General features: G+C 45.0%; 3 protein-coding genes and 1 non-coding gene across 16 annotated transcripts in view; 2 read left to right on the top strand and 2 right to left on the bottom strand.

Annotated features, from left to right (window-relative positions):
- The window catches only part of Fam107a (family with sequence similarity 107 member A), a 20479-nt gene extending 6695 nt beyond the window's left edge, over positions 1-13784 (top strand). Inside the window, exons 1-4 of one of the 2 annotated variants that reach the window (XM_020186054.2) lie at positions 511-670; positions 8587-8761; positions 10734-10890; positions 11326-13784. In XM_020186054.2, coding sequence (XP_020041643.2) covers positions 8592-8761; positions 10734-10890; positions 11326-11433 — 435 coding nt within the window. In that variant the 5' untranslated portion in view covers positions 511-670; positions 8587-8591 and the 3' untranslated portion in view covers positions 11434-13784. Of the gene's footprint in view, positions 1-510; positions 671-8586; positions 8762-10733; positions 10891-11325 lie in introns of those variants that run through there. The other variant, XM_020186053.2, reaches the window with a different exon arrangement.
- Positions 13785-24620: 10836 nt separating this feature from the next.
- Positions 24621-55024, top strand: Acox2 (acyl-CoA oxidase 2). 6 transcript variants are annotated; one of them, XM_020180763.2, is made up of 16 exons: positions 26321-26478; positions 28264-28488; positions 29108-29270; positions 29484-29635; positions 29961-30068; positions 31123-31242; positions 31548-31663; positions 32240-32412; positions 33998-34160; positions 35803-35993; positions 37513-37692; positions 39623-39728; positions 43544-43761; positions 50445-50577; positions 53356-53423; positions 54474-55024. In XM_020180763.2, exons 2-15 carry the CDS (start codon positions 28329-28331, stop codon positions 53410-53412), a joined length of 2040 nt encoding a protein of 679 aa, XP_020036352.2. In that variant the 5' UTR covers positions 26321-26478; positions 28264-28328; the 3' UTR covers positions 53413-53423; positions 54474-55024. The 6 variants fall into 6 exon arrangements, 5 of the variants coding, with proteins under 5 accessions (XP_073900168.1, XP_020036352.2, XP_073900167.1 ...); XM_074044066.1 differs by having other exon boundaries at positions 53356-53452; XR_012436327.1 differs by having other exon boundaries at positions 26322-26478; positions 53356-53624.
- Positions 55025-55410: 386 nt separating this feature from the next.
- Kctd6 (potassium channel tetramerization domain containing 6) lies at positions 55411-69406 on the bottom strand. 7 transcript variants are annotated; one of them, XM_074044072.1, is made up of 3 exons: positions 69368-69406; positions 58286-58355; positions 55411-56779 (listed from the first exon to the last, which is right to left on the bottom strand). In XM_074044072.1, exons 2-3 carry the CDS (start codon positions 58310-58312, stop codon positions 56093-56095), a joined length of 714 nt encoding a protein of 237 aa, XP_073900173.1. In that variant the 5' UTR covers positions 58313-58355; positions 69368-69406; the 3' UTR covers positions 55411-56092. The 7 variants fall into 7 exon arrangements, with proteins under 7 accessions (XP_073900173.1, XP_073900175.1, XP_073900170.1 ...); XM_074044074.1 differs by lacking the exon at positions 69368-69406 and adding an exon at positions 65893-65911; XM_074044069.1 differs by lacking the exon at positions 69368-69406 and adding an exon at positions 65324-65435.
- Positions 67253-67312, bottom strand: LOC141413174 (U7 small nuclear RNA). Its single transcript, XR_012437985.1, has one exon. It is a non-coding gene; the product is annotated as a U7 small nuclear RNA (small nuclear RNA).
- Positions 69407-70700: the final 1294 nt, after the last annotated feature.

Raw genomic sequence — 70700 nt, 5'->3', positions numbered from 1 at the left:
CCTGCTGGCCCAGACCCTTGAGCTGCCACTCTCCCATGGTCTCTCTTGGGCCACACCCTGCTGCTGGCTCCTCTGTGACATTCAGAGACATCAATATCAAGTAACTGATGTGTATTAGAGGCTGACCAAGAACTGAGTCAATATCCATTAGCTCCTTCTGCTCCCCCAACCCCCTTGCACCTTAAGAGCTGTTTTCTCCTGAAGAATTCATCACTGTAACTGGATGCTTGACTTCCCTTCCCTGGGGAAGTTCTGGAATCCACTCTGGCCTAACCCTCCCATTAGAAACAGGGGAAATTCCTTCCCATGGGGGCGTCTTGCTGAAAACAAAGCTTGGCATGTTTCTTACTCCTCATCAATCTGACAAAATAGGTATTTATTTGTGCCTCTCCAACGGGTGGCTTGGACACGGTGTTCAACATCGTGGATGTGGCTGAGCACCAAGTGAAATAGCCGTCACTATAGTAACAGTTCCTTTTTATTGATACCAGAATAAACAGGAATGCAAAGCTGCCTCACTTGTGGGTACATTTCAGCTGCTTCCCATCCCAGGAGTTTAGGAACCGCCCTTTGGAGGCGGCCTTCCTTGCTAGTCTGGGACTTGCCTGGAGTGCACAGCCCCAGTCACACTGCTGTGACTTCCCTTCCAGAGGACCGGGACGAAAGAGAAGTAAGACCATGTCTGTTCTGTTTCATTTGCTGTCAGGCTGGATACTGTTCTGGGGGAGGGGGGTGGAGAGAAGGAGGGCAGCCTTGGAGCTACGCCCTTTGAGTTTAGCTACCTGGGCTCTGTCCCCATATGGATGAAATGATACAGAGATTCCTTCCAGCATTCTGGGTCTGGAAAAAGGATAGGAAACCAGGTGGCACCCAGTGCGCACCCAGAGACAGCCCTGACTTACTGTTGATGTTTTTGTTTAGGAATCTAAATTAATGCGTGATGTGGTCCTCTTCAAATCCATTACCACACAGCATGGTGGGGAGGGGATGTTGCTTAATAACTGATAGACAAAAGGACAGAGTGCCACAAAGTGGCAAAATGGAGAGAACACAGGTTCTGGTGCCAGAGCTCAGCTCAGATTCTAGTTCCTTCATCCACTGGCTGTGTGACCTGGGAAAATCAGATGATCTCTCTGAGCCTCAGTATCTTTGTCTATAAAATGGGGATATCCATGCACCTACCTCCTCGGACTGTTGTAAGAATTTCACAGGACACAACAGCTAGGCACATAGTGTGCTAGTCCCTGGCACACAGTGAGTACGGGTTAACAGTGTGGTAACGGTCACCTTTCTGGTGGATTTGGCTTTAGTGTATTGTAGTACAAAGCAAGTCTGTCATTGGGCCAAAAATCAGTCAATAAAGGACTGGGAGTGGCACTTTTTAAAACTGCTACCAAACCCAGGTGGTTTCTGACCTAGTGGAAGCCCCGGCACCTATGTCTCCGGGTGGCCTAGATCCTGAGTGGCCCTTTGTGGCTCTGTGAGTAGTGGTGCCTGCTGGAATCTCCCCCTGGAGACACCTGCCAGTGAGGTGGCTGGCATCAGGCCACTACCTACCCAGCAGCAGTACCTGGTCTATCGATGGGTTCTGTGCTTAGTCTTGCTATGGAACCCCCATGTCCAGCCCTAGACTCTGTGTGGAGTTGATTCAAACCCCCTCACACCTACCCAGGCTTTCTCCTCATGAAACAGGGAGTTACTGCAGAACAAGTCAAAGGGTCACAGAAATTTGTCTTGAGTCATTGCACCAAGGGGACAAGTGACTCTGATGGGGGCTTCCGGGAATTGGCAGCCAGGAGACTGGAGGTGGCTCTAGACCCTCTGTCTTTTGGTCACTAGCCAGTAAAACACAAATGAGCACCGCCTGTTGGGAGGAAGAAAGCAATAAGTCCGGGAGACACAGTGGCCATTCTTGTCACTTTTAGTGAATGGGTTTTTTTTTCCCTTGCCAGTTGTTATTTTTAAAGCCTCTCTTCTCTTCTGCTTGTCACCCTGTTAAATGGTGAACCAGAAAGGTCTCGAGTGAGGCAGCGGGAGGGAAGGTCACTAGTTGAGTCTTTCCTAACCGGAGATCAGCCTGTGGGCAGTCAGCCTGTGGCTTCTGGTTTAAGTCCAGAGCTGCTGGGGTGGACTAGTGCTCACCAGTGAGCATTTGTATTTCTTGTAGGTTACAAGACCTCCAATTAGCAGGCCTCTGTGTTCTTATCTATCAAGTGGGCTTGTACTGCCTCTTCATTGGGGTTTCTTTAGTACACAGAGAGAAGAAAGGGATGGAAACCTGCTTTGTCAAGGGGAAAACATGTTGCACCTGGAACACAGTAGCATGCGTGATAGAAAGAGCACTAAATTTGTAGCTCAAAGATCCTGGCTTTGCCATCCATTCATGTGTATCTTGGCCTCACTGGGCCTGGATTTTCTCATCTATAAAATGGGCTGCCTCCTGGGTCAAGTGTCCAATGCTCACCCACAAGGCTCCCCCAGGGCAGGAGGACCACAGTTTGCCTTCAGCAAGCATCACTCTGCCAGGTACAGGGAGATGCTCGTTCAGTACATCATTATGTCATTCCACCTTCCATATGACCCCACAGTAGGTATTGCCGTGATCCCCACTGGTCAGAGGCTCAAAGAGGTTAAGCTATTTGCCCAAGGTCACAGAAATAGGAGGGGGGGTACCACCGTGATCTAAACCCAATCTGTCTCCTCTGAAACATCTGCTTTAACCACTTTCCTGGATCATGGACAATTTGTTATCACTGATGCCACCAAAGACACAACCAGAACCACCAAGCAGTACAAAGCCAGATGGAGGAGACATTGGGAACTTAGACAGGTCCAGGCATGGTGATGCACACGTGCTCGGGAGATGGAGGTAGAAGGGTTGCTGTCAAAGGTCACCCAAGCAAAAACTTGACACAACTATGTAAAACAAACTAAAAGTAAAAGGGCTAGAGGCATGGCTCAAGTGGTAGAGAACTGACCTAGCAAGCAAGAGGCCCTGAGTTCAATCCTCAATTCCATACACTCACACACACACACACACACAAAAGACCTTAGACAGCCTGGAGTCTATTTGCAGGATGAGTCCTGGCACCTTGTCACTGTAATTGCCTATCTGTCACTTTATTTCCTATGTTGGGTTTCCAAGCTGCCACACCTAGCACAAGCCCAGTGAGCTCACCCTGGGAGTCTAGGGATTCCATGGAGCCTCCAGGGAGGAGCTGTGGGACATCCAGGGTCACCAGAATCAGACAAGAACCAAGCAAGGGGTTCCCACCATCTCTCTGCCTCCTATTACCCCCACACCTTGAAAGAAGTTGGCCCCAGACTCAAACTGAGTGGGAAAGGAAAGGATTTGCCCATCCTATGGTCACATAAGACTCCAAGATTAGCTGCCACCTGCCAGCTCCTTCAACCCATGCTCAGCACTGACTCCATCAATATTCATGCCATGATTCTCCAGAAGAGGGTCCTCAGAGGTTAAAGACCAACCTGAGGTCACACAGCTGCAAAGAACTGTGTCCTTCATCAGACCTGCTCACAGTAACCAGGCCACCACAGTCAGCTGGACTCACTCAGGCCCAAGCAAAGGAACTTGGTTGTTTTGCTTTTTTTTTTTTATAAACTCCAAGGTTTACAAAGATGTCTGACTATTGGAGTCTCCTAGAGAGTTCGTAAAAGCCTCAAAGGCCAAGTTGCACCCCCAAACTAATTAATCAGAATCCCTGAGGTCAACTCGGATATTAGTATTTTCAAATGTCCAGTGACACCAACACGCAACCAAAGTTAGGATTGCTGATCTAACCACTGTTTTTAAAGAGAATGAAAGAACTCAATCCAGTACCAGGAATGGGATTTATTAATAGCAATTGTTGAGAGCAGATAACAGGGCAGTCGCACCGTGTGCTTCCAGGGCACCATTCAGTTTCACCTATGGGAGCTGAAGCCTTAGATTTGTGCAGTGCACAGCCTACCTTGCTGTGTGTGGCAGAGCTGGTACTGAACACTCAGCTTTGCACTAGGCATTTGCAAGGCACTTTGCTAGTATCAACTTTTATTATTCAAGAGCCCCGAGCAGAAGAGTTCTGTGGCACTACCCATTTCCAAAAGAGAAAACACCAGACCCAAAGCAGCTGTCCTGCCTACTCAACTCTGCTGCTCTTGCCGGAAAGCAGCCATAGACAATAAGGAACAAGTGGGCGTGGCTAGGTTCCAAGTCTGTGGGATCTGGGCCCAAGGCAGTAGTTTTCAGACTCAATAGCTAAGATTCAAATTCAGGCCTGAATGGCTCCAAATTCCATATTCCTTCCATACATACACTTCTGCATATCTTTAAAGGGAATTAATCACATGTAATGTTCTTTTTCTTTGTTTTCTTTTGCGGGGGTGGGCACAGCATACTGGAGACTGAACTCAGGGTCTCATATTCTACCACTTGAGCCTTGCTCCCAGATTTTTGCTTTTTGTTTGTTTTTCAGATAGGGTTTCACTCTAACTTTGCTGGGGCTGCAGATCTTCCTACCCTTACCTCCAGAGAAGCTGGGATTCCAGATATGTGCCACCACATCCAGCCTATTTTCCCCTTCCTGACCTTCTTGATAAATGCCTTTAGGCATTTATCTTTTTCTTTTCAGAGATAACCTGTCTAATGCCCACCTCACCTGTTTGCCCAGTGAAGGCCATTTCCCCAATGGTGTTGGATTTCTCAGAGCACAGCAGCTCAGGAATAACCCAAGACCCCTGCCTGAGGAGGCCTAGCTGAGGCCCAGGACAGCCTAGATTTTCTTGTGCTTTGGAGTTGGGCAGTGCTTGGAAAATGTTTAGTATAGCCTTGAGGGTTGGGTACTGGTTACTACAGCTGCCCATACAGCAAGCATCTTTTGAGCAGCTCCTTTTGTGACAGGACCTGTGTACCACTCTTCCTTACTTAAATTAAAAGAGAGGAGGCTCTTTGCAGTTCTAAAGCCCTCCCCTCCCTACCCTATTCCATCCTGACACACTGGATCTCACACATACTATTTGCTAGAGTTTGGCCCCTAGAGGGGTTAAGGGTAGCAGTTTTCCCAGCTACAGCTCTGGGCTGAAGAACCAGCCTCATCTTTGGAATTCCAGCCTCACCTATCACACCAGGTGTCCTCTCCCATACATCACTGATTTAATTTGAAAGGAGGATTTGGAGTGGAGCGAGCCACTGCTGGTCACTGATTAGACACGAGGTACAGGGCTACATCACTTGCAGGCCCCAGTGCAAAAAGAAATGCAGGATCACATGTTCAAAATGTATCAGGAATTTCAAGACAGAGACAACAGAAGGTTAAACCAAACAGGGACCCTCTTTCAAGGGCCACCCTGTAGATGAGTCCTCCTGAAGGACTGACCCCATGGCAGTCAACCCATGGGCTGCTGGTGACCTGTGGTCCTCAGTCAGGCCAATTAAAGGGGTTTTCTCCTCTGGAATTTAATGGGAGACAGGCAAGCAGAGACTGCCCAGTGGGAGTGAAGGAAACCAGTCCTAAAACATTCCCTAACCCTACTGACGGTTTTCCCAATACAGCAGCCAGAATGACCTTTAAAGACTGAATCAGACGTGCCCTTTCCTGCACTTAAACCCACCCGTCCACCCTCACTCCCAGCACTGCTGGCTCTCTCATGCCATACCAGGCACACTGTGCCTTTGTGTTCAAATGAACAGATCCAGCTTGTTCAAGGTACATGAGTCACACATGCTGGTCCCTCAGCTCCAAGCTGCCTCACCCTTCAATCTCAACAGTCAGATATTAAATGTCACCTCCCCCCAGAGCAGCCCTTCCCCTGCACCTGGCTGAAGGTGGGCCCTTCATTAAACTCTGTCAAAGCTACCTATTTCTGTTCATGGAACTCATCTTCATTTGTAATTGTTTGATTTTATTGATTTGTATGTGTGGTTACTGTCTGCCTCCCTCCTAGAGTGCTGGCTCTTTAAGAACAGGGACCTTCTTTTTTAGGTCCCCTCTCTGTGTGTGTCCTGTGTCCACCACAGTACCTGACAAATTAGTGGAACCCAAACATTTGTGGAATGCTTTTTTTTTTTTTTTTTTGTGGTACCCGGGTTTGAACTCAGGGCTTCATGCTTGCTAGGCAGACGCTCTGCCACTTGAGCTCCACCAAACCCTTTTTTGTGTTAGGTATTTTTGAGATAGAGTCTTATGAACTATTTGCCCAGACTGGCTTCAGAGCTCAATCCTCCTGATCTCTGCCTCATAAGTAGCTACGATTATAGGCAGGAGCTACCAGCACCTGGCTCTATCTTTTATTATTAAATACTTTCTCAATGGCCATTCCTGTTATGGAAGGGCTTTTGATTTTGTGTACTTGTTTTGCATCTGGTCAGATTACTGAATTCTCTCTCCCAATGTTTTGCTGGATACATTGCTACACCTTTTTCAATATTCATTCCACCATCTCCTTTCCTAAAGTTATACAGTTTATTTCTGTTTCCTGTCCTGTCACTTTAGCAACATACAATTAGTTTTTTAAAGGTGGTGTCAGTGATGAAACGTGCAGCTCTGGGACGTTTGGGACACAAAGAGACTAAGGTAGAGTGAACGGCTAAGGAATCACAGTAATTATTAAAGTGTGGTGTAACAAAGACCTGAATAGGATGAGAATTGAGCACATGGGAAGGAAAGAGTGAAGCTGAGAATTACTCAGCTAAAGGATGGGTATAAATAGGCATCAAAAGGTTGGGAGTCTTCAATTTGAATGAGGATGTTCCAATACACTGACTCCCAGACAAGTTGGTCCCAAGGACTTAGAAAATAACTGTGGAAAAAGGAGCCAGGGAACAGACATAGCCAACTGTTTATCAAGTGCCCATTTTAAAGTAACTACAAAATGCTATTACAACCATTTTTTAAGAATCAAACAATTAGAACAAATATAACCTGAAAACAGCCTTATGAAAAAGAAAAGGAAACTAATTAGAATTCTCATTTTAGAAATAGTTCTAAGAATACTAATTCAAGAAAAAAATTGCAGATATGTTTCTACACCTCACACTTAATCTGGCTACATCCAAAGTGTCTTAATAATAATTAATACCTTTTCCAGTTTCCACAACACTTTTACTTAAGTAGTCTTACTATTGCCCCTAACAGCAGCCTGTAATGGTAATAACAGGAATGCCACATGTCTGGCATGCCACTCCTGCAAAGCACTGTCTCTTCCATTTGGTGCCTCCATTCCCTAGCTGTGTCACCTTGCAATTTCCACCCCACTAAACCCCCTCTGCATTTCTGACCCCAACAAGCTGCTAGCCACATCCAGGTTTTACACAGACCACATCCCCAGCAGCAGACTGGAGAGCTCCCGTCCAGTCCATCCATTCATGCAAGCTCAGGCCAGCCAGGGATTCCAGGCTCTTCCCACTTGGCCACTTGGTCTCCAGAGGGAACTGAGACCCAGTGTGTGAGATGGGGATACCTCCTTCACTTCCCACATGTCCTGGGGTACTAGTTCTCCAAGACCAAAACCTCAAATGTTTTACTTCCAGTTACCAATACCAGACCAGACTTGGCATGCAGAACGGACTCAACCTCAGAAAAGCTGGATTCATGGAGGAGTTCATGTTCTAAATGTTTTCTGCAATTACTATAAGCAGCTGCTGGCCATGCAGTGGCTAGTTTCTCTCTCTCTCTCTCTGTCTCTCTCTCTCTCTCTCTCTCTCTCTCTCTCTCTCTAGCACTTCCAAGCATTTCAAGAATAAGGAGCCACTTTGTAGCCAAGGGAGCCCTTCTGCCTGACTCTCAAGTATACTGACAGGTTTCAAGCTGCTCTGGTAGAAGGGAGGTAACACCAGCCAGACATTTACTTACAAGTGCCGACATCCCTTAATTAGGGACAAACAGTCCCTGCCTTTCCCACTCTGCTTTCTGATGTGGAGACAGTGAAAAGCCGAACTCCTCCACAAGCAAATTTGGAACTATGGATAGGGAATTGGACAAAAAGAGGTGACATTTTCCTTCTGTCAGTGCATTTATCTAAACTATCTTCAACACATACATATTACTCCTTTTTAACACTTTTTCTTTTTTCTGCTACAAGCTTGTGGAAAAATAGAAACTCAAACATAATCCCTTTTGTTGCTGCAGGGTGGGGGAGATTGTTTTTTTTGCAAAGTCAGGCCAAAAATGTATACTAGCATTAACCCATATTTTGTGACCCAGTACTACTTTTTTTTCATTAGTTGTTTTTCAGATAATGTCTTGAGGTTTTGCCAGGGCCAGCCTCGAACTAAGATCCTCCTATCTACACCTCCCATGTAACTGAAATTACAGGCCTGACTGAGATTACTATGCTTGACCAGCACCACTTTCCTTGCCTATCCCAGACACTTCACAGATATCACTTCCAACACTGCGAATAGGTTCAATTATTACTTCATTTTATAGATGAGGAAACCAAGGCTCAGAAAGTCAGGTGGCTTGCCCAGGGTTACACAGGTTGCCAAAGTACAACTGACACCAAAACCCTGCACCTTTACCTGTGCCCCACCAGGGAAGAAAGGTGTTTTGGGCCCGCTCTGAACAACTCCTCCATCCTTCTTGACAGCCTCCATGTACTCAGAGATCCAGAGGGAGCGGGCAGACATCGGGGGCCTCATGGCCCGGCCAGAGTACCGAGAATGGAACCCAGAGCTCATCAAGCCCAAGAAGCTGCTGAACCCAGTGAAAGCCTCCCGGAGTCACCAGGAGCTGCACCGAGAGCTGCTCATGAACCACAGAAGGTGGGATGGTGCTGGCTTCCTAGGCCCAGAAGGCATTCTGCAGGCCTCTGGGGCTTGGAGAGTCCCCTCATGGCAGACAGGCAGCCAGGCAGGCCTGGCCACCCTCCAGGAGATGGGACAGAGAAGGGTGGATGTCCCACAAGGTCACCAGCAGAAACTGTGAAGGTCCCTTAGAACCAAAGCCCCATTTTCCCTCCCAGCTACCCACTTCATGCCTTCACTCCAGGTACATTTACTGAGCACCTACTGTGTGCTACAGTGTGCCCAGACCTAGGGTACAAGAAAGAAGGGGACCCAGCTCCTGCCTCCAGGGAGGGAGAGGGACACCTAAACAAGAGTAAAATGGCTGCCTTGCTGAGGGCATAAATGGGCCTGGATCCCAGAGGAGGGACATGGGATCCTCCTACTACTTCACAGAAGAGGTGACACCCTTAACTGAGGCCTGAAGGGAGACAAGAGTCATCCAGGCAGGAAGGTGGGCCTTGCATGCTGAGGGGACAGCACGTGCAAATGGGCAGGAAACACAAGTAGCTTGGTGTGACTGGTGCGAGATTGTGAGATACCACCCAGAGGAGGAGGATGGACTGGGGAGGACCTCAATAGAAGAGGCACATAGACCAGGCACAGTGGCCCACATGGCAATCAAAAAGCCACTCCAGAGGCAGAGATTTGGAGGATCACCATCTGAGGCCAGCTCAGGAAAAAGGTTCACAAGACCCCATCTCAACAAGTAAGTCAGGTGCAAGGCCTTAAGTTCAATCCCCAGTACCGCCAAAAAGACATTTTTAAAGGAGGGGCACAAAGTCTCAGTGCTCCAAAAAGGCCCCTATGTCTAACATGGGGCTCATAGTGGTAGAAGAGGGGACTAGCAATGTTACAAAAAGGCTCAGGTGGCTCTTCCACTGCAATGTACCAGATGCAATGAGTGAGGCTCCTCTCTGATGCCTGGGAAATAGGGACCAGCTCTCCAGTGCCAGGATGAAGGTGGAGGTGGTTCCATAGCTCCCTCTGCTGACCAGCTCTAGTATTGGAGCTGGGTGCAATTATTCTGGTTTTCAGCTGTGTAACACCACCATTCTAGTAATTATCCTTTTGTACACTGGCCTGTTTTCAATTTTATTTTCACTTAGTTTTATAACAAGACCATTTTCTCTGCTTGCCTTTTAGAATTATCATCCTTTTTAATATCCAAAGACATACCACGGGCTGGAGACATGGCTCAAGCAGTAGAGCCATGTGCCTGCCAAGTTCAAAGCCCTGAGTTCAAACCCCAGCACTGCCAAAAAAAAAAAAAAAAAAAAAAAAGACACAAAAACATCACCACAATCAAAAAACAGCAGCTAAAAGACAAACCAGGGGCAATATCTGTAATATAAATAAATGATATTGAAAATAAATATATACACATAAAAATTCTAATATATTCAGTTATCTTAATCTGTAAGGAAAAGATAAGAGTAGGCACAGTCAATTCATAAAAGAAGAAATGCAAATGGCTGATAAACATGTCACAAGCTGTTCTGTGTGACTAATAATCAAGGAAAGAAATGAAAACTGATAACATTTCTTGCCTGCAAGGTTCTAAACATAGAAAGATTGGTTGGTGATGACAGGGAGATTGCCCACTGTTGATAGCAATATATTGGATAACCTTTCTAAGGGGCAAACGGAAATATGTACTCACAATCTTTTAAAAGATCCTGGCCCAGAAATTCCACCTTTAGAACCTCATCCTAAGAAAATACACAGAAATTAAGTAAAATCTGATCTCTGTGGTTAGACAGTCTGAGTTCAAATCCTCCACCTGCCCTGTTATAGCAGTGACTTGCGCTGTGTCTTGAGATCTGGCAGCTCTTCTCTGTAAAATGGGAAATGATGGTTCCATCTCCCAGGACTTCCCAGTATTGCAGGAAACAAGGGTGAGATTGACTGGGGGGGAGGGAAGGGTCTCCTGACAGCTCCCCCACTCCAGGGGCCTTGGTGTGGACAGCAAGCCAGAGCTGCAGCGTGTCCTGGAGCACCGTCGCAGGAACCAGCTCATCAAGAAGAAGAAGGAGGAGCTGGAGGCCAAGCGGCTGCAGTGTCCTTTTGAGCAGGAGCTGCTGAGGCGCCAGCAGAGGCTCAACCAGGTGGGTGAGGACACCCGGGCCCAGCCTGAGCTTCCATGGCTATGTCCTGGCCCTGGGAGAAGTATGGGCACAAGGGACATGGGATCAAGAATCCACCACTGGTCTACAGTGTGACTTGGGGCCAGTGACTTCCCTTCTCTGCCGCTCAGTTCCCTCATTGATCCAATGTCCTGCAAGCTACTTCTGCCCTGTGAACAAGTGCCATTCCCATCTTAGAGGTGGGAATCCCAGCCCAGAGGAAGTGATTTAAACCAGGCTTTGCAAGGGTAACTCAGACTCACGCTCTGTCCCTTACTTACCAGATTAGTGGCAAAACCCATCCCTAGTTTGATTCTGCTTTCCTCCTGAGAGGACCCTTGGTCCAATCCCAGGACTTCAGAGGATAGGACTCCCCCAGCCCCACCCACTTCATAGCTCCACTTCTCCCTCCTTCAGCTGGAAAAACCCCCAGAAAAGGAAGAGGACCACGCCCCTGAGTTTATCAAAGTCCGGGAAAATCTGCGCAGAATCACTACTCTGACCAGTGAAGAGAGAGCACTGTAGAGCTGGCTGTCTGCTGACCCAAGCCCCTCCTCCACCCTCCATACCTGGCAGCATTGGGGGCCATCTGCGTTGTTCACACCTGCTCCAGTAGAAATGTATTTACCCTCCCTGGGAAGCTGGGAAGACCCTCAAGCTCCAGACAGGGAAAGCTGTGGGCCCCTTCTAGAAATTTCCTTCTGAGCACCCACTCCTCTTGCCCCAAAAGGAATCCACTGCCAGGAAAGCCTTCTCCAAGGCCCATTCCTGACTCGGAGCCCTCAAAGGAGATTTTCCTGACAGAGAAGGAGGGTCAGGAGCCCCTCTGGCCTACCCTGTTCTGCTCCTACCTTCCCACCAGGAACCTCCAATGCAACAATTCCACCTGTGGTTGTACCTGAGGACAGGTGTGGGGCAGCTAAGCAAGCATCAGCGACACTGCCTTGAAAGCCACCGAAGGGAGAAAGGCTAAGCTGTCTGTGCAGAGGTAGGGCAGAGCAGCCCATAGGAGGCTGCTTCACCAGGCCGAAAGAGTACTAAGGCAGTTTTGTTAGGCTTGCCAGGCTTTGCCCCTGTGCTTGTGCTTTTATTTCTCCCATCCACAGTTGTCACTGTCTGGACTGGGTAAACACACCTCACCAGGGCTATGGTGTTCCTGCTCACAGTTAAAAAGAGTGCTTTATTGTGCGTATGAACCAGTAGGGATTCTGTTAGGACACAGCTTCCTGCTCAATAGACCTGGGGTAGGAGGTAAGGTTGCACAGCTAACAAGCTTCCAGCAGAGGCCGGGGCTGCTGGCTGAGGGTCACACTTTGAACATCCAGAGCATCCAGGTGAATGTGAATCAGAAACACATCTACCTCTCACTGACCTCTGCCCTGGGGGTTCCCAACACCACCTGCAGCCCCAAGGACACTTCATTCCTTATCCACCCCACCCCAGGAACTCCTGACCCTGGAGGACCTGCCCAGCAAATTGTACTGCTTATGTGATCGTCCCTGTTTTCACCAGAGTTATATGTAATTGCCAATCTGCATTTCTTACTGGTGTGACCACGCCATTAGGCAATGCTAGCCAAAAAGAAAAAGAAGAAATTTTAACTTTTCTATAGCGTTTTAGAAAGTAAATATGCATGGTTTCCAATAGGGCTTCTGAAAATGTAATCAGTAGTTTGAAAATCCCACTGCACACCCATGGACTCGCCTCTTAGTTTCTGATTTCCAGCCTCTGTCACCTGAGACCTCCCCCCGCCCTTCCAACCTGGACCAGCTCCAGTGAATCCACCAATCTTCTTCCTCAAAAAATCCCTTCCTGTCAAGACTCAAATATTTTAACCTTTTGCCCCTATGCCATTTTTAGAGATTTGCAGAATAAACCAGGCCTGAATCATTTCTCCTAAAGAATAAAATCCTCACCTCCGGTGAGGATTGAAGATGCTGGAGCAGTGCTGGAATAGCACTTCCTTTCCCTCCCCAGAACTATGGGAAAAGCTGGCCCTAGGAGGATCTGATTCCTGGAAGCACCAGAGGGACCTACAGGAAGACAGGGATCATCCTAGTCTCATACCTGCTCTTACTGGGTGGCTCAAGAGTGATTGAAAATGTCCTTTTCCTGTGCATGGTGCCAGTATATCAGTGTAAATATAGACGTGCTGCCTGTGTGTATGTGTATAAGTCAGGCTCTAAAGGCCCCTGATGTGACTGTCTTGGTGAGAATGTGGCATAGCTATTTTAAGGATCTGCCAGGTAAGGATTATGCTGAAAAGGCACAATTCCTAAGTAAAGTCCACCAGCTCCCCAAAGGAGTCTTCCTCAGCGGTCTTGTGCTGTTCAGACTTTGGAAGAGACACGAGACTATGTCCTGGATGGAGTAGGACCACACAAGGGAATGCTTGAGGTTCCCCTCAGTGGTCCCCAGAGGTGCTCCTTGGAGATGGCAAGTTGTGGAGATGAAATCCCAGGCGTAGAAGGGACCTCAAGCATCATGTCACCTGGGAGCCATGCAGACACCATGTGCACTCCCTAGTGGCCAGCGCAGTGCTATCTCTCCCACTAGAGAGGCTATAAATCCAGATTCTCTTGTTCCAGCCTCCTTCACAGCTTGGGGTGAGCATGTGACTGGGCATGGCCAATGAAATGGAAGCAGAAGTCCGCTTATGCTTTTCTGACAAAAAGAGGCATGGCTCATGCTTTCCCCTTACCTCTCTCTTCTTCCTGACTTGATTAAGAATATGATCCCTAGAACTATAGCAGCCACTTTGCTACACAAGAAAAAGGCCAAGACAATCATAGAGCCCTATCATTTGACCAAGCCAATGCCAGCTGCTGTCCTTCTCCAGAATTCTTGTAAATAAAACTAAATCCCTGTTTAAGCCATTGTTAGTCAGTCTCTGTTACTTGCAACTAAAAGCATTCCTGATACAAAAGGCCACTCCTGCCTGCCTGGAAATACCTGCAGACCATGTTAAAAATTCAAATTCCTCTTTCCCACCAGAAACCTGTTGGATCGGGATGCCAGCTTCAGTGCCTGGGTTCTCTTTTCCTGTACCTGGCCCCAGTCTAAGAACTGGAGCTAGGGTATGACTAGTTCAATTCCCCCGTGCCAGGAAGCATGCCGCGTGCTGGGGGCCCAGTGGTGGACACAGTGTGCCTACCCTTCATATGTAACATGGCAGAGGCCTCCTCCTAACTGGTTCTAACTGGTCTCCATGCTGGTCTCCTTAACCCTACAACCTGTCTTCATCAGAGCAGCCAGAATGACCCTGGCCTTACCCTGCAGGTCTTGCCACCTTGCACAGAGCCCTCCTCTGGCTCCCAGGGGAGTCCATCTTACAATATCCAAGGTCCTAAGTGTCCAGCTCCCTCATCACCTCTGACTTCCTTCCCACCAGTCTCCCAAGTCCCCAGCCAGCCTGGCTTCCTCACATGCTGGCCAGGAGCACCCTTCCCTTGGGGACCCACCCAGCCCATTCCTTGCTTTCTTCAGGCCTTATTCCATGTTCCTCCTAAATTAGGAGGCCCCATCTAAAATGTCAACATGTATACACTCCCTATGGCAGGAGTTAAGGACATGCCATCTCAAAACAATTCAAATCAGTGTGTTGATTATTTCCAGATGGAATCACTCGAGGAATTGTAGCTTCAAAAAGGCCATTTGGTTCATCTTTTCCTATAGCAACAAGCCATAAAGATTCTATCAGGGAGGAGGGGGAGTCTTCCCCACATGAGGCAGGCCACCAGAGACTGGTAAATTGGGGCTGCAGTGAACCTGAATAAATAATTTCCCTTCCAGTGGAGCTCACATGCCCCTATATATCTGTTAGAGACATTCTAGAATTTACTACCCTCATCCAGTGGCCCATTTGTCCTGTCATTCCTTTACAAATTTATTATTCTTTGTCTAGAAAGTATAAAAGCATCATGCTTTGGTCATTTCTTCAGGCTTCACTCTCTTGTGCAGATCCCCATGTACATGTAAACTTAATAAAACTTGTTGTTCTCTTCTCCATCAGCTTTGTAGTAATTCAGTTCCTAGATCCAGTCAGAGTCCACATAAGAACTAAGGCTTGGTGGAAAAGATATCACTCTTCACACCATCCCTGCCTTATTTTTCCTTGTTACCATTTACTACCTTCGAACCTATTGCATGTTTTACTTTTTCATCATGTGCCTCTCCTAATGATAATGTCAGCTCCACAGGGCAGAGATTTCTGTCTGCCGTGTTTCTGCTGACACCCCCGTGCACAAGGCACACAGAAGGGGCTTAAGAAACGTTTAGTGGATGAGAAGTTCTGTCTCCCCCTCTGCTGCAACATACCCAGCCCTCTCCCAGGTTCATCCCACAGCAGCCCGGAAGGCCCTTCCTGACCCAGAGATGAAACCCTCCTCTGTTCTCCAGGCTTTCGGGGATGCAGTGTGCTATACCCATAGGATCCTCATCAGAGTTTTGTGGCTCCTGCCACATCAGATCCAGCATCAGATTGTATTTTAGGACCAAGGTCACCCAGCCCTGAAGTCACTGGAGAAAGAAAAGACGGCTGCTCCGCTCTGACTTCAGGCCCTGCCCTAAATAAGGAGCCAAGAAGCAACCCCTGGAAAAAAGAACCCTCCTACACTGCTGGTGGAAATGTAAACTAGTATAACCACTCTGGAAAAAAATTTGGAAGCTCCTTAAAAAGCTAAACTTTGATCTACAATTTGATCCAGCAATACCACTCTTGGGGATATACCCAAAAGAATGTGACACAGCTTACTCCAGAGGCACCTGCACACCCATGTTTATTACAGCACTATTCACAATAGCCAAGTTATGGAAACAGCCAAGATGCCCCACTACTGAAGAATTGATCAAGAAAATGTGGTATCTATACACAATGGAATTTTATGCAGCCATGAAGAAGAATGAAATGTTATCATTTGCTGGTAAATGGATGGAATTGGAGAACATCATTCTGAGTGAGGTTAGCCTGGCCCAAAAGACTAAAAATCGTATGTTCTCCCTCCTATGTGGACATTAGATCAAGGGCAAACACAACAAGGGTATTGGACTTTGAACATATGATAAGAGCGAGAGCACACAAGGGAGGGGTGAGGATAGGTAAGACACCTAAAAAATTAGTTAGCATTTGTTGCCCTTAACACAGAGAAACTAAAGCAGATACCTTAAAAGCAACTGAGGCCAATAGGAGAAGGGGGCTAGGAACTAGAAAAAAGGTTAGATCAAAAAGAATTAACCTAGAAGGTAACACCCACGCACAGGAAATTAATGCGAGTCAACTCCCTGTATAGCTATCCTTATCTCAACCAGCAAAACCCCTTGTTCCTTCCTATTATTGCTTATACTCTCTCTACAACAAAATTAGAGATAAGGGCAAAATAGTTTCTGCTGGGTATGGGGGGGGGAAGGGGGTTGAAATGACCCAAACATTGTATGCACATATGAATAAAATTTAAATATATATATATATATATTTAAAAAAAAAAAAAGAAGCAACCCCTGTTCTCACTGAGGTCGCACTCTATCACATACCACCAGCCTACCAGTCCTGGTTTGGGTTTGGAGGACACCCACAGCAGAGACCAGCGCTGAACACAGAGCCCAGAGAGAGCAAACTTTAGAAGTAAGGGACTTTCCCTCCCTGGTTCTGCCACGTGGGCAGCAGGGGAGTCCTCCAAACTCAGTAGCTTGAGCAGGGAAGCCTTACCACACTGTAGGTTACAATAACACCAAGTCCCTGGAGGACCGGGGCCTCACTATTATCTCCGGTTCCACCCCAAATCCTGCAAACTGAGGACGTTAGTTGTGATCACAGCATTTGTGGAGGACGAGCAATGTGACCACCGTAACAATCAGGTCATCCTGCTCACTGTGTAGATGAAGAAATCAAGGCCTTGGTAAGTTAGGGGACTTGCCAGAAGGCACAAAGCAACTCCCAGGGAGAAATGAGATTCACACCAGAGCCATCTGTCTGCAAAGTCTGTTCTTTCCATTATAGCCAGGACTTGCTCCTAGAAAAGGCTCACAGAGGCCCCTGCACCACCAGCCTGAATGTTTGCCTTGGGATTCAGGGACCTCCTTTACCCTCCATTCGTCCATCTGGACTTGAGAGATTTAGCTTCCACCTCAGACCAACATAGACCTATCTTGATCCTGGGAAAAAGAATGTCTACACCCTGATGTGGTCCAGACCGCAGCTATTCATCACCCCCAAACCCAACCAGTCTCTGGGGTCAACCAACAGGTCAGGATCTACCACCATGGGGTAATTCCAGCCCCTTGCAGTTCTGATTTTTCAGTGCCCTTAAACCCTCATCCCCCAACTACCTTGCTCCTCCCAGGACCTCACCTTACTATGTCCTCTACTGCTGAACCTTCCAAAAACAGTGCTCTCATCCTCCAAGTAGTTAACTGCCTTGATCTCAGCCTGCTGGGTTGTCTTACTCTACTCAGGCTGCCCATAACAGAATACCATAGACCAAGCAGCTTAAACAGCATTGGTTAATTTCTTTACAGTTACAGAGGCTAGAAATCCTAGACCAAGGTGCCAACGTGGTAAGTTTCTGGTGAGATCTCTCTTGACCGCCACCTTCTTGCTCTGTTCTCACAGGAGGGTAAGGAGAGAAGACAGAGCAAGCTTTCTGATGTCTCTTCTTGGAAAGTCACCCTTATGACCTCATTTACTTTAATTCCTCCCAGAGACCCCCATCTCCAAAAACCATCACATTGGAAATTAGGGCTTTGACGTGTGGATTTTAGGAGGACACAAAATTCAGTCCACAGTGCAGAATTATTCAAGTTGATGACTGGCCAGTACTCATTCAGAGAGAACATGGGCTGGGCTTATTGTCCAAAGCTAGCCTTCTCATAAGTGAGCTCATCTACTTCCAGAAAAGACTTTGTAGACAGATGGTAAACAGAACTGCCCAGTGCAGGACCCTAGCAATGCTCCTGGGGTTGCCTGGCAATAGCTAAGTGAGCCAGGACCTCACCCCCCAAGGAAGGCCTTCCCACAGGACCAGGGAATCTAAGCTCATCACCTTCAGTGTCTGACCTAAAATGCTCATTTCACCTGTACAGCTAACTTCAGGCTTGCCCTGTAAGGAGGGTGAGCTATGGGATCAGAGTCCCTCTGCTAGGGTACAGCCAGGGTAGCATATTCAAGATGCAGAGAACAACCCGCAACACCAGCCAGCCCTCTATCCCCAGGTCAAGTTTCTTTGTTAGTCCCAAGCCTTGGGACAATGAAAATTCAGAGTGTTGGTTCTGTTTTCCAGGAGAAAGAAAGGCTTTGTAATGGGGAGATGGGGAAGAGAGAATAATTCCAGAATGCAAGCTGGAACAATTCTGGAATAATTCCAGAATGCAACTTCACAGTTGAGTGTAAGAAGGAAACTGTGAGCTTCCCAGAAGCTAAGGCAGAAAGGAACATTCAAACCTTACCTAAAACATAGAAACAGTGAGAGAAAGTACAGAACGATCAAGTGATTTCCAAATTGTGCTTCAAGGATGAAGGGAAGATGGAGCTAAATTGTTCACAATTTCCTTGCCCTATCACCACCTTTCCCAACTTTAGCTATGGCAACTCAGGGCTTATGCTTCCATTAAAATAGATATTCCGCAAACAAAAAACAAACAACAGAAAAATTCTAAAACCTCACTTCAAATTCTGACTCCACCACCTAATAGTTATAACTTTAAGGAAAACTGAGCCTCTGTTTTACAATCTGTAAAATAGGTGTCAAAGTACTCCACAGGGTTTGTTTGTTTGTTTTTCAGTGTAAAATGAGACTTGTATGTAAAGCATTTATACAAGGCCTGGCTTTTAGTAAGAACTCAAGCAATGATAGCTGTTGAAGAATATGTTACCCCAAAACATGCCTCTTTGACATAAAAATTATTTTTGAGCTGGGTATGGTGGTGCACACCTGTAATTCCAGTACTTGTAAAGCTGTGGCAGGAAGACAGTAAATTCCAGGCCAGCCTGGGCTAAATAGAGATCCTGTCTCAAAAAAAATTTTTTTTAAATAATTTTTGTGTTGAATACAAACAAGAAACAGCAAATAGAAGAAGGGCTCTCTCTATCTTTTCCTTTTTCTGCCTAAAGGCAGAATTTAATTTTTTTTTTTTTTTTTGGCAGTACTGAGAATCAAACTCAGGGCCTTGAGCAAGCACCCTTCCACTTGAACCATGCCCCCAGTTATACATTCTTCTTTATGGAGAAACCCTTCACTCTTAGCAACCCAGAGACCACACCAGAGAACTCTACAAACTGTACTCCATCATTTCCCCCACATATTTACCTTCCCCCAGTTTCCCCCTTACTACCCTAAACCCTTTCTTTGGTCCTGTCAGTTCTTCATGAATGGACTGTTCTCTGCTGATGATGCTATACAAACCAGAGCTCTAAGACCCTGCTCTGAGTCACCTTTCCTTGTGGTCTCTTGTGTTTGGTTGGGTTGGCAGAGTGGCTCAAATGGTAGAGCACCTGCCTGGCAAGCATGAGGCAGGTGCTGAGTTCAAACTCCAGTACCATAAAAAAAAAAAGAAAAATTGTGTTTGGTTACAGGACTCTAGCCCAACTAAGAATTCATGATTTCTGGGGATATAGCTCAGTAGTAAAGTGCTTGCCTAATATATACAAGGACCTGTTTTCAACCTTCAACACATGAAGGAAGGGAGGGAGGGAGGATGGATTAGGGGTGGGGGGCTGTGGCTCAGTAGTAGTGTTCTTAGAGATGTTGGCTTCATGACAATTAAGGAAAAAGTTATTTCCCTCCCCTACAGTGTTATTAGCAATCATGCTAACTTGCCAAAAAAGAAAAATTCTTTTTAACACAAAATGCAAAGATGATTCAGAAATGCCTAAGAAGAAGCATTAATTACATGTCTATATTCACAACAGTATTTGAATGGAAAGACAGCTGTGCTCCTCTTGAGTACCCCAGGTGAACTGCTCAGCCATGGTCATTCAGGGCCTGAGGGAGTAGGTGATAATTCTGTGATTCTAACCTGGACACAAGCCCCAACTCTGCCACTTATTATTTGTCACAAGCTTGGTCAACTTATTGGACCTTATTTTCCATTTTCTACATCTGTGACAAGGGTAACAAGAGAGCCATACTGATTGAACACCTAGTATCTGTGCCAGGGATTACTCAACATTTTCCATGAATTATCTCATGTAAACCCCCCACCAAAAGTGTCTTTACTCCCGTTTTTTCTGGACCCATGTCTGCCTGACTTTTATCTTGGCAACACTTGCTGGTAGGAGCTACCAGAGGATGTTTTACAAAGCACCCACATTCAAGCTTTCCCATCTGTCACCAGAAACATTCTGTGATGAGGCCTAATGGTCTTCCTCCCGCCCTGACAGCAGGTGGCCCAGCCCACGCCAATCTGACACAGGAGAGCCCGGGAACAAGAGTCCCAGGTCCATTCCACTGACAGATTTCATAAAAGGACAGTGGCCAAATAGAACACAGGGGTCCACATCCCTGCCCTCAGCCCAGGAAGCTCAGAGAAAGAGTAGGAGAGATAGAAGTATGTATTGAACGCCTGCTTTGTACCTCCAAGTCCTAAAAGAACAGACAGAAAGAACCTAACCCCGAGCCCAGCACTATTTCAAAGGATGGAATTTCCTGCTCCCTTCCATTCTCCCCTTTCAGGAGGTCTTGATGGGTGGCAGGCACAGCCGTTGAAGGGCCCAGGCTCCAGGTTCTGAAGCCAAATGAACTTCAGTTCAGTTCAGTTGGGTGACCGTGGGCAAGTTACTTAATAACTCAGGTCCCCTTCTCTCAAATGGAGTTTCCAATAATATCTGCCCCATGGGTATTTGAGAGGGCTGAGTTAGCACACATAAAGTGTTTGGCAATCACTAGGTACATTTTAACCCAATAAATGTTAATTATTATCATCTTCCCTCTTTCCAGCAGTTCCATTCCCTGACATGTCATGCTGGCCGTCCAAGTCCCATTTCATCATTTATTTCCCTCAGTACCTGAGCTTACGGGGCATCCATTCCACCCCCATGGCTGGCCCACCTCAAGACAGCCTTCTCCTGGTCCTCGCTTTTTCTGTAGGTATCACCCCAGACCTTCTCACATGAGCTTCAAGTGTTCCCATATTATCTAATCATTTTTACTCCTATTTGAAAATAACTCTTGAGAATCTTGCTTCTGCTTTAATTTACTTAACCTAAAACCCAAGGAAGTCAAGAGTGTGGCTGTGACATGGCTTACCCACTCTGGGTCTTCTCTCCTCCCTAGACAGTTAGAAGACTGTTTTCAAGCCCCTGCAGCCTCAGGTAGAATCCTCTGGCTAACTGTGGTGATAAGGACCACTTCGGGGATCAGGCAATGAGACTCCCCAGTGGAATGCTCAAATCTTTCTCTTTCTGTTGGTGGCGAGTGCAGAGGCTTAGAGTTAAGATGGAGGATCCACAAAACCAAAGCAGCCTGGCTCGGTAACAGAACAGATGTCCTAGATTATTGTCATACCAGCAATGGACTTAGCATGTGGGAGAAGTAAACTTGTGTTTAGCTTCTTATATTGGAGAATGGGGCAGTTGTTATTAGCCTATTCTGCCTAATGCAGAGGTACAAGATAAAATCACAAAAATCTGTGGAATTCCTATCTTAGGGTACACAGCTAAAAGAGGGTAAAATTCAATATAAGGTTTTAAACAAGTAAGTAAATGACATGATGTTAATTTAACTCAAAATATGACATTTGTTTAAAGAAAAATTATTAAAATGCTAATAGGAATAAAGGGCATAATAGAAAAAATGTAGAAACAAAGGTGCTTTCTGGATTGGAAAGATGAACTGATATTGTAAAGTCAGTCCAGTCTACAGAGATCTTAAGGCCCCAGAAGATCTACATAAATTTTGACAAACAATGAAATTGTATTAGTCAAGACACTTTTTTTGGTAGTAAATAAAAACAACTCAAGCAGATTATAAAAACAAAGCTTACTTAAAAAAAGAATGACAGAAAACTTCTCAAATCTGGATAAAGATATCAATATGCAGGTACCAGAATCTTGAAGTTCTCCAATAAAGTTCAATTTGAACAAGACTATACCAAAACAAATTATAATCAAACTGTCAAAAATCAAAAACAAAGAGAGGATCCTGAAGCAGCTAAAGAAAAGAAGCATATCACATACAAGAGAACTTTAATTCATTTATCAGCAGATTTCTCAGCAGAAACCTTACAGACCAAGAGACCGTGATATGAAACATTCAAAGTACTGAAGGAAAAAAAACAGCCAACCTAGAGTATTTCACCTGGTAAAACTGCCTTAAAGTGAAGGAAAGATAATGACCTTCTGAGATAAACAAAAGATGAGAAAGCTTATCACCACCAGACCTCCCCTTTAAAAAATGCTAGGGGAGTTCTTCATGCTGAAAGACAAGCATGGTAATTAGTAACAGGAAAACAAATTTGAAATACTCTAATTCTGTGATGAGGGTATGTAAATCACTTATGTTTCAGTAAGAAAGTAAAAAGACAAAAGTATCAAAAGGAATTATAACTATAATAACTTTGGGGTGGGGGTTGGACTGGGGTTTGAACTCAGCGCTTCATTCTTGCAAAGCAGGTGCTTCTACCAATTGAACCACACCTCCAGTCCATTTTGCTCTGCTTATTTTGGAGATGGGGTCTTGCAAACTGTTTGCTCAGGCTAGCCTTGAACTGTGATCCTCCTGATCTCAGGCCTTCGAAGTAGCTAGGATTATAGGTATATGTCACCAGTGCCTGGCTATAACTATAAAAACTTGTTAAGGAACACAATACAGACAGTTTTATAATGATTTAACTTGTAATTTTGAACTTTACAATGGTGAAAAGGCAAAATGCATTCAAGTAGAAACTATACTTCAAAATTTGAATTTTGAATCAGGTGCCGGTGGCTCATGCCTGTAATCCTAGCTACTCAGAAAGCAGAGATCAGGAGGATTGAGATTCCAAGCCAGCACAGGCAAACAGTTTGCCTATCCCTATCTTGAAAATACTCAACACAAAAAAGGGGTGGTGGAGTAATTCAACTGCTAGAGTGCCTGCCTAGCAAGCATGAAGCCCTCAGTTCAAATCCCAGTACCACCAAAAAAATTTTTTTTTAATTTGATCTTTTCCCAAACTAGCAATATGTGGTACAATACTCTCTAGTGATGTTGAGCAGTGCTAAAAAGCCACAGAACTCAGTCAGCTATGTACTTATTAGGGTAAACAATACTCAATAGCATACTATGTTGCTAAACTGTTATGCTCAGTAGATTAGTTGTAACCAATTATTTTCAACTCGCAATATTTTTAACCTATGATGGGTTTATTGCTCAATAACTCCATTGTAAGTTGAGGAGCATCTGTACAAAAAGATATAAATTGTGACATCAAAATCATAAAATGTTGAAGTCAGAGTTCTTTTATACAATCAGAGTTAAGTTGTTACCAGTTTAAAATAGTTTCTTATAGCTATAAGATACTTTATGTAGCCCCATAGTAACCACAAACATTAGCTATAGCAAATACACAAAAGATAAAAAGGAATCAAAACATACCACTACAGAAAATCTTCTAATTATAAAAGGAGACAGAAATAGAGGAATAACAATCTACAAAACAACCAGAAAACCATGGCAAAATGGCAGTTAAGTCCTTACCTATCAATAATTATCTTGAATGTATGTTGATTTAATTTCCAATCAAAAGACATAGTTAAATATTTTTAAAGTACAAAAGTAGGAAGAACACAAAACAACATTTTAATCCTTCCTATGAAAAATTAAATTTCTATCGAAATAGGATGTCATCAGTGAGAAGAGGGATTCATTTGAATAGACAAAAATAAAAACTGTGTATACATGGCATGTGGTAAAGCAAGTATTAAAATAGAATACCAAGATCTTGATCTCAATCTAATCATGAGAAACACAACAAACAAATCCAAACTGAGACATTTATAAACATCTGACCAGTACTCTTCAAAGTATCAAGGTCACAGCAGGACATAGTGGCAAATTCCTGTAATCTCAACACTCGAGAGGCAGGAGGATCTTGAGTTCAAGGACAGCAGGTTACGTAGTGAGACCCTGTCTCAAATATATCTATACCTATATCTATCTATGTCTATATCTATAGCTAGGTCATAAAACAAACAGAAAGACTGTTTGTCCTGTAAAGACAGGACAACTAAATGCAATGTAGGAGCATGGCTCAGATCCTGAACAGGAAAAAAGGCAATAGTTGGGAAGCCGGCAAAACTCAGTGTGCAATAAAGATTTAACTCAAACATATTTCAAACCAACCACATGCTAGAGAAGGGACTGACCCTTGGTGGCTCCTGAGAGACAAGCTCTTCGCTCTTGGGGCACCCTACCTGAAGAGGGTGACTTTGGGGCCATGAGCTGGCCAGCCATACAGTTTATACTCCACAGTGTGATTTGTAGGAGGTCCACACTCCATCAGTTTAACATCCTGAGGGGCTGGAGCCTGAACAGCTAAGGTCAGCCACCCCAGCATCCCATGCCTCTGTGACTGGTCACAATTACTATGGAAGTCAAACCCAGGGGCGCTTCCCAGGTTGTCAACACTTTTCTGTGTGTAGTCACAAATCACTGCTTGAGAATTAAACTCTGTCCTCCTTCAGCTCCACTAGAAGAGGACAACTGAAAGTCATGCCTGCTCGCTCCTGGACTCTGCACCATGCACCTTTTGCCCCTGCTGACTTTAATCTGTTTTCTCTCACTAAAATAAAACCATATCCATGAGTCTAGGAGTTTCTGAGTTCTGTCTTTCTAACACATCCTTGATGCTCGGATTGGTCTTGGGAAGCCTCTGACACACTCAGGTGAGTTGTAAAGATTGGTTAGTGGTATTGTATTAGTGTTAATGTCTTGCTTTCTTAATTATACCATGGTTTTGTAAGATGTTTGCATTAAAGGAAGCTGCATGGAGCATAAAGAACTTTGTACTATCTTTTGCAACTTTTTGAAAAATCTAAAGTTATTTCTAAAGAAAAAGTTTAAAACAGAGAAAAAGGAGACATAAGAGCATTATTAAGGCTGAGTATTAGATAAATGTGGGTTCAATACATCGTTCTATTTTTCTACAGGTTTTAAATTTTCATAATGAAGGAAAAAAACTTTTCACCGTACCAATTCAATAGTTTGGTGCAATGACTCAAAGCGATCACATCCAAAACATACATAGCCCCGGGCCAGCTCCAAAGTTAATAAAGAAAAAATTTAAAAGCCCGTGGTTTATTGAGATGTGAAAACCATGACACAGACAAATTAAGTAATTGCCCATGATCAAGGATTGCACAAATCCTTAGCAGAAGTCAGGACTTTTAGATCCAAACAGTGGGATCAAGGCCACTGTTAGGTCTGCATTGGTGACCTGAAGCCACCAACACATGTAGCCACTGCCAACTGCAATCAATTGGGGCTGCCAGGGGTCCAGGCCCCACAGTCCAGTAGGGTGAATTAGGTGGTAAGTCTGATATCTTGGGTTATAGGACCTGCCTCTTCCTGCAGACACAAGCTAGACTCTAGCTTAGGGATCTGGTGTGGTGCTGTGAATTCCTTAGTGCACAAACACCCCATACCACAGATGGGGAGGCTGAGGCCCAGGAGAGAAGGAAACAAGGAGAGGCCAGGAGAGAAGGCCCAGGAGAGAAGGCCACCTTCCCAGAGCTATCAAACCTCAGAAGTCCTGCCAGAACAGTAGTCCTGCTCTCTTGATTTCCTTCCCAGTCTTACACAATGTCTTTAAGAGCTAATCTTCACGTCATCTGAGACCTGGTTGAAATTCCAGCTCTGTAATTTGCTTATGGTGCAATCCGGACCACGTGATGTTTCTTGTGTGAACTTGTTTCCTTACAATGTGGGGACCAGCATCCCGCTCCCCACGGTTACCAAGGGTATAGGTGAGGAAGCCTCTCAGCCTCGGAGACCTGGGTGCCCTCTGGTTGCCACTCAACACACAGTTGCTTCATAAGTATTTTACCTAGGAAATGTGGGGAGGGCATGTGAACACTAATGATGGGCTCAAGACAAGCCAAATTTGAGAGCAGAAACGAAGTGCAAAGAATGTTGTTCACCTTACAGCACAATCTTTTCACACTAACAGGGAGCCTGTGAAACTTGTGTCCCTGAAGGCAGGCTCCCTTGACACATAGGGAGCAGACCAGGGATTTCCCTTTGAAACACAGCTGCCATATACAACTTTTGATACAAGTAGTCTCGAAGGGATCCCCAGTTTTGAGACTGCAGAGCTGCATCCTCACAGCGAAGCTCCTCAGGCAGACCAGCATCTGGCCCAGCACAACACACCTGCTGTGGGGAGGTTGGGGGCGGGGGTAGGGAAGACATATGCCAACAGGGAGAAAGGACAGAAACTCACAGTGGAGCAGGCCAGCAGCCAGTCAGCAGGCGGTGCTCCCTGGCTGGCTCCTTGTCCCAACCCCTCTGAGGGAGGAGAATGGGGCTGACCCACCTTCCAGAGACTCAGGCCTGCAGTCCGGGAGAGGCTGGCCTCTCTGTACAGTGCTGGCACAGGACAGAGGTAAGTAAGGGAGCCAGGCCAGGCCTGGTGGGACTGGGAGATCCCTGAGGAGGGGGCAGTCCAGTAAGGAGCCTGGGCAGCTTCTCGTGGCTCTGAGCACTGCCCTCTTTCCTTCACACCTATCTACCAGGCACCTCCTCAGGCAGGCCTTGTACCAAGTGTCACAGAATGGACTTGACAAGGGTCCCTGTCCTCTTGCAGCTTCATTTTGATAGGGTGCAGCAGTAGGGTTGGGGGGAGGAGGTATGGCAATAATCAAAAATGTAATGAGTGAGTTACCTTGCATGTTAGAGTATGGTAAAATGTCGAGCAGGAATGAGGACTGGAGACACAGAGCAGGGACATGGAGGTGAGCTACACAGAGTCATGGTGACATCTGAGGAAAGGGTGTCTGGACAGAGGCGTGGCCCTGACAAAAGCTGGTGGGGGTGGGGGAGGGGAGAAGCCTAGAGAGTTTGGAACCTGGAGCGAGGCAGCAAGGGGCAGAGAAGCAGCAGGAAGGAAGAAGGGAGAAGACTAAGTGGCCACGCAGGAACCCAATTTGCCTAGGGGGCTCCTTGCACAGGCCAGGCCTCTTGTCAGCACCACACAGCCCTGCTTCGGAAGCCTGGGCATGAATCCCTTTGGCTACCTTTGGCTACAACCTCACAAAATCCCTCCATTACCCGCATCCCTGCCCACTCTACAAAATGGTAGTAACAGTAACACTTCTAGGGCTGAGGTGAGGAAGAAAAGAAAGTGTGGCAGCTGTGCAAAAGGTTTACCGCGAGGCTCTCGGGACCCAGGCAAATGCAGTGCCGCATAACAGGTGCTCACTGCCTTGGCAGAAGGGCACCAAAGGGGTGCCCAGTCCTCCCACAGATGCCACTGTCAGGAGAACTTCATAGTTTCTGGAACACTAGGTAGCTGGCCTTGGCCAGAGGGAACAGTTGGTACAAAATACAAGAAGACAAAGGTGAGCCAAACAGGAGGTGGCATGTGGACAAGGCAAGGACTCCATAAATAGTGAGCACTAAGGAGACAATTCCAAGCATGAGAGAAAAACAATGTGACTTGTACTTTAAAAGTTCACCCTAGAACAAGAGAGACCTGGATGCCACGTGAGAGGTGACAGTGGCTGAATGGTAACCAATTTGATGGCAAGGAGTGGACACATTTGAGAGGCTCAGGAAGTAGGATACACTGCACCTGGAGGTTGCCTTGCTATGGAGGAATGGGAGCTTCTAAGAGGCCAAGGGTTTGGCATGGAGACAGGGCCCTTCCTAGCTACGGGGGACACACAGCAGAGAAGCTGCCAAACCCTGAGCTCCACAGCACTCCTCGGGGCTCACAGAAATGGGGCTGAGTGAGCCGAGAATCTGGGAGCAGATAAATGAGACCTCAAGACCCCTGTAGTGTGCCCCACACTAAGGGGTAATGTGGGTAAAACATGCACTGTGTGGCTAGGGGCCACTAGCTTAACATCTCTAAGGTTATTTCCATCTCCTGTGGCCTTCACTGACTTTTCATGGGGGTTTCCCCCAGGCAATGGTTGTGACACTTGCAGAGGATAGAGCATAAACTTTACGGTCAGACCCTGTCCCAACCTTGGCTAACACATATTGAACAAACACACACTAAGCGAAGACTGCAGACAATGCCTGGACAGGGTGTGGCACAAAGGCAGTGCCACAGGAAGGGGGCAGGGTAGAGTGGCCCTCAGATATTTGAGGAAGGCTGCTCCCTTCCACCAGGCAGCCCCTGGCTGACACCCAGCTCTGGATAACCCCTCTCTCCCAAATGCAGATTCTCGGCTCTGCCCAACACACTCAGAGCAGACCCTTGAAGCAGCCAGGCAGATCCTGGGCAGGATGGGTAGTCCAGTGCACCGGGTGTCAATGGGAGACCCCTGTAGCAGGCAAGTGCACCCTGACATAGAGAGCGAGAGGTCTGTGCAGTCCTTCGATGTGGAACGACTCACTAACATCCTTGACAGAGGCGCCCAGAACACAGCGCTCAGAAGGAAAGTTGGTAAGTGGAGGCTGGGGAGGGAAAGTCTACCTTGTACCCACATGCTTTTCTTGAAAGGAGAATTTTTCCCTAGTAGTACCTCCTTCAAATATCGAAGTTGTCCTTAAAATGACAATGTTAGAGACTCACTTCTTTGGACTGTGAGGGTTCCATGCCAATATCCCCTAAGTGACAGAAGAATCCTCAGCCAGGGCAAAATGTTTGCAAGACCCAATCTCAACCAGAGGTTGGGTATGATAGTGCATGCCTGTCATCCCCACTATGCAGAGAAGCACAGATAGGAGGATGGCAGTCCAGGCCAGGCAAGATCCTATCACCAAAATAAGCAACCTAAAAATGCCTGGCAGAGTGGCTCATGTAGTAGAATGCCAATCACCAGGCCCTGAGTTCACTCCCAATACTGCCCCACCCCAAAAAAATTCCTCAACTACAGAGGGCCTAGATGCTGCTCCTAATTCTATCACTGCACAGCTTTGTAGCCCTGGACATTTCCCACCTTGAAGTCTCATCTGTGAAATGACAGTAATGACTTCCTTTGCAGGCCCAAGTGGGTGGGAAGATCTGAAGGTGCCAGAAACCTCACTCAGGTCCCTAAGCCTCTGCTCTCCATCCCCTGCAGAAAGCATCATCCACAGCGACCCCGTGTTTAACCTCACAGACAATTATTTCATGGCACAGAAAGAGCTTTATGAGGCGGCCATGCAGAAGAGATTCCACATGCAGATGCTAGCGCAGCGCCTAGGCTGGCAAGAAGATGGTTGTGAACTGGAGTACGCCTGCAGGTGCTTACTACGAGGGCAGCCCCACCAGGGAAGACTCCACCTGGGATCACCTGCAAAACCCCTAGCCCCAGGAGCCATTTTTCCCAACAAAGGTGGGACTAACAGGAAACCATGTTATCAGGTGCCCCTTCTCTCCTGCCTCCTGCCCAGGCTGGGGGTCATGGGACCTTATCTTCAATAGACAAGTCAACCACAGCATTTCTGCCCCCACAGGGCGCTTTCCGGAAGTGTGGGCTTAGGCTTACGAACTGTCTTCATGAATGCCCTCAGGAGCCTGGGCTCAGAGGAGCAGATTGCTAAATGGAGCCCACTCTGCAGAAACTTCCAGATCATCACAACATACGCCCAGACAGAACTGGGACACGGTGAGCCAGGGCTGCTACAGGGAGATTTGTGCGTTTAATTTGAAAAGAGCCCAGCAGGTGGCAGTCAAGGGTCTTTAAGGAAGGGGTGTCTTTTTCTAATTTGCACAAATGTATTTTATAAGTTACCAGAGGGCAAGTCATTCCTTTTGGAAGCATCAGCATGCATCCCCGTGCTCCCACATAGCCCACAGAGGAAAAGACAGCAGGGCGCTGTCCTCTACTCCATACTGAGCTAGGGTCTAAAAGTCCAGGCCCACCTAGAAGCTGCTATTCAAGTGAAAGCTCCATCTTGGCCCAATGTCTAACTCCTCTCCTTGATCCCAAGGGACATACCTTCAAGGCTTAGAGACTGAAGCCACCTACGACACAGCCACCCAGGACTTTGTGATACACAGCCCCACAATGACTGCCACCAAGTGGTGGCCTGGGGACCGTGAGTAGCCATCCCTTCATCCCCCTTCCTTGCCCCTCCCCATGGAAAATAATGTTGGGAAGGGGGGCACAGAGTAGCACTGGCCTTGACTTTCAACAGATGTCAAGTTGACATCTCTTGGTTCTCTGCTGGTTATTGTGGACAAGTCAACTCACCTCCCTAAAATGGGTGGGAGATTAAGAATTTCATCAGTGAGTGACTGAGGGATCCCCAAGGGAAACTTGAAGTAGATGAGGACACCAACTCATCCTTTTGGGGAAATAAGAGACAAGGCTGCACAGGCACACACTGCTCCCACACAAATGTGTGTATGAACACAGCACGTACACACCTGGCCTGGCTCCAGGTACTCCGCACAACCCCAGGTGCTCTCACCTTTGAAGTTAATGATTGAGTTGCCCCAACCAGAGCACAGACCCTATGGTCACAGTGAGTGAGGAAAATGCCCCCCTACTCCTGTCCCCTACCCCTGACACTCAAAAAGGCTTCTACTACCACCACCTCCAATTGGATGGCCACCAGGTGGCGGTCATGCCAAGCATCTCTGGACTCAGTGACTTGCTTAGCTCTGAGAAGGGTTCCACCGAGGCGCCTTTTCTTGGCTTGAGAATTCAACTCTGTGGTCACATCTGTAGCACCTGGGGATCAATCAGTGAAGGCCTAGTATGAAAAACATATGAAGAAGGAAAGTGACAGAACGGTGAGAGAGACGATCTGGGAGAGAAAAAGAGAGTAGGGAGGGAAGAAAAGGATGAGGGGAATGAATATGAATGAATGACCATTATCAAAACTACAAAGGGTTCAAATCCCAACTCTGCTCCTTCCAGGCCAGCGACCTTCAGCATGTCATTCTACTTTCTGAGCCTCAGTTTCCTTATCTGGAAAATGAGACTAGTTTTGTTTGGTCCTTTGGGGCCAATTCATCCTTTTTGTCATCACTTTACTTTTTGAGACCCCAAAAGTTCCCAACAGCAACTCCAACTTCAGAAGGGTGATTGGGGGACAGTGATACACAGGTCTTCCTGTGATGGGCCTCTCACCTTTCTGCCCTCAGTGGGACAGTCGGCCACCCACGCACTGGTCCTGGCCCAGCTGATCTGCTCGGGAGTCCGGCGGGGCATGCATGCCTTTATTGTGCCCATCCGGAGCCTCCAGGACCACACCCCACTGCCAGGTAAGCCCAGTGGCTCCCTCATGGACCCCTTCCTAGAGGTGGTCACACCAAGATTCCCCATCCTGAGGCCCCAGGAGATCCATGGGAAAAACTGGGACATGTCTTCCTTGGTCCAGGAGGCATCTGGTTGGACAGACCTGGTGCCAACCAGCTGGGTGACTTTGCTTAGCGCTCAGAATCTGCCTGACCCCAACACAGGTGCAGTGACACCAGAGTCACAGGGCGCTGTGAGCTGGAATGTATGTGGTACACGCACACAGGCAAGCACTCAACTGATGGGTGTTCTCGTGTCCATCTCCTTCTAGGAATCACCATTGGGAACATTGGGCCCAAGATGGCCTTGAATAATGTAGACAACGGCTTCCTGCGACTGCACCACGTTCGAGTCCCCAGGGAAAACATGCTGAGTCGCTTTGCACAGGTCAGGGGTCTGAGGAGGCTGCAGACTTGAACTGCCTAGAAAGGGGACCTGCACTTTGTGGCTGCCACCAGATCTGGGTCTACCTCCACACAGCTGAGTTTAGGTCACAACCCCAACAGGAGGTCCTGGTGACCTACAGACTAGGGTGAAAACCCAGCTTAGAAGCAGTACGATGTTGGGCTTCAGACTTGTGTATAAATGCTCGCTACATGGATGGCAGAGCAATTGTGGGGTAGGGGAACGGGGCAGTGCCAGGAAAGGGATCAGGCATGGAAACCACAAGTCAGTCACTGGTCAGACACCGACCAGAGTATGGTCAGAGCTGGAACCCCCCCATTTTGCCAGTCTTTACCTCTTGAATAGTGGATCATGGGAAGTCTGGGGCATCCCAGGAGAGAAGGCTCTGAACCAGGGCATTTGAGGAAGTGGCCAATGAGCCAACAAGCAGGGAAGTGTTTCTGTATGCTAGTGATCACTGTGGCTGCACCAGCGGCCTGCACAGTACCCACAGGGAGCAGAGGACCATGGCTGTAGGGTGTGTAGGCTCTGACCCAGACCTGTCTTTGCTTCACACAGGTCTTGCCAGATGGTACCTACATGAGGTTCGGGACAGCACAGAGCAACTATTTTGCCATGGTAGTGACACGGGTGCAACTGGTAGCGAAAGAGATCCTACCCAACCTGCAGAAGGCTTGTGTCATTGCGATGCGCTACTCAGTCATCCGACGCCAATCCCGGCTCCGGCCCAGGCAAGGCACCCACAGGCTGACCAAGGCAGACATAGCTGCCTGTTCCCTGACACCACCTCTCTGCCAGAGCCAGGGTGCTGGGAACAAGACACACACTCAATCTGCCCAGACCTTGGTCAACCTGGCCATATCAGTGGGGCCTCTCTGGCTCCCTCCAACCCCACCTGACCAGCTGGCCTAAGCTGTTTCCACCAGTGTCCCGATGGCCTCATTGGCTGTGTGTGACCATGTGTCTTTGGCCCTATATCACCTGAGCTGACTCAGACTGAGTCTGTCTGAGTCCCACTGTGTTGTAAGGCTGTGAATGGCTAGTGAGTCTAGGTTACAGTTGTCAAGCTACCACTGACCATGGCTGGTGTTCTGTCAGGTTGTGTCTCGCAAAGCCCAAATGTCTTGTCAGAATATGTGACTGAACACATTCTGTCTGGCTGTGAGTCAGTCTCTACCTGTGGTATACCTCTCGTCACGCCTGGTTGCATGAGACTACCATTCCATGTACTCTATGGTATAGAATGGCAAGAGCTGTTCTATATCATCTGTTTCAACCTATGGACACACACACACACACACACACACACACACGTGTTTCCAGGTAGAAGACACCCAATTAAGCTGGAATTTCAGGTAAACAACAAATAACTTTTTTGGGGGGCAGTACTGGGGAACTTTGAACTCAGGGCCTCACACTTGCTAGGCAAGCACTCCACCACTTGAGCCACTCCACCAGCTTTGTTTTGTATTGAGTATTTTCAAGGTAGGGTCTCAAGAACTATTTGGCAGTGCTGACTGAAACTCAATCCTCCCGATCTCTACCTCCTGAGTAGCTAGGATTACTGAGCTATCATCACCCAGCAACAAACTACTTTTTAGAATATGTCCCAATGGATGCCACCCCTAGGAAGAGAGGGTAGAGTTGGTGACAGCATAACTGAGTCTGTGGTTCTGGGGATGGCTTCAATCTGACAGTCTTCATACCAGCTTGGCTGACAGACACTGAGCCTGACCAGGCCCTCCTAGCCTTGTTTTCTAGCTAGATTAGGGTGAGACCACCAGGACTGGAATTACCAGTCATGGGCTGAAAGATTCAGAATAATTTGACCCAAAATGACTGAGGAGTAGAAGCCAGGGAAACCTGGGTGTTTTACACCTCTTTCTCCCTCGGCTTCCATACCCACAAAATAGGGAGTCAGTGGTAGTATTTCAGAGCAGTGCTGAGGATGAAATGCACAAAGGTGTGCCAGGCCCTTGGTTCTGGAGTTTAGAACTTTTCAGATTTTAGAATAATATGGTCAGGGTGTGTGTGTGGGGTGTGTGTGGGTGTGTGTGTGTGTGTGTGTGTGTATGCTGTAATTCTGTAAACCTCCCCTCAAGAGGCAGTACCTCCAACCAAGCAAATCTGTCAGTATTTTTGCAGCAGCATGTGATGTTCATGTAAGATTAAACTTTGGACAATTATGAATAGCCTCATGTCAGTCTTGCAGTGACTTATAAGGAACTGTCGGTTTTTAGGGCTTTTATGGTAGAACATGGGAAAGTGGACAGGGTACTTAATGATCTTCCAAATCTTCTACTCTGTTCCCCTCAGTGACCCAGAGGTAAAAATCCTGGACTACCAGACTCAGCAGCAGAAGCTCTTTCCTCAGCTGGCCATGAGTTATGCCTTCCATTTCCTGGCAGTCAGCCTCTCAGAATTCTTTGAGCTCTCCTATGATAGCATTCTGAACAAAGATTTCAGCCTCCTGCCTGAGGTATCTGCTATCTGCTGGGGAGCAGCTGCTGGTGGGTGACTAAGACTGTTCTGACTACTGGGAGGTGGTCACAGCCCTACTCCTCAGGTCCCCCCATCTCCCCCAGCCTTCCCACATTCCAGGGCCTTGGGGTATACCATATCCTGATGTAGTACTTCACCCCACCTGCCCCACAGAGCTCAGGAAATTTTACAGGAAATACACTCCCATAGTATAGCAAACACATATCCAAAATCTTTGATGTGCATTAGAAACCCAAAAAGCACAGTGTACTGGGGCCCATGCCTATAATCCTAGCTACTTGGAAAGCTGAGATCAGGAAGTTCACAGTTGGAGGCCAACCTGGGCAAATAGTCCACAAGACCCCCAGCTCTAGAATAACCATAGCAAAATAGACTGGAGGTATGGCCCAAGCAGTAGAGTGCCTGGTTTGCAAGTGCAAAGCCCTGAGTTCAAACTCCAGTCCCACCAAAAAAAAAAAAAAAAAGTCATCTGGAACTCATTTGGTGGCATAGTTGGACCTGAACTGAACCTGATTTATTCCACCAAGTAAGAGTACCATAGAAATATTAACATGATCACCCCCAAAACCCACTGTGGGTATTATATACAATATGCCCTGCTTTACCTTTCTAAAATCCAAAACTTAATTCTAATTCCAAAACACAGCAGACCCAGGGGCTCAGATAAAGCACTATGGACATGCACACCTAAGAGTGAGTTGGTCATGGCACCATGTTTCGTCATCTTTGCTTCATTCATCCTTCCGTGTGCATCTTCCATTTACGCCCTCGATTTACAGATGAGAAAACCAAAACACAGAAAAGTCTTGGGCCTTCCTCCCAAGGACTAGAAAGTTTGAAATGCCCATATGGGCTTTCAAGAAACCAAAAAGTCAAACCAGGCTTGCTGCTTGGCATTCCCTTTGTCTTAGTCTGCTTAGTAGTTAGAACAAAAAGATCATAAACTCTGCAACAGAAATTTATTTCCTTTGGTTTAGGAGACTCCCCAGATTCTTTACCATCCAGTAAGGGCCTTCTTGCTGCATCATGGGCAACGTGGTAAAGGGCATCATGCAGCAAGTGATCCCATGAAAGAACACTCAGAGAGAGCTCACTCTTGTAACATTCATGAGGGTGGAGCTCTCCTGACCTGCCTCTTAAAGGTCCATCTCTTAATACTGTGGAAATGGAAACAGCTTGGGAGGGGACACTAAAACCATAGCAACCACTAATCCTATCTCAAAGGCCCTACCTCCTAATATCCTTGGAGGTTAGGATTTCATCATTTGAATTTGGGCAGATACAACAAACCCTCCTATAACTCAGGCAGTGGGTAGATAGTGGACACTCATCCTCACAGACCAACTTTCCAAAACCTCTGCTGGCAAATGCCATAACTCTTGGAGGACAGTGGGCCCAATCCAGGCAGCGCCCTCTTCTGAACATCCTGAAGAAACTGGCCTTCTTGTGGTCCCCATAGCTATTCTGCCTAATTGTGTGACTTTGGATGAGTCTTGCTGAGCCTCGGCCTCCTACCTCAGAGTTGTGCTCGGCAAGCAGGACACACTCAACAAGTGGTAGGTAGGGTTGTAATTGCAGGGCCCCCCTTATACCATCTGACTCCTCTTCCATTCTTACAGCTCCATGCACTGAGTACAGGTGCAAAGGCCATGACAGCAGACTTCTGCACCCAGGGGGCCGAGCAATGTCGCAGGGCCTGTGGAGGACATGGCTACTCAGAGCTGAGTGGTCTGCCTTCGCTGGTCACTAAAGTGACAGCCTCCTGCACCTATGAGGGTGAGAATACAGTGCTCTACCTGCAGGTGGCCAGGTAAGGTCCAGACTGATGTAGGCCTCTGTCTAAACCCTAGTGGACCACCCAACTTTCTGCTCAGGCTGATACCCAGAGGGAGCAGGCTTGGGAAGCACTATTTGGGGCTGTCCAGATCCCATAGGAGGTCCCCAATCCATCCACATCCCATAGGAGGTCCCCAATCCATCCACATCCCATAGGAGGTCCCCGATCCATCCACCACCCCCCAGGTCCACTCATATCCAGACCACCACTCTCTCTCACCAAACAAAGAATCAGTCTTCTCCCTGCTCTCCTGCTTCTACCCTGTCCCACTTCTCCATAGGCAGCCAGAGGGATTTTCAAAGCCTAGAGAAGATTACATCTATCTCTTGCTTAAAAGTGGCCTCCCACTGCTTGAAGGAAAATGCCACACTCTATACCGTGGCCTACAAGGTCATTAGAACCTTTCTAATCACTCCACTCTCATATCTCCTGCCTCTTCCCACTTCTACCAGCCACACACTTCTTTCCACAGGACCTTTACACTTGCTTCCCTGACACCCAACATTGCCTGTTCCTTTGGAACAGTTATCACAATCTCTAATTGTCTATATGGTTTTTATTTATCTTCTTAGCTCTGCTCCCCAGCTAAACCAGGAGTTCCTTGAGGGCAGGGACTGTACCTACCTTGCTCACTGCAGTTTCCCAGGCTTAGCTTATACAAGAGAGGTTCCAACCTGAGAGGTCAAGTCAGCCTCCTCCAAACAAGCAGTTTCTTGTCAACCGTCTTAGAGCCTGGCAAAGCCTCTCACATACTCACTTATTGTCAGATCACCAATCAGGGCAATTATTTCTGTATGCAGAGAGTGAGGTATTCACTGTCAAATGGGATACATGACATTTAGTGAGGTTTTTTTCAAATGACAAAAGGAAAACAGCAGCATGTTTTAGGCACTTTGAGCCTAGCTCATTCCTTTTTCACAACTCCCCATCAGGAGAGGGTTACTATCCCCATCCAGAGATGGAGAAAGCAAGGCTTAGGGAGGTAAAGCCCATTCAGTGGAGCTGCAGAGGGGCCCAGGGTTGTCTGAGCACAGGACCACTGGTTTGTCCCACAGAAGCAGCTCAGAGTCACCAAGTAATCCTCCCTGTTTTCTCAGCAGACAGAATTTACTTTCCGAAGTTACTGTACAAGTCATCATAAATCACCAGATCAGGAGATTCTGGCAAAAGGTTCTGTTTCTACAGACCTCAAAAGCTTTTATGTTTGCGATCTAAGAGTGTTTGCCCCAACTCCGCTGCCATTTCATTGCGGAAGAAACTGGAGCCCAGGTGGGCGGGGCTCACTGAGGGCTCCATGAAGAACAGCATGAAGGGGCTATGGAGTAGGGAGTAACCACCAAGAGTGAGGTTGGGCCACAGCCTGCAGCCCCTGGCTCTCTCAGGGGCTTGCTGGAGCCCAGCATAAACATGCATGTCTCTGAAAGTGAATACTTGTCTCTGGATGTCCCATGGAGCCTCCCACTGCCTTACCTGTCTCCACCCTTACCCCCAGGTTTCTGGCAAAAAGCTACCTGCAGGCTCAGATGTCCCCAGGCTCCACACAGCAGAAATCTCTCCCTCAGTCTGTCGCATATCTCGCCAAGCCTGACCTGTCCAGGTGTCCAGCCCAGATGGCAGCTGACTTCCTCTGCCCAGAGCTCTATACTACAGCCTGGGCACACGCAGCAGCCAGGTGAGTCTGTGCAAACAAGTTAGCATTCCACCTGTCAGTAATCTATCCACATTAAGGCCTTTGGGATTGGTTGGGTGACATTCATGGATACACTTCTAAAAACTACTCCCATCCCTAGGTCCCCAGCCCTTTGAGCTTCTAGTGTCATGAGTGGAGAACAGGGGAAGTCCCACCCATCAGCCATCAACAGTTCCTCATCCTGGTCACAATGATAGAAGGATATCACTTCTCTGGCCAGTGAGAGGAATTTTTAAATCTTTAGGTTCCTATGGTGATTTTCAATAAACAAATATATCCATATGTAAATACTATAAATATATTGACATGAAAACTAATACCAAGAAGGAAGGAAGTATTCATTACTTCCTATGGTACTTTGAAATATACCATAATCTAAACATAATTTTTAAAAATGTGACTATACTTCAGGATAGGATTGGTTTATTTTCAGAGTCTAGTAGGCTCCAGGAAATATAGCCCAAACCAAGGACTAGCCAGGCACTGGTGGCTCACACCTGTAATCCTAACTACCCAGGAGGCAGAGATTAGGAAAATCATGGTTTGAAACCAGTCCAGGCAAATAGTATGTGAGACCATATCTCAAAATACCCCATCACAAAAAAGGGCTGGTGGAGTGGCTCAAAGAATAGGCCCTGAGTTCAAATCCCAGTACCAAAAAAAAAAAAAAAGGACTCGTTCATTCTGTAATCCAACAAAAGTTCATGTACCTACTATGTATCAGAGTGACCAAACATGTTGGGAAAAAGTGTTGGGAATACAGAGAGGTCCTAACCAAACACAAAGGAAGAACTTAACCACCTAAAAAGGAACCTTCTAAACCCTGCCCCAAACTGAAATGTGAAAACAAACTGCAAAAAAAAATGTTCAGTATATAATAAAAAGTCTTACAAACCAACCTACAGTCCCAGAAAAAATTAATAGTTATTTTAAGATCATAGGCATAATTGGGGAATAGATAGATGGAGTATATGTGATAAAGCGAGCAACTTGGGAATTCATTTGTTTATTCCACAAATATTTTTAAGTGCCTACAATATGCCAACCACTGTTCTAAGAAGGAGGGATCTCTCAGTAAGCCAGTCTGATAAAAACCCCAGGTCTCACAGAGCTGACATTTTACTTGGGGGAAGTTGGGGAAGGAAAAATAAGATTTCTGGGGAATTAAAACGCCATTATACTTCTCCTTGCTTGGAACACAATGTGACATCTGCTTATCTACTCCCTGACAAAGCAAAATAAATATTGATAATAAACAGTTTTCTTTCCACACAATTTCCAAGGATCATGGCTGTGCATGCAGGGAATAGAAAAGGGTTGAAAGACAACGTAATAGTAAATGACTAATTTGGTGGCTTAGAGGACATGAGGCACTTCTCTGTCTTTGTTTTTAGGTCTCTTAGGTAGAACATGCAGCAGTCTGTGTGACCAGCCCGACTCATTAGCCTTTAAAAGAAAAAACATTCTCCTTCCTTGTGCTCTAGGAAGCCAGTCAACAGAATGACTAAAACTGCTGGTATTCAGATGGAATGTCCATTAAAAAGAGGTGTCAGCTCCTGGCCTAATGCTCTGAGGCCTTAAAACATGGTGGTTAAGAACAAATCCAAATCCTGGCTCCAGTCCTTGCTGTACAAGAGCCTATCCAGAGCCTGCTATACAGGCTCCAGTCCTGAGTGATACTGGACAAGTTAGTTAACCTCTCTGGGATTCAGTTTTCCCTATTGTAACTTGGAATGCCTGCCCTTTAAAAGATAGTGTTTATCAAGCATCTCTCTTTATGATACATAAGAGGTCAATGTAAAGGAATTGCTTCTATAGCTGAGGAATTTACACACACGCGCACACACACAGAGCCACCTATCAGTTCTCCTTCCTGCTCAGTTAGGAAGCTGAACTTTTCTTTGGCTTTCAGGCTCATTAAGGATGCAGTGCACCATGTACGGACCCTCGAGCAATCTGGGGTGGAACAGCATGAGGCTTGGAACCAGACCACTGTCATACAACTCCAGGCTGCTAAGGTAAGCAGCCTGGTGGCTGATGCTGGGAGGGACTCAGTCTGTTCCCCAGGCAGGCTACCCTGCTGGGAACACCCGAGCTCACCATTATTCCCCCGTTCCGCTCCACAGTGGCTGCCCTCATTTCACAGCCAGGGCTTTAGTCCAGGGTATTTTAATTAAAGGACTTAACTCCAAAGCAATCTCCCTGGCAGCTCTAAGGGGAAAAGGTAATGAAGCAGTGTTATTGGATTTGCTTCAGGTTGTTCAAATATTTCCTCCCAGATAGAAAAGCAGGTCAAGGCTCCCCTTAGCCCCATCGGCAATCCTTGGATGTCTGATTCAATTTCCACTATGTTTTGTGTTTGTGCATAATTCACAGTTGGTTGGCAAATATTTGAGCACCCACTCTGCCCCAGCACTGGCTGGGTGCTCAACAATGCAGATGTCAGGACAGGATGGGGAGATGCTGGCTGCTTTGAGACCCTGGGGCAGTCCAATGGGACCCTGTGGCGGGCCTAGCGCTATTCACCCTGATAGGTCAAAGGGCTCCCCAGAGGAAAGGGCACACAGGCTAACACATCAAGGACAGCTGAAATTAGGCAGCTGAGGTATGTGTGTAGGAAGGCAGAGGGGGAGGCCTGGGAGGAGAGAAAGAGAGGCAAAAAGAGAAAGAGAGGCAAAAAGAGAGAGAGAGGCCTGGGATCTTCTATGAGACACTTAGGTCTTCTCATTGCAATGGGAAGTCTTTCCCAAGTTTGTATCAGGGAGCGAAATGATCACAGCTTCATTGGAGAAGAATCATACAAGCTGCAGGGGACAAAATGGGCTGGAGGCCAATTATAAGGAACCAGCAACAGTCTGGGGCCAGGCCTTAAGGTAGTCCTGCCATGAGCGTAGCATGGACAGAAGTGGGGAGATGCAGAGAGCAGAGATGTTATGGGGGATTAAAGAAAGGGCCAGGCCTTGGAGAGTCATGAGAAAGGAAAAAGGTAGGAATGCCCCCTGAGCTTAGGCAGCTGCATCCAGGCCTCCCAACAACTGGAAAACTCACGCCCCAATCCTCAGGCTTGGAAAGTGGCACCCTTAGGAGAGGCCTGAAGGTCTGCAGAGGGCTTCTTAGGGCAGGACTGGTCAAGAAGACCACCATTATCACATGGTGACCCAACACTTCCACCACACCTGCAGGGATGGCAAGGACTTTGTTCCGGGGCATCTCTGCTCTGTTCAGTCCACCACAGGGTGCCCCCTGCTGGGCTCAAAGCCCTATGCACCCACAGGGTTAACCAAGGCTGCCTGCCCACTTTCATCAGATGACAAAAAAGGAGCCATAGTCACCCATTATTCACTTGTCTATTTTCAAAATCTATGTCCTGCCTTCAAATGATGAAGAAGGACATTACTTGCCAGACAGAGGTCCTTCATTTAGAATGCACAAGCCTGTCAGGGAGACTGGCAGAATCTCATTTCTAAGGGGGAGGACAGAGAACTCAAGGAGCCCCATAGGCAGGAAATGGCTGAGACAAGACACCTTCCTTTCCCACAAGCCACAGTTCTCAGTGTAATGGGTGACCAAGGTGAGCCTCCAGCCTGGGGGACAAGAGCAAGACCACACCACCTTCCTGAGGATTTGGTCTCCCAGGTCGTAGTGGGTGGGGCATTCTGTACTTTCTGTGCTTTGTGAGGTCAGCTACTGTACAAAAAGCTCAGCACTAGGGGTCCATCTGGAAGGCATGAAAATATCACTGTAACTTCAGGAGGGGCAACATTAGCAAGGCAAAAAGCCATGGGCTGAATTCTAACTCAGGTTCTGTGTGACATGCCATCTAACCTCAAGCACTCCACACTGGGTAGAACAAAGGGGTAAGGAAGAACCCTGAAGGCTCTGGTCCTCGAGTCCCATACTCTGTACAGGAGAGATGTCAGTCCCCAGGACCACTAGAGCAAAGGCTAGTGCTTCCAGCTTCAGTCCCTGATGGCTTTGGTCACAGAGGTAGTGGTTAAGAGGATAGCCCCAATTTGGATCTCACTGCCACCAGTTACAAGCCACATGATCATGGACAAGGAACTTAGTCTCTCAGAGCCTCAGCCTCTTCATCTGTAGAATGGAGCAGAACCAGCTCTGTAGGAATATTAGGAAGTCTGAGTTAACACATGTAAAACCTAAGAGAGGCACCTAGCAATAAGAGCTAACTTACCCTTTTCCCAGGGCATAGAAGCTACCTTCTCTCTATGATTCTCATCCTGCTTTCCATCACTCCTCAGCCAAAACCTTGAGAATCTGCAGAGGTGGCACAGCTTAGGGAAAAGGAAGGTAGGGCCCCCGTGACAGAAGTATGGGTCTCCAGTTCTGCCAACCTGGACCCAGTTAGAGTACTAAAGGCTGTTTGGACCAGCAGGGGCTGCACTGTCAGCTGTTCATCTTCCACATTCAAATGCTAGAAACCCAGCGTGCCTGATAGGCACCAGGGCTAGCTGCAAAGCAGAGTTGTTAGCACCTGTGCGGGGCCTCCCTGGGAAAGGCGGGTTCTTTCCAAATGAGAAACCTGGCCACTCACTGCCCTGCTGCTGAAGACTATGACGACTCACTGACCCCCAAAGAATAAAGTGCTGGCTATGTCACTCAGAGTCCTTCACTGACCTAGGCCCCAGGAACGGGTCCATTCAATCTTGTACAGTTCCCTGTTACTGCTTTGTTATACCCCAGTGTTTCACCCTCATGAAATTGCCTTCAGCTTCCTGAAAGTACAGCCTTTGCACATAAAGTACCCCCTGCCTTTAATGAACTTTCCCTTCCCTCATCCCCTAGGTGAACTGTTTTGAACCCCCAAAACACTCTAAAGGCTTGCTCAATCCTGGCCAACAGCACAGGCCCTAACCATAGAATCTGCATCCCAAGATGCCCAGGTGACCTGCATGAACATAAAAATTTGAGAAGCAGTGCTTTGTATCTCTCCACATATATCCTACTTAATAATTATGTGCATCTGTCCTGGGTAGAGGAAGGGATATTCAAAATATTTAACAACCGATAAGGCAGGAGAATCATAAGGCAGGAGAATCATGGTCCTGAGGCCTCCTGCTGGGTCAGGCATTAACCCTTCTTGGGGAGAAGGGGCCCCAGGGAAGGCGCCCATCTGGCAAAGGGTGCTCTCACTAGATTGGTAGCAGTGATCACTTGCCAACCAGAACTAAATAATTATTTTAACAACGGACAGAGCTGGGCTGTTGTGAATGGGCTAGAAAATAGTACTGCTTTCCTCCAAGAGCTTAAATTCTGGTTAGGATAAACTTCATGCATATCTTGAACCTGATTTTGGCATCCTACAGTACACATGTGCACACACACCACTGCCTTGACACGGCAGACAATAAATAGCTGCTTTCTTGAGAAAAGTGGGACTGCCCTCCACAACCCCAGGGCCAGCCTCCAATTCTCCTGTGTGCTTCCTCTCCACTTTCAAACCCACTTGAAAACCTCCCCAAACAAAACGAGGAAAGAAAGGGCCCACTTTCAGAGCCAACCAGCCTCCAGCACATACACACATATACACATGACCAAAAAGGTTCAGACTGACCTCGAGAGAACTAGAATTAAATGGTTACTTGTGAGCCTGCTGGGAAACACACAGCCACAGTAAGTTCTCTCCAATCTTTTTTTTTTTTTTTTTTTTTTTGGTGGTACTGGGGTTTGAACTCAGGGCCTTGTGCTCGTTAAGAAGGTGCTCTTGCCGCTTGAGCCGCTCCTCCAGCCCCACTCCAGCAATCTTGCCAAGCCTCCAGGATGACTTGGAGATAGAACTTGGAAATCAGTGGCTCATGCATCTCTGTCTTTGTAGGCACACTGCTACTACATCACCGTGAAGAGTTTTAAGGAAGCTCTGGAGAAACTAGACAATGAACCAGCGATTCAGCAGGTGCTCAAACGCCTCTGTGACCTCTGTGCCTTACACGGTATCTTGACTCACTCAGGCGACTTTCTCCATGATGGCTTCCTGTCTGGGGCCCAAGTAGACATGGCGAGAACAGCCTACCTGGACCTGCTCTCCTTGATCCGGTGAGTGTGTAGGCCTTCAAACCATCTCTACCTTTGGAGATTAATCCTAGAGCCTGGCCACAAGTCATTTCAAACTCCAAGACCTTGTAAACGTGAGGGTCTGACCAAAGCAGCAGTACTCCTGGACAGGTTTAGACACTAGCATCATTAAGCCAGCATAAACATTAGGGCTTAATGAAAGAAAAAAAATGGAGAAAAATTAGAACTAAAAATAGCTACCTCAGTTGAATTATTGTCAAGGAAATAAGAACAGTATCTAAGGAATATGAATAAGATGAAGGATGTCACTTATGAATATATGTTAATAATATTAGTCTTAAACACGGCTAACATTTAAGGAGTACTTATGGGTGGACATTGTCTCATTTGATGCTTCCAGCCCTTTGAAAGGGCTTCTCCCTACCTTTCCGCAGGCAGAGGTGGAGCTGGTAACAATCTCAGACCTGTCTGACCACTGAGCATGCACTCTTAACGTCGACGTATTGCTTATTTCATATATATCCTGCTCAATGTGCTTGAGCAATTTCTTACCAAGTTTAGTAAACTTACCTTAATACTCCCTTAGTGTCACGATGAACTTTTAAAAAATTCAGTAATTCACACATTGATTTATGAAGCAATACTTTTTTGTGTTTTTGGTGTTTGTTTTGTTTTAGCAGTATTAGGGTTTGAACTCAGGCATTCATGCTTGCTAGACGGGTGCTCTATCACTTTTGAGCCACACTTCCAGCCCTACAAATACTTTTTAAATTCAGTAAAATTTAGGGTTGTGAAATACTGATGGAATGCTTTCATGTATTTTGGGGGGTGGTGTTGTTTGGCCTTTTGAGACTGGGTCATACCATGTAACCCAGGAACGCAAAATTCCCCTGCCTCCATCTCCCAAGTGCTGGGATTACAGCTATGTGCAACCAAGCCCAGCTTCATCAGTTATTTTATAATCTAAAAATTGCTTTAAAAACATATTAATGGGGAAGGAGGGCAGCAGGGAGAAATGACCCAAACAATGTATGTACATGTGAATAAATGAACAAAAAATAAAAAAAATTTTTAAACTTTAAAAAAAGAAAGAGGGAATTCAAGGTTACACATTTGGTTATTGGTAGAACCAGGACAAGAAATAATAAAAAAAATTTTTTTAAATATCAAAACCAAGGTACTGGAGGAAACAGATAATAAAACAATATGAGTTATTTGCTCTTATCAATAAAATTAACAATGTGCTAACCTGAGAACACAGCTTTTTGAGACATCATTGGGAAAAAAAAAATATGATGCCTATGGTATAGGGGTAGGGATGACTTTTTCCCCTACAACCTCTAATAGTTCTCATTATCAACAAGACTACAAAAAGAAAAAGAAAGAAGAGACAACCAAAGTGGCAAAGGCCTGTAATCCCAGCTACTAGGAAGGCAGGGGTAAGAAAATTGCAGTTTAAGGCCAGCCTAGGCAAAATTAGCAGGCAAAGCTAGCAGAAGGCCCTCTACAAAAAACAAAAGGAGTGGAGGTGTGGGTCAAGTGGCAGAGCACCTGCCTAGCAAACATGAGGCCCTGAGTTCAATCCCCAGTATTGCAAAAAAAAAAAAGAAAGAAAAAGTAAAAGGATTTGAAATTTTTATAAAATATAATTTTCATGACAAAGATAAACAAACAAATTATTTTTGTTTCTAACAATATGTAATGTTACATGCCATTTCTGACTACATATAAATAACTAACAGGTAGCTGATGGCTAACAAATGTCTGTTCAATTAAACCATCAAAAATTGTCAGAAATAGGACTGGAGGTGTAGCTCAAGTGGTAGAGTGCCTGCTTTGCAAATGCAAAGCCCTGAGTTCAAACCCCAGTCTCACAAAAAAAAAAAATTGTCAAAAATTGATATAATTATGCCCTAGGTATTAAACGTTCCCTGACACAGAGGATCCATTAGTGACAACATTAAGAGCAAAATTAAATACTGCACAATTCAAGCCCGAGTGTGTCTACCTTTCTGAAATGCTTGCCATTTTAAAAGCACATGAAGAAAATAATGTTGATGGTGATGACAAATACAAAAGATCTGGCCTTAACACCCCAGAAGCATAGATTTTTTTTTTTTTTATCTGCAAACTGCATTTCTAAGTGCTTGCCTTGGCTCCTGAGACTTACAATTCAAGACAAGACAGACAGCACTGACGCAAGCTGCCAACTTACGCACACCTCAAACCCACAAATTGATTTACTTACACTATGGTTCCTAAGTAACCTCAGTCCCACAGGGTAATTAGGTATGTAACAGAGTCCATGCTTTTAGTGGTTCTGTGTCACAGTTCCCTGCCTTGATTACTCATTATCTCCCTCAGATTTCTGAGATGACAGATTAAGGGTGGCACACTACTCTAAGTGACACCAAGAAGCAGTTCTTTGTGGGGTGTTCATGTATGCACCCAAACAGTTTTTAGTTGTTTGAGTAGTCTTCCATTGAGGGTCTTCCAGGTAAAGATGGCAGACTGAACAGAGGCACTCACTTTTGTTCCTTCCTGGAACCCTACTAAAACATCAGCAGGGTTAAAAAAAAAAATTAAAGGTATCAATCTGCATTAAGAGGACAGGAGAGGAAACATGAAAGTCAGAGGGGAGATGGACACAGTGACTTGGCAGACAAGGTCAGCAGAAACCTGAGGAGGAGCTGCACTGTGCACATCTGGCAGTGCAACAAAGGTGAGAAGTCAGGACGGGCTGATGGCCACCTCAGAAGGGACTGAATCCCCAGCTCTCTCCTCCCCATGAGTAATCTGAGAACTCTACTCAGCCCTGCTCTGGCAAAAGGGCACATAGGAGACCTGTGGACCAGGGAATGCTCAAGCAAAGCTGAGGATGAGGACTCCCTACAGAAAACAAGGGACTTTTCAGGCCCAACATTAACACGTCCCTTCCCCAGCCTTCTTGTCCTATTGGTTCCTAAGAGATTGGCAGCTAGGCTGGTACCCAATAGGAAGAGAACAAGATGATCCTTCAGGGAGCCCAGGGAGAAAGAGCCAAAGACTAATGCCAGGGTCCCACCACAGTCCACCCAACTCACCCCACTAAAAAAAACACTAAAGTGAGCCCCCACTAGCAAGCAAACCACAAACTTCTACTATGGAGCTATTAGTTAATGCCCTACTCTTAGCTATGATCAGACACTCAGGAATCCCCCAGACACTTGAGGAAAGCTCCTAACATGAAAGGTGGAATCTAAAACAATAAGAACATGACAACTCAAAGGACATATGCCAACCTGCAGGAAGAAGAAAACGTAAAGAAAAGAAAATTATTAATATCTTCAAAGAGTTAAGAAGAGAAATTGCAGCCGCAAAATAAGAACAAAAATGACATTATTTTTGAAGTAATATTTTAAAGCCAGGGGTGGTGGTACATACCTGTAATTCCACCACTCAGGAGGCTGAAGCAGGAGGATCATGATTTCAAGGGCAGCCTGGGCTACAGAGTGAGAACACTCTCACACACACACACACACACACAAATCAGGGAACAAAAGTCAAAGAGCTCTTTGAAATTAAAAAGTAATAGTAAAAATAAAAAACTCAATTTAAACCCAGTTTCTGAAATTAATCTTTTTATTTGTAATTTAAAAAAAAACATAAACGAACCTCAATGTAAGCATAAGAAGGTAAAGTTGTAGAACCTTTGCAGAAAGACAGCAAAAAGAAAAAGAGAAAAAAATTTTTTAAAAGAGGACCGATCCAAGCTGCTCATCGTCAGAAAAAACCAGATGTAGGAAGAGAAGAGAGAAAACAGAATCAATAAACACTCATTAATAAACTCAGAAATAAAAATAATTCAAGAAAATATCCTTTAAATCAAAGATACTGCATTCCAGATAGAACAGGGTCACAGTGCCTGAGAGTAAAAGAAGACATGAGCACTCATGCGTGCACACATAACATACATCAAACATGGATGTGAAACAGTAACAAGTGCTAGGAAGAAAAACATATCAGGGAAGGGTGTGAGGATGCTGGGGGAGGGGCTGTAGTTTTAAACAGGTCAAAGGCCTCTGAAAGGATGGCATTGAAGGAAAGACCTGAGAATGGAAGGGGGGTGGGGTGAGAGGAGCCATGTGGCTGCCAGGAGAAAAGCACTCCAGGCAGAGCATAGGTGCAAATGAAGGAAGCCAGAAGCTTGGCACATCCATCCAGACAACAGAGCAAAAGCCACAAAGGTGGGAAAGATATGGCTGAGGTGGAAGTGGAGAGCAGGGGTCAGAGAGTCAGTGCTGCCCAGGGAGAAGCAAGAGAGTGGGGTAAGTCATTGCAAAGAATTAAGATTTGGGCTTTTACTCTGTGAGAATAGGAGGTTTTGAGCATAGGATAGTCACAATCTGAAATAACCTGATGTATGTTTGTAAAGGATCATTCCAGATGCCATATTAAGAATTAATAATTACGAACAAAAACAGGATCTGGGGGTGTATTTCAGGGCTAGATCACTTGCTTAGCATGTGTGAGTCCTGGGTTCAATCCCCACCTTAAAATAAATAAACATAAGCAGGGATTATGAGAATATAATAGAGGGGGTGAACTTGTTTAAAATACAGTGTACACATCTATGGAATTATTACAATGAAACCTATTTATACTATTAATGTATTTCTCTCATTAAAAAAAAGAGAGAAATAAGTAAATAAATAGCAATAGGGAGACAGGTTGGGAAGCAAAATCCAGGCATGAGATGCTCATGGGTAGGATCAGAATGATGGCACTGGAGGTGGTGGGAGGTGAGCAGTTTGGCTATTCTGACAGTAAAAGAGGATTTGCTGCCAGATTAGACAGCTGTGGGGCGAGAGAGACCACGGGAGGACCAGATTTGGGCAAGATGGGCAGAAAAAGATCAAGAGTTTGATTTTGGATGTCATATTTGAAAAGCCTATTAGAAATCTAAGCACAGATGTTGGTAAGCAACACAGGAGGGATAAATTTGCCATTTGCCATTGGCATATGGTTGATATTTAAAGCCACGAGAGGGGTGATACCACACGGGGTGAGCACTTGAGGAGAAGAGGTCCAAGTACTGATAGTAAGAGGTGACCGCGGTGGAAGTGAGAACCTGAACAAACCCAGTTCCCTCTGGAGAAAATGGGGGAACTGGGGACAAGCAAGCCTAAACAGGCAAAGTGCTTTCAAGTTACCATTAGGGAAAGCCAAGACATGGAGTTGATGAAGGACAGGGAAATATAGTCAAGGCTTATTTTTAAGATGGGACAGGGGACAGCATGTTTATATCCTGATGGAAATAAATAACCCAACAGAGGAGGATGTTAACATTATAGGGAAAAGGCAGAACTTCTGGAACATCTTTGTCCAGTAGGCAAGAGCAGAGCCATCATGCAGACAAGGAGGGACTGACTAGCCCGAGCTGGGAGCCAGGACAGTCGACCTGTACTAGGAAGAAAGAAGGCACTGTGTATAAACACAGGGGTGGGAACTTGTGGGAATCCACTCACTACTTCCACTTTATCAGTGAAATTGGATGCAAAGTAAATGTGGTAAAAGATGGGGAAGTGGGTAGTGTAGACTTGAGGATGGAAGAGAACGTATGAAATAATCACCTAGGAGAAAGCTAAGAGCAAATGAACCAGAGCAATGTAGTATGGTTGCTAAGCAGCAGTCGGGCCCACTGGAATCCCAGGACACACGTAACTAGAAGGCAGTGGCACTCAGTCAGTAGGAAGTTGGAGATAACAAGGGAGGGGCTTTGCTAAACTGATGTGACAAAGCAACAAAAACTGCCGAACACATTTTTGAGAGAGTGGATATAACGGACCATGGGATTTGAGTTGGGTAAGGAGGGAAGTGAGGCAATTAGGCATAAGGAACTTTATACAGGTGGTGGGGCTCACAAAAATAATGACCAATCATCAAAAAAGATTTATTTAGGGACGGTATCCTAGCCATCTCAAATACTTTAGTAACATATCATAATGACAACACTGAATATTGATCTGGTCAAAATTACAACTCTATCAGGATGGGGGGAAGCCAAGGGGAGGAGTAGGAGAGGGAGGGGTGACGAGGGCTGATAAAAGTCAATCTTTATCTTTGTGGTGGAGCAGCAACAGATAACATCTACAAATGACACATCAAGAAGTTGCTGGCAATACAAATAAGATTAGAGACATTCACGTAAATATCAAAATATCACATAAAATTCTGCAAGTGCCTCTGAGGAGAAGGAAATGATGGTAAAGGAGTGGTATATTCTGAATTTTTTTTTTAATAAGACACCTTAAGGAACTCTTTGAGGTTTTATTTTCCTCCCTGTAAGCGTTTTGAACTTAGGCCCTCCCATGATCCCCACCCCTCCAGTTTTTTTTTTTTTTTTTTTTTTTTGCTTTTAGTTTATTTTCCAGATAGGGTCATGCACTTTTGCTCAGAGCCACAGACCATGATCCTCCTACCTCTGCCTCCCAAGTAGCTACAATTACAGGCATGCACCACCACACCCATGGCCTCTGTGACTCTTTATACTATGCATATATAACTGATTAAAAAGTAAAAACCAAGATAATAAATAAAGCTGAAGAGTTCAAAAAGTGAATAATGATGCTACCTCTAATTAGGTGTTGCTACTCATCATTCCAGATTAATTAGATTCATAAGAGCGATCTAAAATACTCACAAACTCTTGTTTTCTCTCTCAGGAAGGATGCTATCTTGTTAACTGATGCTTTTGACTTTACGGATCAGTGTTTAAATTCGGCACTTGGCTGTTATGATGGAAATGTCTATGAACGTCTGTTCCAGTGGGCTCAGAAGGCACCAGTCAATACTCAGGTAGTTGAGTGGAACACGCTATAAATTATGTAAGAGGGCAGAGAACAAGCAGTAAACACACCTCTCTGTTTCCCCATTTTAATTGATTCCCATTAGGTTAGAAATCACTTGGCATAGCACGTCTGTTTAAAATATTTTTAGAGAATACATAAAAGAGACAAGGGGTGTGGCCTGGCAGGAACTGTAATCTGCAAAGTGCACTGATCAGAACTCAGTAAAGGGAACTGGGAGGCAGGTCGAAGCTCTAAATCATGGCTTGACATACCCAAGGGCATGTACACATAGTGACAAACTGGTTTTTAAGTAACAAAGACAAGAAGATGAATCACCACGGTGGCTTAGCCATCTTATTTTCAGCCTTTTAACTCAGTTTTATGTAGATAAAAGTGGGTATTCAGGTGTCATAGGAAGCTTAAGGAACAGCCATCAGCAGCCAGGAAAGTCACCTAAATGACAATTACAAGGATTATGGCAACAAGATTCCCAGCTGTCCTCATAAAAGAGAATACCAGAACTTATGTTATTCACAGTAAGAGAGGAGGAAAGGTTCATAAAATTTCAACCAGTTAGGGCCAAGGGTTCCAGACTCTGCTCAGCCTCACGTGGAAAACTTATGAATGTCAGTGGACGCACCATATTTAGAATCTGAAAGGCCAATATTAACTAGATTTCACAGATGATGAAAACACAAAGTCTGTAGGTACATGACAGATTTCTTTCTTTTCTCTCTCTTTCTCTCTGCAGTGTTGGGTATTTCAAGATGCAAATATGTTGCTCAGATGGTAAAACACTTTTCTACCTGTTCAGTCCAATTTCAGAAAAGGTGTCTTAACAGCTCATCAAATTGGCAACTCTCAGGCTTTTGTTCACACTTGGCAGTGTTAGACTTGCTCCTCACAACTGGTATTCTGTTATACCTCAAAGCTTAATTTAACATGATTATCTAAAGTTATAACCCAACCAGTTACCCCCAGGATGGTTGTCAGATAGAAGGCCAACCTAGTTTGGTTAAACTCCCCTCCCCAGAAAGATATCCTTTTAACTCAACCAGGAAATAGAAACAATTTACCCATAGAAGGTACATGTTTCTAAGACAGTGCCTACTTCTAGTGTGTTACTTTTTCTACGAATTAGACCTCTCTCCTTTCTAACGTTAAATCGTAGCATAAAACACAGCAGTCCTCCCACTACAGCCGGGTTCCCGTAGTCTAAAGCTAAATGAATGCTCTTTGGTGCTCCAGAGAACCACCTTTTTAAAAACTTTCATCTGGATACTGTATGAGAGTAGGTTTATTTAAATGAGGCATGAATGACCCACAGGTCAACAGACTTGGTAAAACACTGATGCACTTACATCCCAATCACTTTTCTCTGTCTCCATCTGACTGTGAACAAGGATGGGAGTCTTCACCTTCCTAACTCCAGAATCTGTACGAGTAGACCTTCCATGCTTCATCACCTACATAGTGAAACAAATGCAGACAAATGCTCAGACTCCTTATCCTAGCTTAATAAAAAGGAGACAGCAATGTGGTTCTCTTTCATACTGCAATTTAGGAATGTGATTATTACAAATGACATTGTTTCCAAATGACATTTGGTTGACTGCTGACAACAGCCACATGATCATCTAACACATTTCTGGCTCCTCAAGGAAAGCGTATTTTTTCTAAAGAAAAGTGTATTTTCCTAATCTACTGTAGATAATTTTGAAGCTACAATAGACATTCTCCCTCATTTGCACAGTAGAAAAAGGCACATTACAGATATTTTAAACAAACTTAAACAGCAGTCATGTTGAGACATGCTCTGTACTCAAAAAAGTACAAATGACTATAATATATTTCACTATTTTTCTACCAAAGTGCTATGCTAAGCTGAATGTCTTCGAATTACATGAGAGCTTCTTCTGTCCAAAACAGGATTGTGTTGAGTTCTATCTCTAGACAGGATAATGTGCTCTCTCTTGGTTTACTGGAGCCATGATGTCTGCTTTTGGCTTTTTGCCTAATCTGGATGCTATTTCAAGACAGTGTCTCCAAAGAAAATAGCAAAAGACAATTCTTCCCCACATGAAATCATGTCTAAGTAATTCCCTATGGATGTAAGAAGTGAAGGAGCCACTGGAGACAATTTCAAATCAAGGACGTTATTCTCCTGATTTTATTGCTAAATTTGCCCAAATAGTAGTGAGAAGTATGAAACACATCATTCATTCAGTCATTCAATGAGTGTTTACTGAGCACATGCTAGTGTGCCAAAAACTGTCCTAGGTAGTGAAGATACAGTAGAAACAAAAGTTGTAGACCCTGTGTTCAAGGAGCTTATGGTTTTAGGATAAACGGGCAAAAAAAAAAAAAGTCAATTTCATAAAAGATGTGGCTACAGCTGTGAAGGAAAGAATAAGGAGAACCTATTCTGACATTGCTTATCTGATTCCATTTTCCCATTCCTTACTTTGTGGTTCATGTTCAGTTTCAGAGAGCCTCCAAGAGTCAAGCATTTATTTGTATTAAATTCCCAAAGCAAAGATAAGCTGTTTTTTTTTTTCAAATCAGCCACCTGCATACACGATTTTAAAATCTGCATGAGAAAGGAAGGATGCCTTTTGGTGAAAATGTTTCTCCATATGTTCACACAAAATGAATTTAAAAAATAATTTGGAAAATTAAGAGTCTTATATAATGTTACTTTTTAAAGCTGAATACTGAATTTGAAAGTAAAAGTCATTAATTCTGGCAAAGACTGACTTAATACTGTACTTCTTTTTAAAAACAGGAGAACTCTGCCTATGAAAAATACATCCGACCACTGCTACAAAGATCCAATCTGTGAAATAATTAACGGTATTTGAGGAGCAAGCAGCACTAGGAGGGTACCATGGCATAGCTAAAACATTAATTTTTAAAATTATATATGTATTTTTAGAGTCATCATTTAACTACAGTCTGAAGTAGTAGCTATGGAATAGTATTTTTATTTGAAAATAATCCATAAAAGGAAAAAGGAGGAGTGACACACAGTTGCTGAATTTGCTCAATAAACAGGTACATGGGTATTCATTACACTAGTCTCTCTGCTTTGGAACATTTGCAATGTCCCACAATTAAAAAAAAAAGCACCACTATCCACTTATAGTATCATTTTGGTTAAATACTAGAGTGTTGTTCTAGATATCACAAAAACTAAGAAACTTATTAGTTGTCACTTGGTGTTCTCTTTATCTGTCTGTCTGACTATATAGTGATCTACCCATCTATTCATCTACCTATTTTTGTGGTGTGGGGAAGCAAGCCTAAGACCCTGGACATGTTAAGCAGGTGCTCTACCATGGAGCTACACCCAGGTCACCACTTGTCTTTAGCATTTATCCTCAGGTTTAAAAGGACACACATACATGCACACACACAGCCCTCCTAAAGTGCCTATACATGGTGCAATCTACATAAAACATAAGAGCCCTAAGAATGAAACTATCAATTTATAAGTCAACTCTTCCTCAGTGAAAATACTTTAAAATTTCATAAAAGCAGACATAATTGTCTCAATTTACTCAAATATAATCAAGCTACATTTTTATCACTATTTCCAATTACCCAACTAGATGAAACACTCAAAATTAAATGTCACTTAACAAATTGCAAAAAAAAAAAAAAAAAAAAAACCACTCAGCTGGCTAATTTGTTCACATAAATACTCAATAACCAAAAGCAAATTTATTTCCAGTAAGATGGCCAAGGAAGAAAACTCCTAAGTTTTTAACTGATAAACTTGGAGCAAACTAATATCAGTCCATTTTCACAGCTGTTTCCAACCCAGATCATTTTATTGCCTATTGATTTCACCGTAGCTCAACAACACATAACTGGTTGGGATCTTTTTTTTTTTTTTTTCAGAGAAGCATCAATCAATTTGAATAGCAGCTCATATAACTACGTTGATTTACTGGAACCACAGTTACCTGTCATAACATTAAGGCATCTTAGTGTAAAGATGGTGAAAATGGAGATAATTATGGCTTTCTGCACATGGGCAATTTGTCAAATCTTAAAATAAAATTTCAGAGACATGTGCAAAAGTGGATAGAAGTAAACGTTCTCATCTTCCTTTCAGAGAGTAAATCTCGGAATATTCTGAGAGAGAGGAGAAAAAAGAGTGACCTGCTTGCCCCAGAACCACCTCGGAACTGCACAATTCTCTTAGAAAACAGGGAAGTTATGTGACTTCCTTTTACAAGGTGTTCTAGCAAACTAGGAAGTCTCACTGTAATTAACGTAATCCTTTCTGTGAATAACTTTAACAAGCAGAATCCTTATCACGATTCCATTGAACTATACAAAATGCCTACAGGGAAATGAGTAGTACATCTCCCCCAAATGTTCTGGATCCTGCATTCACTACACTTTATTTCTTCTCCTCAGAAATAAACTTAACTTTGACAATAACATACATTTGTGGGTCATCATGATATATGAGAATAAAACAGCTAGAGTCATTTCGTCCCCATGCTTAGCACAAGGCTGAAATAATGAGTCATATTCTCAGCTATGACAATTGAAAAAAAATCTGTAATCTTCAATGTAAGATTTTTCCTATTTGAAATAGATTTGTTCAACTACATGTGTCCCATTCAAATACACTCTGTAGAAACATTCTGTCCAACCCTGCCTCCATGACGACAGAGATCCTATGAACTGCGATCTAAGGTTCCACACAGCCCTCTCAAATCAAACCCGAATGTGCTACAGACAGGATACAGTGGGACAGAACACATACTCTAGATGAGGAATATAATTTTCTCCCTTATGGAATAATAACCAACAAATATCAAACTAATTTTCATATTTCATTTTTATTAGGTTTTTTTTTTTTCTGGTAGACAGTACACTTGGGAATTATACTGTACCAGGCATAAGAAGATTTCTACCATGGGGACATTTTATATTCAGAATCCAATATAAATATTTCTAGTCAGACATTTCCATGGCTACAGATATTTGGTTGCTTGATTTATATGCATAGAAAGAAACAGTTGTCATAACTGTAAAAAGCAGTACTTAACAAGTACCTTTAAATGATTGGAACAGTTTTTCTTTAATATTACAATACTTCATATTGGCTTAGAAACTAGGTCACCCTACATGATATTTTGATTTTTCTCAAAGGCATCAGCAGTACTCTGCTTATTCTTTCATTCCTGTATTTTTAGCCTTGTAGTTGAGTTAGGGACCATTTTATCACACATCATTTTAGCACTGTAATAAAAAAAAAAAGCTCTGTTAAGGGTAGATTATATACCATAATGATTTTCAGATTTCTTTTTATAAAAAAGGTCTCTGGAGACTCTGAACAGGCACATGCATACTCAGGGTGAAGGGAACAAAACATGGAGGAGACTGCTAACACACAAACTTCCTTCTGATCTTCACTGCCTTCAAATAAATACAAATATTAAAAAAAAAAAAAAACAGCAGCAGTCTCTTCCGTTTCCTGGAGAGTCTCTCAGGGCTGGAGGTCAGTCGTCCGTCTTCCTGGCCAGTCTGCAGAAGGTCCAGTTGTGCTCCACCGTGTTCTCGTTGGCCCGCTCACTCATGTGATGCACTCGAGTGTTGCGGATGGTGAACCCTTGCTTTGTGATGTACTCCATCAGGTGGACCCGCAGAGAGACCTCCTGGTGATAATCACAGGGTCCGAACGTAAAGGAGACCTGGCAGTCTCTGGTGTCCATCATGTGCTTATTCCACTTGGTAAAGTGGTTGGAGATGCCCTCCAGTAGGGAATGGACCTTGGTGGTGATGGTTAACTGGGTTATGATCACCGCCACTGGGTTGGAGTACTTAGAAAGCTTCCGAGTGCTAGAGAGCTCTACCACCTCCTCAAAAGTATCCATAGGATACAAAGGCTTCGGGTCGTTGAGACACTGAATCAAGGGCTCAATCTGGTAAAAATCTGCTTCCTTCCGAAGCAGATCGAATTCCTTAAAGTCCAGGGGAAGGGTCAACTCTGAAGTTCGTAAGAAGTTGAGGACATAGCGGAAGAGCGGTCCGTCTCGGTCAATGAAGTAATTGCCCTGAGGGTCTCGAGCTGTGGGGAAGTCTCCCCCAAACATAGCTCCAAGCATGGAATCCGGGTAGCGCGTCAACGTGGTGAGAGACGTTGTGTACAAGTGTCCACCTACATTTAACGTGACTGGGTCAGTCATCTGAAAGTTTTAAAAAATAATCAGTCACCAGAAATTTTAAAACTTCATTTTGAAAGTTAAAAAAAAAAAAATGCCTAAGATTCCCTCAAGTTATAATACACTTGGCAATCCTATCATGCAAAATGCTTTACTTTCGACGGTAAGCCCACCATGAAGAGGGGATGTAACACTTGCTCTCAATAGAAAGAAAGACAGGTTAAGTCCATTCCTTTAAAGATTTACTCTAAGAATGGAGGGCATGACTTCCAGAGCCATATAGTTTCAGGCCCAAGATCTATAGTTTTCAGGTTAGATTATACCATCGGAAGAGAAAAGATAAACTAAAATATACCCAGTTTTTGTTCTGATTTAAAAAAAAAAAAAAGCCTTTAGAGACTTTTTTGGTTTTGTTTTTGGTGGTATTGGGGTTTGAACTCAGTGCCTCACACTTGCTAAGCAGGCAGTCTATCACTTGAGCCACAACACCAGCCCTTTTTGCTTTTATTTTTCAAATAGTGTCTCAAATTTTTGCCTGGGCCAGTCTGGAGTCCTTCTATTGACACCTCCCACACAACTGGGATTACAGCCATGCTCCATGATGCCCAGCTTATCAATTAAGATGTGGTCTTGTTAACTTTTTGCCTAAGCTGGCTTGGAATCACGATCATCCTGATCTCCATCTCCTAAGTAGCTGAGATTACAGACATGAGCCACGTTGCCTGAAGACCTTCAGTTTTCTTAACTCACTTTAACATAAAATATAATAAAAATGATCTGATAATTTAAGGACAACAACTTTCACAATTTCTTTGGGTTCCTCTCCCTGCAAAAAGGTTAAACAAGTCATAAAATATTTTTAAAATAAAAATTTGTGCTTAATTTTTTCATAGATAATAGTTTCAAACACTAAGTTAAAAATATACTGTTTAGTCAATACACCTAGCCACAAAACTGTCATATACCCAAAGGTTAATGGCAGCTTTAAAATTTCATCTGATAGTGTATTCACTTTTGTAACATTAATGTTGCAATCTGACCCATAATTTTGAGAAGCAAGCATCTCAAACACATACCTTAGGCTTTAAAAATCACATTTAAGAAAACATAAAAAGACTGATAGTCTTCAGGTACTAGGAATGCAAAGAATTTCGTACCAGAGCAAGAGAGTAAGAACACAAATGGAGAAGAGGCACCGTCTACTAACCACCAATCCCCCACCCGCAGAAAAGCATCCTCCATCCCATCACCTAGAAGGCCCTTTGAAAAGTTTTACAAATTCCAAATACCAAAAATACTTGGCCTCTCTCAAATAAATGATTATAAAAAGTTAATTTGAGAGTCATTCTGCTACCATTAAAACACCAAACCAAACAAAATACCCCCCAAAGTACATCTACATGAATGTGAAGGGAAAACAGTTGCACAAATTCATATTTTAGCCTCATAAGAGAACATCTAAGAACACACAGAGAGGGAAGACACCAAGCAATGTGCTGGTCTTCAGAGTGCAGCTGCAAAACCACTCACCATATAGCCCCAGTCTCCATTATCCATCTGCTCCAGCGCTGCGTCTTCAGGAGGCCAGGTTCCAGGGAAACTTAGGAGAAAAATGGACATATGATAGCACACGTAACTACGAAAATAAAGAATAAATGTTCCCTCACCCAACAGAAAAACTGCTAGTGTTTGGTCAGCAAAAACGTACTACAGAACCAGGCGTGAATCCCTGCACTTGGGAGGCTGAGGCAGGAGGATGACAAGTTCTCGAGGTCAGTCTAGGCTACACAGGGAGGCCCTATCTCCGAAAATAAAACAAACAAAACCTACTGTGGGGCAAAGATCTGGGGAAGAAAGCATTCTCTCAGGTCGCCTTCGTGCTCTATCCTTACCTCCGGAGCATGCCCAAGACACAGAAAGAACTCTCCTATACCTGGAGAAGGTGGAAGAGCCTAGAAGTACACCAGTCATTCAAATTCTTCCTCCCTTCTCTGAAAATCCAGTTTTGAGAATATCTACAGGACAACCTTGTGATTAACTCGACAGCCTTATATCAGCACAAACCTATGATGGTCTTTAACAAAAAGGTCATTGAAGAGAAAGGGTAAACTCCTTTTCATCAGCATTTCATTTATATAAACTAAGCATCTCAGTAAAAGCATTTAAAATCACAAATTTCCAAGACACCAGGGTCACTTTCCAAGAGAAACATACCAGAATAGTATAATATGAAAACTGAATTATACTTTCAATAATATAATATTCCTCTTGTGCAATAACCAAAACAAAGAGAAAACAATTTAAATGACAAACTGTTACAGCACAATTTGGGGCAAAAAAGAACCTTAGAGATGTGGCTGAGAGTCAATCACTCAGCACTCACAAAGAGCCAGCCTTAGGACAATGAGAAACACCCATCTAGCAATGATGCCAGTTTGAATTTATTTTTATCTACAAATTCAAGAGCACTTAAACAGTTTCCCAGCTTCTGAACTGCCTCAGTCAGTTCCCTCTCACACACTTCATTCTCCACACCAACCTGCAAAGCAAACTGCAGAGCAAATTTCAAAAGCCTGGCAAGGGGTGGTAAGAAACATAGACTTGTGGATATTCATCCAGGAAAAGCGTCTGCTTTTTAATGTGGTCTCTGAACAGATCCACTTTTCCCACTTTTACAGGAATCTGGCACACAATTCCCAGAACAAGCCATGGCTACAGAAGATCACAAAGGCTCTTTCTCAAAAGGTCACTCAGGCATGTAGAGAACATTTGCATAGCACAGCATGAACTGAAATCAAAGCCTGAAGCATCTAATTCTCCACCTTGCAAATTTTTCAAAGCAAACAAGCAACGATGTGGACCAGAGAGGTGCAGTCAGATTTACCATTTACACTCAGTAGTTGGATATACAGAGGCCTTCACAGTGTGAGAAATGGAACAAATGTCAAATTCGGGGCTCTCGGGACAGCCTTTCGTTCCTTTGACTTGCTTCACAAACACTATCTGAAGTAAACAGATCAAGAAATAAGCTGTGCCAGCTTGTCTTGCCAGCATCTGATTCAGTTTATTGGTAACAAATCAGTAACTGAGTAATTTAAAAAGCCATCCATCCAAAAGTTCTGGTAAGATGCTCATCTTCGGCATTTTCCCCTTGCCCAAGTACTCTTTCCTGACAACTTCAATAATCGGTCATTCAAACAACACTTACTTTAGGTCGACTAGGATAAGAAGGAAGCCTAGGTGCAATGTGGAAATACACAAACAGGAAAAGTGCGATCCTTACCCACATGGAGCTTTCACTCTAGGAAGGAAGGCAACATGCAACAACTGAAGTACAGAACAGAGTTTCACAGCGCTATATAACAGATGGACTGGCAGAGCCTGCAGGAGGAAAAGATCAAGCTTCCAAAAGGGAAAATGGGGGATCTACCCAGGGAAGAGCTCACTCAATCCAACACTAAAGAAAAATTTGCACCACCTGAGAAGGAACTCTACAATGAAGAAACAACTTAAACAGAGACACTGAAGTCTTTTTCTCCCCACAATACTACTGATACAGTAAGCCAAGCATAGATGACTGTCCCCATTTTAGAGATGTGAAATAAAAGAAACAGTGCAGAGTAAGTGACTTGCTCAAAGCTCCATAACTGGAAAGTGACTGATGACCTTGGGCTTTCTGACTCCTACCCTAGATCTTTCCCTAAGACCCCTCCTAGTAGAAATTGAAAGAACAGAATCCAAGAAAACAAATTTAAAAAAAAAAAAAAAAACAAATTGAAAAGAATTACCTTTAAACTCCCTATGCCACTTATTAGCCCATCCATTTAGTAGAGATTTATTTACAATTTTATAGTAACTCAGCCTAACTAAGCAGTTGTAATGGATATATAAAAATTTCCCCAGAGGAGTAAAAACAAAAAATGGCAGGCACCTACTCACTAGTGTGAACAATGGCGGGCTCTCCCCTCTTAAAGTGACATAAAGAATTCTAATCCATAGCTGGGTGCCAGTGGCTCAGGCCTATAACCCTAGCTACTCAGGAGGCAGAGATCAGAAGGATCACAGTTTGAAGCCAGCCCCAGGCAAACAGTTTGCCAAAACCTATCTCAAAAATAACCAACACAGTAAAAGGCTGGTAGAATAGTTTACCTGACACAGCACCTTGCAAGCACGAGGCCCTGAGTTCAAACCCCAGTACTGCCAAAAAAAAAAATTCAATCCATGAATATCCAAATGGTAAATGAGAAATAGAAGACCAAAAGACAAGGAAAAAATAGACATCACTGTTGGAGCTGTTACACAAAGTATGTCCACTACTGATGCTTTTTTTCCGTTTCTTTTTTTTACGTCTATGTCGCTCTTTGTTTTGTTTTTTGGCAGTACTGGGGTGTAAACTCAGGGCCTCACACTAGCTAGGCAAGCTCTCTACACTTGAATCATGGCTACAGCTCTTCTTTTTTTTTTTTTAATCTAAATCAAAACAAGACGTATTGAGCAGACATAAAAGGAAAATTAGATGATGCTCCTAAATCTGTTTCACTGCAAAAGCCAAGGTTCTGGTACAAAGATGCAATGAAACCTCAAGCTTAATAATTCAGGAAAGCAGTTACGAGAATCTTCATGAGCCCATGTTTCTTAAAAAGCACCCCAAAGCCTTCCTATACTTGTGCACAGGATACACTGATAAACTGAAGCAAAGTCACTATTAGACATTTCCAATAACAATGACTAGAAGGTCTAAAAAAATCAAATTGCTCATTAATAAGCTCAAAGAGAATAAATAGTATTGATCAGTTTAAATATTATCTCTACTCCTTGCTTCTGAACATCCTCTGTAGAAATGCCTGAAGACAGCAAGAAACAAAAACAAAAAGGGTAAAAGACTCATAGCTGGATTCTGAACTGATGACTACTAGAACCTACTTGGAGATACTGCAGATGAATGAAGTAAAGCATAATACAAAAGGTTTTCCAGAACAGCTTCAATCTCTTCTACTAAGTCATTTTCCAGAGCTGCTAACAATTAGAAAATGATTCACTTGCTTTTCATCCTGTCTTCTTCCTGGCACAGTCTCCAGTGAAGGGCTTAATGAGAAGTTTAAATGACCCAAGACAAACAGCAGAAGGAAAACCTTCAAAAAGGCCTGTTTTACTTGAAGATAAAGAAATACATAATATTTTTTACCATGCGCCAGTGGCCCACAATGTAATCCTAGCTATTCGGGAGACAGGGGTCAGGAGGATTGCAGTTCAAAGTCAGCCCAGGAAAATAGTTCTCAAGACCATATCTCAGAAAACCCATCACGAAACAGAGCTGGTAGGCTGGTGGAGTGGCTCAACTAGTAAAGTACCTGCTTAGCAAGTGTGAGGCCCTGAGTTCAAACCCCAGTCCTGCCAAAAAAATAAAACAAAGTAACAAAACAGAGCTGGTGAAGTTGCTCAGGAATATCTAATATTTTAGAAATTTGTGAAGAATGGAGATTATGAGGGTAGCAATGAAAAAATATTTCTTTTAAAGTCCTTACTAAAGATTGCTTTAAGAGGCAGTGAATGCAACCAGGCACAATTATGAAGTTCAACAAAGGCTTTCTGACCTTGTAAACTTAGTTCACCTGAAAAGATCAGACTTTTGAAGCAAATAAAATAATGGTCCCAAAGACTATAAAGCAGCACTGAAAATTCATCCAGGTGTAAATTTCAAAGTTTATTGTGACTAATGTATAAATTCTGACAGTATAATGCTAGTAGATAATTAAGGAAAAGACATACTGAAGAACTGATAGAAAGCTTAAAAGAAATTACTAATTTTTCAAAGCAGTAAATCTGAAGGATGCATAATCTAGTAAATTAATTTTAAAAATTAAAGTTAATTTAAAAATAATCTAAGAACCCCTAATACAAACTGCACTTACAGGCTTATGGGTTATGACAAACAAATTTATGACACACAAATTTTCTGGGTTAATCATTTTTGCTACAGACTAAGAATCCCCCAGGGCAAAAATTGTACTCCTTTTATAACAACCTATCCATTGCAATACAAACCTCCAAATATGAACAAAGTAATATAAAAACCTCTAACTACTGCCTTCCTGGAGTTTCCAGGTAGTCCTTTAAAATGCTTTTCTGAAAACACAAAGCTTTCAGAAAAAATGCTTTTTAAAGCACAAAGCACTGAGACCTTTGTGCTTGCCATTCGGAAAGAGAAGACTCCATCTATACTCACCTTCAAAACTGCCTTTGTACTGAGTTTCTCTGCTCTTGAAATGTGGGAGTTTGAAAGTGAAACACTTTTTATAGTAACTAGTTCAGCAACATCTAAAGGAGTCTTTTGGGTTAACATCCACACACAGGTCAGTACAAGTAGTTATGTACACGGATAATGTGATTATTATGCCAGATTATCCTCAACTACACCACCGCAGAAATGGATTTTTTGTGGAGGGTGGGAACTGCGGTTTGAAGTCAGGACTTCACACTTGCAAAGCAGGTGCTCTACCAGTTGAGCCACACCTCCAGTCCATTTTGCTGGTTATTTTGGAGATGGGGTCTCACGAACTATTTCTTCCGGCTGACTTCAAACCTCCTGATCTGAGATCGCTCAGTCTCCCAAGTAGCTAGGATTGAGCCACAGTTGCCCTGCCAGAATTTTTTTTTTACAGAAATTTTTTTCTCTCCTAATCATGTGGTCTAAAGGAAAGGCACTACAGGTTGAAAAGTGACCTTAATGCTAAAGAGCTGTCACAGTCACAAAATCATAAAACTCTTCTCCTCCATTTCCACTAAAATGGGCTAATACCACCATCCCCAAAATAGTTAACACCATTTAAACACAAGACAAAAGTTTAAAACTGGCCTATAGGGTAACAGATAGGAATAGGGCTCTGAACTCACAGCAGGCGAGTGCAGCAGAAAAAGAAGAGAGAGGACCAGTATTCCAATTCTGCTCCCTTACTAAGTATGAGCCTTTGAGTAAATCACTGTTTATGCCCAGCTTCTCCTTTGGGGAAAGGGAGGAAATAACCAAGATGATGAATACAAAACAAGTATTATACAAATGTGAAAATACTTGTGGCAGTAGCATAACAAAATTTCTGTGGTAAAGTGAGAAACAGGGCAAGCATGGAGGAGAAGGCCTCTTCATGTGCTTCCAGCCTCCCCAGGTCCTCCTTTCCCTGGAGCCCCAGAAGGGAGAACTACAGGTAACAGGGTGACCAGCAATTACAGAGACCAGACATCTGAGTGCTCTATCTCACAAGGAACTTCTCTGAAGAATGACTCAGGATTGTCTCCAAGGTAGAGCCGAATCCAAATAAATATGTCCATTCCATTTTAAATAGACCCCAAACATCAAAACCCAAGATCCACTAGAGGATTCACAGAACTGACCCTCGGATTCCTTTATGTAGCAACATGGGCTAAAATACGATTCACAAAAATTCCAATCACAAAATTTAGGAATGGTATCTGCAGCTACAAAGACCACTCAACCCTTCTATCTAAGACATCATAAAAACAGAAAATCAAGCGTCTGAACAGATTGATAGTTTTCATCAAAAAGCATGTTCTGTCCACCTTCCAAACCTGCCCACAAAAGCAGTACTTCCCTTTTCCTAGCTACACATTTGTTCATTTAAAAACATCTTAGTCTTGGCCTCAGGCCTGTGCTATCTCAGGATCATTTCACGTACTGGGACATTTGTGACAGCGAAAAAATGAGCATGCCAGGATATGGAGGAGACAGACACTTCGGCTACCCCAAACACTCTTAGCAAACCCAGGTCGTTCAACGTCTACTTTGCCATCCAAACCTCTCCCATCACAAAGTCCTAACTAGATTTATCAACTTGTTCCAGAACTTGAACAGGAACATGATAACTTCAGCAGAAGATCCAAAAAAGACCTCTGTCACGTTTCATTTCCCCGTCCCATCCCCAGACACAGCCTCCACCACCGCCGGCCCAGCAGGTGCTGCAGGGGTTCCCCATTACCACGGCCATTTATCACCTCTGACAGCAAGCATTAAAAAATGCCACGACATACACATAAAGGACTCAGCTGCAAAATCTGAGTATCTCTTTAGGGCAGAAAAATCCCAAAGGCAGGGCTCAGGAACCCTGGGTACCTTCAAACTAGGGCAAGCAGTGGCTAATCAGCGCCACCCCCAAAAAATCAATTTGGAGCAGATCGGGAGTGTCCAGGTCCTGGCTACACTTCGCTGCTGCCCCACAAGCGAAGCCCCCGAACCGATCCAGTCCCGGCGATGCTCCGGGACCGAGCGGGGGGCGCGCACCGAAGCCCCGACCTGGGCCCGCGGAGCCGCGCGTCCCCACCCGGCGGGCCCCGGAACCCCGCCCAGGCCCGGCCCGAGGGCAGCCCCGCCGCGGGCTCATGCCAACCCCGGGACGCGCGGCCCGGGCTCCCGCGGTGCCCTCGGCGCGGCCCCGCCACCGCCCGGCTCCAGGCGCCCCCGCCCAGCTGCTCCTCAGCCCAGCTCCCCCGGCCGCACGGCGGCCACGGGCTTCTCCTTACGCCGGGCCCCACAAGCCCCGCGCCGGCCCCACTCACTGCGCGGCGGCGGCGGCAGCGGCCGGGCCGGGAGATGCCCGCGGCCCGAGAGCGCGAGCGCGGGGACGAGCGAGCCCGCGCCCAGCGGCCGCGGCGGCAGAAGGGACGACTGAGCCCGCGCCCGGAGTTGCGGCTCCAGCTGCCCGGCGCAGGCGGCGCCTTCCCAGCACAGCCGCGGCGCCACGAGTGCGGGCGCCCCCTAACGGCGGCGCGGCCGGGACGCCAGAGAGTCGGGCAGCGGGCAAATCCAGCGCGCACAGCCTGAGCAGTGCGGTCAGGCTCGCTCTACCGCAGCCCCGAAGCCCCGCCCCTAAGCCCCAGTCCCGCCCCCAGGCCTCGCCCTCAGGCCCCGCCCCGAAGCCCCGCCTCCGCCTGCGGACTGGGGTCCTCCCTGCCCCCCCACCCCCTAGACCTGGGAGTCTCCTTGTCATTTCACAAGCTTGTATGGAGCCCCCACCGCATGCCAGGCCTAGGGAGTACAGCAGCCAAGATTGAGGCGGGTCCCAGGACTCCAGGAAACAGAATTGCAAGACCGAAAGTGTTAGGAGGGGCACGATTAGAAGACTTACTTGGAGAATAAGGGAAGGAACCCCTGCTTCAGACTGCCTAGTAGACAAGACAGACCTGAACACCACGCCAGTGGCCAGAGTCCCTCCTAGCTTTGCTCTCCTTTAAGAGAGGCCCCTATTAAAAAGCATTTGAGGAAGCGCGCACCACCACCACCACCTCCTCCTCTTCCTCCCTGGCCTGGTGGGCAGAGCAGCAAAGGGAAGCTAGATGCAGAGAAAGGCAGAGCCAACGAAAGGCTCTGAAGCTCCAAGGAGCTCGACCATAGATGAGGCTGGCAGGGGCACTGTTCCCACTTCAAGAAGAGGCCAAGGCTGCAGAAGATGGGGAATTACCTAAAGCCTCAGAGCTAGTGGGTCTGCCATTCCAAATGCCATTTACTTCCAGCTAGCCAAATGGCTGACCCCTTCCAGATGGGACCAGTTACATTTTCCCTTCTCCACCAGGAGAGCTATTGACCTTAGAAACTCACCTGGGTTTCACATCTGCATGTGTGTGAGACTGAACTTTTATCAGTATGATCATTGTAGTCATAGCAGATATTTGGGTTTTCTCCAAAAACTCAAATTGGTAGGTTAAATAAATAACATATGCTTCATTGACATAACTGACTGCTACATTAACATGTTCACAAAAAGTAAGTGAGGAGGATACAGAGAAATAAATGTGTGTGAAAGCAACCAGTACACAAAATAGTATGCATGGTATCATCCTAATTTTGTTTTTAAAAATGTACATGTACATAGACAAAAATTTTGAAGGGAAAATACCAAACTGTTGAGTATAATGTTCCAAGCTCATACGATAGGATCGTTAGTGACTTACTACTTCTTAATGTTCTGAATCTTCTAGAATATGTGGATATTGAATTTATAATCAGAAAAATGCAATAAGTCTGTGGGTGGGGGGATGTTTATAAGCACACTCTCTACTGCTGAGCTACACCCCTGGCCTGGCACTGAGTTTTATTTTCTACAAGAGGACAATATAAAAATTACCCAAGGCTCAGATCTCCAGAATTTGGTGCCACTGAAAATCCAGAATTACCACTGACTCACTAATGTCCTTGAAAAAGTCATCTCCTTCTCAAGACTTCTGTTTCCCCAAATAAAGTCTGACAGGGATTGACTTTGTCAGTGGTTTTATCACTATTATAAGTTGTATTTTCAAATTTATATTTTATAATTACCAAAGTGCAATTGATTTTTGTGTACATTTTATTCAGCAAACTTCATAAACTCCTTTTTAGTTCTAATAAGTCTGTAGGTGTTCTTGAATTTTCTGTGTAAATAACCACAGAGTCTTCAAGTAATGACAGTTTCAATCTCCTGTCCAGTCTTTCTTTTTTTTTTTTTTACTGGGTGGGGGTTTCCACCATAAGCCAGAAAACCTACTGGACAAATTCTAAGAGCTGTAACACTTCCTGTCCAGTATTTATTTCCTTTTCCTTGCTTTTCTATGCTGTCCAAATTCTCCGGCACGGTGTTGAGTAACACTGATGATTGTGGGCATTCTGTGTTGTTTTTTACTGTTTCTAACATGTCACTGTTTAGTATGACATTTGTTATGAATAAACCTTTATCAGGGTAAGGAAGCATTATTCTGTTTTACTATGAATGGGTGTGAATTTTATAAAATGTGAAATTCGCCTCCCCTCAACATAATGAATTACAAATCATAGGTTTTGTTTTATTAAACCATCCATGCACTCTTGATGTTGTTATTATTTTTTTTCAGTATACTGCTGGATTCCATTGCCTAATTTTTTTTTTTTTTTTTTGGCCCGGGCTGCTGAATTCAAACTGTGATCCTCCTGATTTCTGCCTCCTGAGTCACAGGATTATAGGTCTGAGCCACTGGCACCCGGCCCCATTGGCTAATATTTTATTTAGGGTTTTTGTTCCCATATGTACAAATGAGATATGCCTAGTGTTTTTCTATCTCATTATCTGTGTGTGTGGTTTTGCTTTGTGTGGTTACCTGAGACTCTTAAATTCAGAAATGGGTATATTCATAGAGCAGTATCTTATAAAACTGAGATTTTCTATAGTTTGAATATTCCATAGAATTCTCCTGAAACATCTGGATCTCTTGTTTGGGGGGATTGAGGGTGGAAACTCAGGGTTGTCATCCCATGGAAGAAGAACACCATATTCTGGTTTGCAGCCCCCCAGAATCCCTGGGCCTTTCTCTTCCAGGTGGCCTCCAAGTATCAAGACTCCTAAGGTAAAGTCCTGAGGATGCTTATCTGAGAGGATGATTCTTGTCTGAGAGGGCTATTCTTTTCTTTTATTACTATTATTATAATTATTACCATTATCATTCTTGTCTGAGAGGGCTATTCTCATTGTCATTATTATTTTAGCAATACTAGGGATTGAACTCAAGGCCTTGTACTTGTTAGGCAAGCATTCTACCACTTGAGCCATGACCTCAGTCCTGGAGGGGGCTATTTTTAGGGCAGCTATAATGTTGCAGGAAGGAACCCAGTCCTATGGGTACAGCAGGATACAATGAGGGCAAAAGAAACTGCAGTTGACAAAACTGATTGTGACAAAACCCCCTCACTACAGGTTAGTGAAGCTCACCTCCCAGATGTCAGGAACAGCTGCTTCTTCAGTGGGAGCTCCCTGACACCCTCCTATGCCTGTCTTTAGACTTAGCTGCAATGCACAGTCCTCTCCTCCTAGGAGTGCTGACGGACTCCGTCTCCTGACCAGGTGATGCTCTCCCTGGGCTCTGGCTCCATCCCCATCTCTAGCCCTTTAGCTTCTAGTCTAGGCTCAGATCCTCCACCTCCCCTCCTCCACCCTCCCCATCATCAGATAAGCATCCTCAGGACTTTGACACTGAACAAAATTCAGACTTCCTCTCTGACCCGGTGGGCCCTCCCTTTCTTCTTTTGATGTGTCTCCTCTCTCCCCCTAGCACCCCAACCCACAACATTCAATCTTGTCTCAGGATCCACCTCTCCACCTAAACGGGTCTTGCTAGGGGTACCAACACCTTCCCTGGTGCTGAAGCCACCAGAGCTTCCTTGGACCTCCGTGTGCCAGGCTTATCTGCAGGCATGCAGATGCCCACACCCTCCTAGAGAAGCCTCTTGCTTCCAGGGTGCCATGTTCTCCTAGTTTTCCTCCTTTCCCCTGAAGCTACTCCTCTTACAGAGATGTTCCTCCTACTTTTTCTACCCTTTATGTCTGAGATTCTGCCCAACACCATTCTTTGCTCTCTGACCACCCCTCCCCGTGGACTGGCTCAGCCAACTTCATGGACTCCATGCCTATCTCTAGGCCAAAGGTTCCCAGATCCATATATACAGCCCAACTCCCTCTCCTGACCTCCAGAGCTGCAGATTCTGCAAATTCTGTGGCCCTGACTACGTGCCAGGCACTGCACTAAGTGCTTTTGCCTTCTGTAACAGTTATCTACAGTCTGATAACAAGTCATCCCAAAATGTAGAAACTTACAACATACATTATTATCTCACAGTTTCCGTGGATCAAGAATTTAGAAGCAGCTCAGGGTCTGTCATAAGCTTGCAGTTCAACTTCCCCAGAGGCTGAAGATCTCAGAAGGGCTAGAGAATTCACCTCCAAGTTCATTCACATGGCTTTTAGCATAAGGCATTAGTTCCTTATCACATGAGCCTCTTCTGACAAATGACAGCTGGCATCCCCAGAGCAAGTGATCTAAGAGAGAGCAAGACAGAAGCCACCATGTCTTTATAGCCTGGCCTCAACAGTGATAATGCCCATATGATTTTGGTCTTGCAGAGCAACCCTACTACAGTGTGGTAGGTATAAACACCAGGAGGTGGAGGCTATTAGGGTTTACCTTGGAGGCTGCCACCACAACTCTGAGGGCAGATTGGCCTCACCATCCCTCCGGACAAATGAGAAAGCTAAGCAGGAGAGGTGAAGTCATTGGTCAAGGCCAGCCAGCTAAGTGTGGGAGGGGAGATTTGCACACAGCTTTGCCTGGTTCCACATGGTCTCCTCCTCCCTCATAGCCCACCACTCTCCTCACCCTCAACATATGTAAACCAGAACTCTCCTCCACCACCCCCAAACTTCCCAAGTCCCCAGCTCAGCTCAGCAAATGGTGCCACCATCCTCCCATCTGCCCAAACCAACAACTTTGAGTCATCGTGCTCCTCCCTCCCCCTCACTTCCCAGTGCCAGGGAAGCCAGGCCTGCCAAGTCTTCCCCCTCAGTGCAGCCGGGATCCATTTCTCCTTCTCACTCTTCCTCTCCACCATTGCACTAAGCCAGGTCACCAATGTGTTCATTGTGGACATCTGCAGTAGCCCCCTCTCGGGTCTCCCTTATTCTCTCTGTCCCCATGCCTCCCATCTGTTCTCCTCTCTCTAGCATGAGTCACCTTAGAGAGCACAAAGCTGGTCATGTCACCCTGCCTGCTTTTCATTCCTGCAGGGGCTCTCCTTGCCTTCAGAATCCAGTCCAACTTCCTGCGCACTTGTCTGGCCTCCTCCCCTGACTTTCTCTTCCCTTTCTCTGGGCCCCCATTCTTTCTGGCCACATTTCAGTTTCTGGGAGCCATTGTCTATTTTTTCACACCAGGGTCTTCCATTATGCTGTTCCCCAGCCCTAAAACACTCTTCCCCCAGCTCTTGGATGCCTGTTTTCCTCATCCTTCCTTCAATATATCATCCCCTACTCAGGGAAGGCTTTGCTGATACCTCAGCAATAACTTCCACAGAGCCTGCCCTTCCATCTCCTCTCCTCTTGGCTTCTCAGCTGGACTGTGAGCTAGCTCCCTGAAGGCAGAAGCTGCATCTGTGTGGCTC

The sequence above is a fragment of the Castor canadensis genome, chromosome 10 (assembly GCF_047511655.1).
Source record: "Castor canadensis chromosome 10, mCasCan1.hap1v2, whole genome shotgun sequence".
Classification (NCBI taxonomy): domain Eukaryota; kingdom Metazoa; phylum Chordata; class Mammalia; order Rodentia; family Castoridae; genus Castor; species Castor canadensis.
This window is presented reverse-complemented; position numbering and strand designations above follow the sequence as displayed.

Excerpts from the sequence above, each read along its gene's own strand:
- Acox2 (XM_020180763.2), top strand. The coding sequence starts at position 28,329 with ATGGGTAGTCCAGTGCACCGGGTGTCAATGGGAGACCCCTGTAGCAGG. Across the intron at positions 29,271-29,483 it reads GAACTGGAGTACGCCTGCAG|GGCGCTTTCCGGAAGTGTGG; the intron begins GTGCTTACTACG and ends CTGCCCCCACAG. Across the intron at positions 37,693-39,622 it reads TGGGCACACGCAGCAGCCAG|GCTCATTAAGGATGCAGTGC; the intron begins GTGAGTCTGTGC and ends TTTGGCTTTCAG.
- Kctd6 (XM_020180753.2), bottom strand. The coding sequence starts at position 58,375 with ATGTCCATTTTTCTCCTAAGTTTCCCTGGAACCTGGCCTCCTGAAGAC. Across the intron at positions 56,780-58,285 it reads ATGGAGACTGGGGCTATATG|ATGACTGACCCAGTCACGTT; the intron begins GTGAGTGGTTTT and ends TAAAACTTTCAG.